Genomic DNA, 60,948 nt, shown 5'->3' on the forward strand with positions numbered 1-60,948 from the left:
ACAGAAATAGATGCATAAAGGCCCTCTGTAACAGAGTCACAGCAAAACACTGGCTGGAGCATTGCACTTTGCAATTCCAATTAAATAATTTTTCATCCAGCCACTGAAGCCACACAGCATATTCTGCTGAAATCCGTGCAACTGATTTGCTAATACAAGTGGATGAACTACCTCAATCTATAATCACTTCTCCTTAGTGTGAATGGGATTACAAAGACAAACATTATCACATGCATCAACATTTTCCAATTATTGTCCTAAATGTTACAAGTGCCTTACCACAAAAAATGAAGTTTCTATTTAAGATTCCCTCAACTACATCAGTTGTCACAGAATGATGAAAAAATACAGCCTGAAGCTTAAATTCCCTAAGTCACATGGGGATGTTTTGGTGGTAATCACTGATTATTTGCCCTGTTCCCACCCTATTTTATTATAAGATGTTACTGGTTACTCAAATTATAGCATACTTTGCTAAAAGAACCTTTTCTGTTCTTTCTGTACCTTCTAAAGTCCATCATCGACATGTTGGCTATGAGGAAACACTAAGAGAATTGGGATTATTCAGCCTGGAAAGAGAAGGCTTTGGAATGACCTAATTGCAGCCTTCTGGTACTTGAGAGGAACCTACAAGAAAGGTTGAGAGAGACTATTTAAAAGAGCATGCACAGGACAAGGGAGAATAGCTTTAAGCTGAAGGAGAGTAGGTTTAGATTAGATGTCTGGAAGAAATTCTTTACTGTGAGGGTGGTGAGACACTGGAACAGGCTGTGCAGAAGTCGTGGATGCCCCATCCGTGGAAGTGTTCAGGTTAGATGGAGCTTTGAGCAACCTGGTGCAGTGAAAGGAATCCCTGCCTGTGGCAGGATGATTTAAACAAGATGATCTTGATGGTGCCTTCCAAGTCAATCCATTCTATGATCCATTCTATTGTCTGGCTTTTTGTTCAAAAAAACCAACAGATTACCCACCCCCCACCAAACCCATTTGGTTTTTAACCCAGCCTTTAATCTCGCCCAATCAAGAAAGCTGCACGTTCCAAAGTATGACATCTTAATCATATGGATCGAGACAGAAAAGGAGGCTGAGATGTTTCAGAAGTCTTTGTATTTTCTGGCTGTCATCAGCTTCAGCCTACTACATTGTTTGTTGCTCTGGGTTGTCTTCAAATTTCTATGTGTCTCTACCTCAAAACTTCAGTAATAACACTACTTAGAAATGTTTCAAGAATATATACCTAGTATATAGTTAAAACACTCGTATGTCGTGCTAATAGATGCCATTAATAAGTATCCAGGTAAGAAATTAGAATTGCATCATCATAAATTTGAATTATACAAGTTAAAAATAATTGCCCTTTTACACAATCGAGAATCATAGGAAAAAATAAGATTCCTAATGTAGCAATATCTTTAAAATGGCAAAAAAACAACTATTTCACTCCAACACTTTGAAAGGCAAATAACACCGCTTCCATATTGAATATAATGAGTGTTTATGTAAAATTATGAAAACAACAAATTCTGTCAGATTCTCTTACATCATTTTCTTCTTTATGGGTTTGTATTGTTTATACACCCTTTGGTTTTTCTCTCCCTGACTCAGACATGCATCATCGTTATTTCTGGGAAAATATTATTGACATTTTGTCCTTGGGTGTCTGTCACTGATGGGGAGGCAGGGCGAGACTATCTAATGCATGGAATGTAGGTCATGAAAAGCTGAGGGCACTCAAGATGTTTTTGAACCAGAAAATAGGCTTTACTGGAATAGGAAAATAAGAAATTAAATGGCTTCATGCGATTTAATTTTAGATGCTTCACTGAAACACCACAGCTGCCCCACTGGTAGTACTTTTTCTGGAGACAATGAGCTGAATATTCTTACAATGGCTTAGTGTTGGTAGGTAAACTGGGAAAAATTCAGCAATTAAATAGAATTTCTTTCTTTCCTCTGCAGAAATACTGGGGGCTCAACTCTTCTCCAATTCAGCTTGCGCATGCGTGAAAGCTGCTAGGTACATGCTAAAGCTTAGACACTACCTCACCACCTCCAACCCCATCCAAGGCAATCTGTAAAGAGCACTTCACATTACTGACAAAGGAATTTGGGACAGTTGGAAAGTGCTTCACAAATTTTTTCCATTCCAGTTCTTCTTTCTGGGCGGTCCTTACCAGAGCCTGCTCTGGGTTTTGTCTCTTCTCTACCCAATGCTGGCCAGACTAATTTCAGTTATATAATATTTGCCAGACACTTTTCTGCTCTTCAGGCTGTTTCTTTTCACCACATTACCCCAGATTTCCAATCTGCCTAATAGCATTTTCTCTGTTTCCTACTTTATCAAATTCTCTCCTTGACTGTCATTATCTCTGTGGGAATCTCTACATAATATTTAAAATTATTTCATATCTCTAACTCCTACTCCAAAGTTAAAGCATAATGCTGAGCTTTCCCTGGCCACACTTGAATGGGTACCCAACAACAGACAAAGGGAGACATTCATATCTCAGCCATTGGCATCTTCCTTAGGAAGCTCTCATTTCCCATAGAGTCAGTGGAGAATGCTGCTTTTTTATGACTTTGGTACAGGTACTAGGCATAAGGAATATCCTTAATTATGTCACACATAATGTCATACGGAGGCTTTAGAAGCATTCATGTAGGAAACACAATTTTCTTCTGTAAAACAGAAGCCTTTCTTTTGTGGTTCTGTACTCTGTCTAAATTTTGGAGGAACTAAAAGGAGTGATGACTTAAAAGGTCTAAGTATACTTCTGTTGATCCTTGTTATTGGTCCTTTTGATGCTCTGCTCCCCTCCCTCTGCCCTTATCAAGTGGTGTGGGAAAAGCATCCCTTTGGCTTCCAGCTCAGGTGTTGGTTATAGCCTGGGCACGAACCTGAACCCACATCTCACTCGTGCCCTGAAGTTAGGCTTGTAATGTCGAATTCCTAATGGTAGCCAGGTGGTTACTGAGGATTTTGAAGACTACTGACATTAGTGATTTCCAAACCAATGTTTATGTAAATGGGAGGCACAGGATGTTTAATGTCTGTCTGCTACACTTCAAGTGCAGTCACCAGAAACCACTCAATCCTCTCTCATTATTTAATAGCTCATTTGAGAATAAGAGGGTGATTCCCTTTTCAACAGCTGTGGCCCAGAAAACACTAGATTACATGACTTCAGTCACCTATTGACAGCTTACAAAAGAGTAAGTTTAAAAAGTCTTTGGGCAGTTGGAAATTTCTGATTGCAGAAGTCCAATCTTAAGTGCAACACCATAAAACACTACTAGAGAATAAAAGACTTTCTTTCAGAGTTACAGACAAATGAACACTGCAGGTAATTTCTTGGTAAAAACGAGTACTAGGAATCCTCAAGTTTGTCTGCAAATGTAATAATGTCCAGGAGAGGAAGCAATGTTGTAGATAAATGATGCAGAAGGATCTCTGCACTGGCAACGAGCAAAAACATACCATTCAGTCTGCTGAAAATAAGTGATGTGACTCCATCTGATTTTTAACAGTAAGGGGAAAGAATTAAGAATAAATTTTAAAGTGCCAATTTAGATATACATTTGTTGTAGTAGATCTAATTAGCCCTTACAAAGACTCAAAGGAAATTGCTGCAAAGGATAGATCAGGTTAAAATGTTATTAAAAAGGAGAAAACAAATTTGCATATAAAAATCCGAAAATAGCATATCCAAGGCCTATATATTTTGGATTTTCCTATAATGTCTAAACCATAAGGCAAGAAAATGTACTAAACTGTGATTCAGACTGAGAGAAAAAAATTTGGAAAGATACACTGGTTGAACGTAATAGAACTCTAGATATGAGTGAGCCTGTCAGGATAAGTTTTCCTGGGTAATTAATTCACAGAGAAGAAAAGTTCAGAGGTAAAGCAACTAGGAATGACTGTACCAAACCGGAGAGACAAGTTAAATCAGATGTTTCAATGACATGGTTGTATTTCATTTGCACTTTATCTCTTGGCTTACTGTCAATAAAGAGTCTAGTAAACGAAACAATTAAGGCCAATACAGAATGCAAAATAAACCTTGATTAAAAAACCAACTTTAAATCCAATTCAGCTAAGGCACAATACGTAAAAGTATCAGACTGTTAACTTCAATCCCAGTTGTTCAGTCAGAGCCTAAACTACAACCCTTGAAAATTAACAGACTCCCATAGGAATGCAGAATTTCAAAATATAGTGGTTTTGCATGTCTTTTTCCACTCAGTCTACCTGATATAAAACTAGTAGAATAAAGTCAGATTACAAAAGAGTTTGAATTTTAAAAATCTGGATATGTTATTAAATGCAGACAATAAGCAGTAGCAAGCACATAGGGAAAATTCTATACTTCAAGCCATGATTTTTCTTTTCAATACCATTTTTGCAGCTCTGCTCTTTATACAGACTGAGACTCCTCAAGTTCAGTCTTTCTGAAGTCTTCTCTAATTTTCTGGTGATACAGTCTGCAAACAGGCTAAGTACCAAAGCCCTCAAATATACATACCAGTCCTTCAAACCCTTTGAAAACCAAGTCTCTTTTAGCTTTTCCCTTGACAGGAGGTAGTGGGACACCAGCTGTTTAGACCTGAATAAGGGCCTTTTGAAGCACAGCCCATGAGTATAGCAAACATTCAAATGAGTCCATAGCACATACAGACCACCTGAAAATTAGGGATAAGTTAAATCTGTGACACCTATAGTGGTATTTGTATTATATAGGCAATATTAGCAATTGCCAGCATCTTGGTTTAAAAAAATCAATCAGTCATCTCTTTGACTTGGCTCACTATCAGGTGACCTAGTTAAAGAAAATGAGGGCCTGCAAGACTGACAAGTTCTCAAATGGATAAGAGGTTTACAATTAAAATCATTTTATGCCAGATTTTGCCACACAGTAGGTAACTAGTACATCTGCTAATGGCATACGCCATTCCTCGACTGTTGCACTTTATAGTAAACTCTCCTCTGACAAAAACAATAACAGATTTTTAAAGCTTTATCTCTAGAAACTTTTCCCTTTCCAAATGCTTAATTTCTGAAGGAAAGAGAAATCTGCTTTCCTTTGGAGAGGAAGGCGACGGGGGTGGCAGTATATGTCAGTCTAGAAAAGGCAGGAAAAGAAAGGTCTCTCCTGGTCAGTATTGCAGTTCCTCTCCATTTTTACGTTTCCTCCATAATAAGGCTTAAAAATATGGAGTAGATTTCTCCCTGGCTGCCTGCTCTATCTGTTATGGAATGAATACAATCACTAGAGCAGAAAGATTGGCCATGGCTCTCATGCTGATACTAATGAGGTTCATGGTATAATTTCCATACCCCCTCTAAGCTGATGCTATAAATAACAACCAATGCAACCTTACATGGCTAAGTTTTGATAAAGGTTCTGATGGTGCCAAAATATCCTATTTCTCTGCCTGCCAGCTGCTTTCAATAAAGTGACTTCCATCTTATAGAACTGTTTGCATTACACTCCTCCCTCTGAGCTGCTTACAGCGATGCTTACAGTTGGGTCAGATTTTTTCCCCTGTCTTGCCCTTTTGCCTCTGTATAAGAAGTAGGATCATTATTCTCTGTAGCCACCCACAAAGAAGAAAGGATGTGTACATACCACCTCTTTCTGAAAGTGTTTCACATTGATTTAAGACTTTGTTCCATTCAGGGCTCACTTTCACTGTTCTTGGAGAAAGATCTCTAAAAATGGCCAATAACTAAGCACAAATTAAAAAAAAAATCATGTGGATGGAAAAAAGTTCTAAAGCTGACAATAACACAGGGACTTTTTGTCCAAGTGACCTGCTCTGCAGTACTTGCTCCCAGAGCTGAGTTCAGAACTCTGTACTAGGTCCCAAGCACCTGAGGAGCATCCCATTTAAAACTATTTTTGGATAAAATTTGCTAAGACCCAAGGACCAAGCCTAGCTCACTCTGTCAACTAAGCTAAGGTTGTGCGTCTTACTACGCCCTTGTTCAGAAACTCTTAAACCCCTTTTTCACATAAGAACGGGTTTTGCCATATTCTCTGACAGTGGTTTAGTTAAGCCAATTTATTAGGAGGTGAGAGATGTTAGCTTGAATTTTCTTAACCAATGAATGCAATCAAAGCCTTATTCCACATTTCTTAGGCAAGTGTCATAGTCACAAGTATGCTGTATTGAAAGGGTATATTGCCTCCTAAACAGGTTTTTGTTGTTTGGGTCTTTTTTTAAAGAAAGAGGAAAATACAAGAACTCAGAAAATACCCTAGCACGGCACTTTTTCAAGAATGGCTACGAGAGCAGGCTTGGAGCAGTGACTGACATCCTACATAGATTTTGATGTATTGTATTCTTAGTCTCATCACAATTGCACTGACATAGGATAGATAGCTGTAGATTGCACATCTTTGGAATTTAGATGTTTCTCAGCATTGATGGCACTTGAGGAGAGACATTTCAATATTGCAATACTGGACCTCAGTACTTAATCTCAGTTAAAACTTATTTGAGATATCCTCTCAGACCCCAGTTCTCGTAACATAATCCAATGAGATTTTTGATTTTCCCCTTGGAGCAGGAATAACACAGCATTCACAGACCACTGAGTAAGAAATACCAGTTTTTCCTATTCTTATTTCCAGTGCAATTAGCTAATGTATTTCTTGTAATTCATGAAAGGGATCTGTTGAGACCTTAAAGGTCAACTAGTCTGAATGGAACTAAATCCTTCTCCTGTGTGGAAAGGAAGAACTAGAAGATATGGAAAAACACAACCAACAAAAAAAACCCTTTCCACAGCATTCATGTTCCAGTAAGTACAGAAGTGAAGCAATTGTTGTCTCTTCTTGCTCTTAACGAGTAAGCACGTCGCTTAGTGCAGCACATCTGCTGTATGGGGTGGACTGGCAGATACTGCTCAGAGCCCACACTGGGATAAGGCCTTCAACAGAAGATCAGGGAAGCTGACGTGGAGATGAGGGTTTCCAGGTAAGGTGTAGGACTGATCCGAGAACTGCTCAGTCCATGACTACCTACGTTCACTGACTTCTACTTCTGTGGCTCCACTGTTACACTCTGGCCTATGTTAGAAAATTTTACAGATGAAGTCTTTTACTATTGATGAGGGAGAAGTAGGCAAAAAAATGTATTCCCACACTTTTGCTTGTGTGTTAAGCCATATGGCAGACATGCAAAAAATCTCAGACTAAATTCTCGAAGCTTTGTGGAAATCTATTAAATCACTATCTCAGGCTAAGTCAGGGTGAGTGTGTGAGTCAATGCACTTATTTAGAGTTCAGTAGTAGCTGGGGTACAGGCTGCACACACACAGAGCAAGGTCAGTTGTTTTCCTGAAGCAGTTCCAGTCTGCAGTAGGAAAGGAGACCCAAGTCACTGTGGTACATGCAGCAGTCAGATGCCTAGTTTTCAAAAAGTGTTTTGAATTCATCTATGCCCCAGAAAGGAAAATCCTAATAATAGTCTTATCAGTACTATGACTACTTTATTTGGAATTGGAAAGTAGGGGTGTAAAGGTTCTTTTCTGAGATCTGACAACTCTTCACTAAAGGATAGAATTTTATTACACACTATTGAGGATCGGATTAAAGCTATTCTGTTGGAGCGTTCTTAAACTTCCATTATTGGCCATACGACCTTCTGTATCACCATAAATGGATTTAGAAAAGTAACTGGAAAAAGATCTGATCTAATTGCAGAAGTAAGTACAGACTTAAGATTCAAGGCTATGATGTTATGGGTTACTTTTTCAGTTTTCAGCCAAAGATTTTAAAAAGCATTCTTATAATGGGCCACCACTAATTTGGAGATTATCCCAGAGGAACAAAAGATCTGCTGTAAAGAAACAGTTGCCACAATTAGTGGAGTTAAAAAGATACATCTATTTCATATTCAATTCCTGTTTGAACAACAAGATATTATTGCAAGACATTTCATGAGAATAATTTTATTGTGTATCAAAAAATGCATCTCCATGCTATGAGGCTAGGAGCAACCACTAAAGTTGAATGTTTCTATCAATACTTCCAACTCTACAACAAACTTTATGAAACTGGCTTTGGTGTTGATTCAAATTTTAACCTGCTGCAGCATTAGTATTGAAAATATAATTTTGTTAGTTCTGTGTTTATACATTGGAGGTAGATTGACATGCTTACACAGTATTAGAGGCTGGGACCAGATTTTTCTCTTGCATCTTATTCTAATTATACGTTGGATCTGATATTTTGAATAGGAGGTTATTATTTTGATTCTTGAGATACCCTTCACAAACCCAAGAAAAAATTCACATGACATCCAGGCTGTTTCTATGGAACCGTGTGCTCTGTTACTCTTTCAAGTAATCACAGGTGCTTGTGGCTTCATATTTCTCACTTCGACAGCAGCATTGGCTACCTATAGTCTAAAAACTTTCATCATTTAGGAAATGCTAGCGCAAAATACTGTTGCTCATCTCTTCAGTGACAACTTGGGTACGACTCTGACTGATCACATACTTTAGCGAAGCTCAAGGTCCCAATCCCTTTACCGCAAAATGGTCAATATCTGACCTATGCATATGGAAATCTGCCCACTGGAAAAGGACCTGGGCATGCTGGTCAACAGCCAGCTGAACATGAGCCACCAGTGTGCCCAGGTGGCCAAGAAGGCCAATGGCATCCTGGCCTGTATCACAAATAGTGTGGCCAGCAGGACCATGGCAACAGAGTCTCCCTGTACTGGGCACTGCTCAGGCCAAACCTCAAGTTCTGTGTTCAGTTTTGGGCCTCTCACAACAAGAAAGACATTGAGGTGCTGGAGTGTGCCCAGAGAAAGGCAACAGAGCTGAAAGAGGGTCTGGAGCATAAGTCCTATGAGGAGTGGCTGAGGGACCTGCAATTGTTTAGCCTGGAGGAAAAGGAAGCTCAGTGAAGACCTTATCACTCTCTACAACTACCTGAAAGGAGGTTGTAGGAAGGTTGGACCTGGCCTCTTTTCCCAGATAACCAGTTACAAGGCAAGAGGAAAAGGCAAGTTATGCCAGAGGAGGTTTAGATTGGATATTAGGAAAAATTCATCACAAAAAGGGTTGTAAAGCATTGGAACAGGCTGCCCAGGGAAGTGATTCAGTTCCCATCCCTGGAGGTAGATGTGACACTTCGTGACATGGTTCAGTGGTGGAGTTGGCAGGGCTGGGTTAATTGTTGGACTCAATAACCTTGGAGGTCTTTTCAACCTAAATGTTTCCATGATTCTGTGACCAAAATTCAGGATACACCTAAGCTGTTCTGAAATTCATCCTCATCAGAGTAAAACTCTTCTGAGGGCAACGCTTTCTTAGATGTTAAACTTACTTTGTTTTATTTAGCTAAAAACCACAGACCATTACATAATCATATTACTTTTACCAACTGTATGCACTCCTTGAGAGAGTAGTACCTTGTGACTGCCTAGTCACATTTTTGTTTATTACCACAATGAGGTCAAGTCAGGTTGGAACTGGACAGAATAAGACATAGGATAGGATAGGATAGGATAGGATAGGATAGGATAGGATAGGATAGGATAGGATAGGATAGGATAGGATAGGATAGGATAGGATAGGATAGGATAGGATAGGACAGGCCGGACCAGGCCAGAACTAGACTGTCGTCCATTTGGTTTGATGTATCTGCAATTTACTTCTTGCAACGTTTCAAAGGGATCTGAACACTTTTAGCTTTGTTTCTTCAGAAGGAGTCAACTTAGTAATTTATACAGATCCTAAAACTGGCTATATATTTTCCAGGTGGCCACTTGGCTCAAATCCAGGTCACTCCTTTACATAAAATTATACCTGTTTCATGATGAATGCAAAAGGGCTTTGTTGCTCTTAGTTCAATTCTCAACAGCTTGCAAGTAATCACAAAGACTAGGACCTTATCTGTACTTGCAACAAGTATGGAAGTGAGACTGGTGTCTGGATTTACTCTTTGCCTTTTTCATATTGCTTCTCAGTGTCACCACTGAAAAAAAAAAATCAGCATTTATCAGATAATGGTGGTTTTTTACTAAAAATGAAAGTTTATTTTTCAGAAAATATTGTTTTCCATCCTATAAAGAAATTTTCTTGTTTACCTTTATTTTGTGATAAGCAAATAAACAAATCTTGCCTCACTAAATCCCTCTCCTCTGGTTTACAATATTTAATGTAGGTAATAACAATGTAGCTACTCTTGTTAAAAAGTTAGAATTTCTCAGATTTTTCTGTTCATAAATCCTGCCTTTCTTTGCCTGACATTTCCCCAAGCTTGTCTGCTGCAACTATTTGGCAAAAAGCAATGGGTAGGAGTGGAAAGATAGGATAACAAAGCTAGAGATTATTTAATTTGACAACTTGATCTAACTGGTGAAGCACAAAACATACATCTTTAGTATGATCCCTAATGGGCCTTCTAAACACTTTACTAGCAGAAAGGCTAGATGCTTTCTTGCATCTTGAGGAATAAAAGAAAACTGCATAAATCTTGTCTTCTGTTTTCCTCCTCAATACTGGCTTGCTCAGAAGTCTTGCCAGTATCAAAACAGCTGCCTGATGAGTTTATACTGTATAATGTGCACAAATTACTTGCCTTATATTAAAATCACCTGCTGCTATATTATTCCATGCATAAAAATAGAGAATGCCAGCCAGTCTACGCATATTCTGCTTTCTAACAGATTTATGAGGAGGCTGACAGGTGACTTGTACTTAGCCACTTCTAGCACACCTTAAAAGCTGGTTTTCATAGCTTGAACACTCCAACAGCCCTCAGAGGTTTCAGACATTCCAGAATCAAAATATTGTTAATGTGAAAAGATGTTTATGCGGATTTTTCCTATTCCTGGCTGTTGTAACGTCGAGTTACTTTGTAGCTGGCTGACAATGGAAGCTGTTTTCCAAAAAGACAACCTTGTCAGACAAATATTTGCTGCGGTTGTGCAGACAAGATCTGCCAACACAGGCACAATTTTTGCACACAAACACATTACTCCACAGCACCGTGTGTCAGGCCCACCAGCTGCTGACCATGGGCTGACTCCTACCTGGTTGAACACAATTTGGTAGATACATCACCTTTCAAGCACTGGATACATCTTATAGATATGGGTAACTCATAGAATCCTAGAATCCTAGAATGGCTTGGATTGGAAGGGACCTTAAAGACCATCTAGTTCCAAGCCCAAGAACGTGCCCTCACTTGTTACTTGTCGACTTGGAAGGCAACAAATCAAATCAACGAGCCTAGATGTCTAAGTACTAATGCAAATATCTTTCACAAGTTACCCCGAGTTTTTTGTATTGTATAATTAAGAGAGCAGCGGGTCACAGTTCACAAAGTGTTTCCCATTGGAATACATACAGGATTTTTTCCTCCAAGCCCTATAAAAATTGGAGATCATCCTTGCCCTTTAACTTCTCTGAGTTTTGACTCAAACCCTGGACATTTCATCTCAAAAGGTATAAGCAAGTGGAAGATCTTCCAGCAAGGCTGAATTTATCTTGTTTAACATGTCAGCTTTAAGTTTTTCCAGTGATAAAAAGCATGGCACTTGCTTATGAAAGTTAGAGAAGAAACATCCTAAGGGATACTTTAATTTTATATTCACTCTTCTGTCTTTAGATTATAAGAATATTAATAACTTATGAGAATTTTCTAGTTTAGACTTGACACACAAAGAAAACATATATATATATATAAAAATAAATACTACCAACATTGATTCTTTCTGGTAAAGGGAAAACACAGTATGAATTTAAGGCAGAAAAACAAAACATGTTAGAGAATGGAAGGTGAGTTATCAGGATTTTTAAAAAATCATTGAAATTTAAACTGCCAGCTGAAAAAATCAGTCCAGATTAAATGTTAAGATGCTTAGAGACAATACCTTGACTAATTGGGTATGTTGTCTTTACCCTGCTGAGACACTAAATTCAGACATCTATAAAAGCTCATACTCACAGCCATGAGCTAAGGTTTCAGTGAAGGGACTGAACATCAGATGTCTAATGTCCATTTAGACATCTGTCTTCTTGCAGACCACACAAGCTCATTCAATCTCATTGTTTTAAATCAAGTAGAGACAGTATTTGCAATTTGATAGCATAATCTTATTTTTCTGAGCTTTCAGGGTGCTTCATGTTAGCATTGTTACCAGTTACACCTAATGGATGCAGGAACTGAAGCAGAGTTGAGCAACTAGTCCAGCACTGATCACAGTCTGGAATAGATCTAAACATCAAACCCCCTACTTTTCAAAAAAGTTGCAGAAAACATTTTATCTGTATAAATGGGCTTCTTTACCATGGCCACCTCCTCCCTCACTCTCTAACTGCCACGTGATTCCCCTTCCTGTGGTTTGCACAAATTGCAATCAAAATCATCCTCTTAATTCCAGAAATTTACAATTTACAATTTCAGTTCATCTTATCAGCTGCAAAGTTATTAGTCTGTCTTAAAAATTGCATCAAAATCCATGCTTCAATGCTTGTTTATATGTTCATCAATTAGAAGCCCTTAAAATTGTCAGGGATCTTCCAGTCTCACTTGGAGCAATTCATGAAGCATCACCACACTTCTAAGTTTTACAGAAAGATGACATTAACTATTAGACAGTTTAGACAGTTTTCAAAACAGCTAAAAGTTATTTGAACCTCATGATAAAATAAGAAAAAAAAAAAAGAAAAAGAAAGAAAATAATAAAAAGGGAAAAGGAAAAAGAAAAGACACAAAAAGCCCTAGTTCTAACTTTATCCTGAACTACTGTTGAACTGTAAAGTATTTCATTATTGTCATATGAAGTGACTGTCACATTTGGTACTATGTCATTTAACAATACGTCTGTACTTATCACAGAAGCAAATATCTGTTAGACACTGTTTTCTGCATTAATGCCAATATTTCCAGCAGTGCTTTTAACTGATCAAGGATAAGGACAACTCTTCTACAGTTCTCAGAACCAGATTTTCTAATGCCCGATAGCCACAAAATTCATATTTGATCTTTGATTTTCCTGGTGAATACTTCTACAATTTTATATCCTAATTTATATAAATTTTTACTTTTTGTATCTTATATTTGTACAGACTGCATATGCACATGCAAAATGAATGCATGGTGTATGTTTTATGGTATCTATAATCTGGAGTGAATTAGGCATGTATGCCATTGTCTTCATCACTCATGAGATCAGGGCTACTATGGACTTGCTACTAATGGCAGATGAAATACATTGGCAGATCATGATCACTCAGTTACAGAGATTTGGAGGGAGTTTTTAGTGTTTGCAACATGAGAATTCCAGCATGGACCAGATCTCAGTGTTCACTAATGTATTAATCATGTGCTTAACTTCAAGAATATTTTTTCCTTCCCAGGTTTTAGGATCAGGCCCTAGGTTTCTATGGTGTACTTGTGCTGGACCCACACTTTATTTGTTAAGCAGATGCAGCTCCAGTGTCTGGAACTGAAAAGCAGATGATTAATTTAATGGATAACTAATCTACCTGTTTTCACTTTCAGGTTTTTAGTTGCATTACGTTGTCAATCATTCTCCTGTCTCGAATGAACCAGCATAGTGTTTTACCAAGGCTCTTGAGACTTAACATGGAAAATGAGCAGAATTATTTTGATTCATTGTTGTAACAGACTATAAACCTCTCCTCTGTTTTTAGAAACATTTACCATAGCAGCTGAAAAATGATTTTTCAAAATACTATTGCTACAGCCATGGGATTAAGTCTTGGGTTTAACCCAAAACACTCTCTATGCCACTAACACCCCCTTTTCTAATCCTCCTAATCTCCGCACACGCGCACACACACACACACACACACACACATACACACAAAAGAAAGTTAAATAGCACACTATTTCTCAGGGAAAATTCTGTTTCTAGGGGAAAATTTCAACCTAAACCAAACCTACAATGTGTACTACATTACAATCAATATGACTTTCTATTTGTTAATGTTGGCACAACTAGAGGTGGAGAATTATCAGTGACAACGAGCAGAGTATTTTTTGGTTCCAACAGCAGAAAGACTTCTGCTACACATTTCTAAGCAGTTAGCCTTAATTTCATGCAGAACTTTCCTATTTTGCATAAATTTAAAAGCTGAGTATGAAGCAGATTCTCAAAATGGTGTGATTTTAGCTTAAGATGCTTACTACAGTGAAAATACATTTTTTAATTATTATTACTGTATAGCTGTCATTAAAAACTTAACTAATTGTGTACAATATCAAAATACGCTTGTGATCATTGTCTTCTGTTTGCCAGGTGTTGGTGGGATTTCTTTACCTACCTAGACTCTAGGATTCAGATATAGAATCAACTTAATAACAAATTTCTGTGCTTTATAATATGTGAAATAAAATCGTCACCTCTTGCCTTACCTTCTCTGTTTGCTCTGAGACATAAAACACTTTATTTTCTTTCTGTCTGAGCTGCTGCTCTGTTTGTAGGGAGATAAATGAGTCTCAAAATGTGTCACTGTAATTGGAAGCATCAAGATGAACTTGAGGGAAATCTTTGCTCCAAGAAAGATGTTTACATTCTGACATCTTCTCCCCTAAATCAGGACACAAACCAGTGCTGTGGTGTCAGATGCTGCCACACGCACATAAATTTTGTCTTATGGTCAGTCTCCAGGAAATATAGTACCCATAAGCCACACACAGCGAATCATGTAATCTATAAGGTATTCATGGCATACCACCTACATCTTCTGGAGAATCTGGACCTCAAATGCCATGGGAATGGGACTGTGTAAAGATACAGACTGTTAAATAAACCTCTGCATCATCTAACCACTCCCAACGCCAGGAAGAGCAAGGTGAGCTTCAGGCCATGATTGCTTTTCTCTTCTCCTTCATTTTCCTCTGTGCTAATAGAGAAAGCAGGATGGTGGGGAGCTCATTTTTCACTCTTTGACTTCTCCTTTCTTTTTTTTTTTCTCTAAAGATAAAAAAGGCCACAGAGGCTTGGTTTCACAGAAGGTACATCTGTGACTATAAACCTGTGCTGCAAATGCAAAATGAAACTGTGCCAAGAGTTGCTTTTGTTCAAAATCTAAGATTTTTCTAGCTGCATAACTTGCTACCTCACTGACTACCTGAAGCCTAAGAATCTCTTTGCATTTATCACCCAAACCTCATTGAACTGAACAGGACTATAACTACAGCAATTTTTTATATGTTAGAAGAGGAATGTGAGTGACTTTAAACAGTAATCAAAGTTTTCTGGAGAAAAGGAAACTATATTTTATGCTGATTTTTCAATTTCACATTCTCAAACCTGGTCAGATGAAGATGGCTAAGGAAGCTCTGCCATCAGCAAGCAGGGGGATATAACTTCTTCCCAGCTACTGTAATTGATAGCAAGTGCTACAAACTCTCACAGCCTTCACAGTTACATAAAGAGGCAAATGTATGCCTGGCCTGCAGCAGCCAGTAGAATCACAAAAATCTACCCCAAACCAGTTTCAAAAGTAAGTTTTTCAAATACTGTTCCAATGAAAAGCAAATCTATAATGCCTACCAATGAAAAATGTGTAAAGATTACTGTTTTTCTTTTCGACACGAATATTAAATTACTTTATTACTTTAAATAAGCTGTAGAAAAGCTTGTTTTATTCTAAAGGGTAGTGGTAATATACAGAAGTTTGCCAGGCTGCTTTCAGAGGCTGCTCAATTTCAATTTGTCAGAATTTAATGCTGTGTCTATCTTTTCCTGCAGCTGCTGCTACAACAAAAACCAACAAAACCAAAACACACAGCCCCGAAACAAACAAACAAACAAAACACAAACAAAAAACACAAATCCCCAAAGCCCCATTGAGCTCCCTCATATTACATTTGATTTCTCTTTGTGGTTGTGGAGCCTCATGCCAATAATACTAAAGATGCTGAACAGCAATGTCAGACAACTATTCCTTAAAAAATATCAGGAGCACTGAGAAAATTTACTGCAACAAACCCAGAAAAAACTTAGACCATATGTACAGATCTTTTGGGGATAACATGTCAAACAATGGCATATATTCATCATTGCACCTCTCATCACTTTCTCAGATTCTGCCCACTGATTTCTCCTCTTCATATAACATCTGACATCCCAAACCACTGAGAAGCTGTAAAGGGCTTTTCAAAGCATCAGAACTCCCTTAAACCACCACAAAAATTTCTCTGCTTTTCCCTAAAAGGGGGATTTCAATGTAAGATTTATGGGCCAAAATGGCAATATTTTAGTATACCAGAATGGCAATATTTAATCCCAGAGGAGTAACATATTTCAGATGTTGAAGTCTTTCTGTAGAGGCACAACTGGCACCTTTATGCCTCAAATGTAAGTAACAGCTAGTTTTCCAGAGGGATATAGAGCTTTCAGTAGGTGACATGCATAACTTTCAGAGGGAAACAGAGTGCTGGTGTTCAACCACAGACTACCAACATGCCAGACTTCCAAGCTCAGGTATTTTTATTTACATAAAAAAGGTATTTGGGAGCATTTCTGCTGGTTTAGGTGTATTTTCCTATGTTCCTTGCATCTGAATTTATAGACAGGAAAGAAACAGCTTTAGAGATGAAACAGCTTTAGAAGTAAAACAGCTAGAAAGGCAAGTGTAATTAATGTGTTTCAAATTCTGATAGGATAACTTTTTCTAAGTGGTTTTGGTGGGCACATCATGGTGTAGTGAGCTGAACACCTGACCAAGGCAGGATCCAACATTTTGCTACCTTTAATTGAAAACCTATCCTGTGCCCTTGTAGATAAACCTACATGATACCATGAAATATCACATATTACTAAACTCAGAAAGTACATTTCTCCCATTGTCATAGAATTTTCTGGTTTACTTCTCCTGGACAAGGAACAAAGTTGAGATTTTTCTTTTCACTCCTTCAGAATTAGGATTGAACTTTAACTAGTAACCAAAGGTGAAAGCTTTATTATTCTGAATCTGGCTTAAGATTGTAGAGTTGCAAGTCATCTCACCTAACTTGGGATTTGTACAGTGCAGACATGTACATCAGTTCAGGTTATCAGAGGCCTCTACACAGGAAGGAGGCTTCACAGTAAATATTTTTAGGGTACAACTTTTTGGACTTGTTTTGAACCTCTACTTTCTGAGAAGAGAAAAGCTACTGTTTCTTTCCCCTGATGGTAAGGAACATCTGGCCACATAGCTTAGATTAAATGATCAGCAATCTACATGACACCAACCCTGAGGGGAACTTCTTCCCACAGAAGAACAGAGCAGATGGCGCTACTGTTGTAGTGCTGCACATCCTCTTGACCAAGAGATGTTAGAAAATCATCTTCAAAAGCATTAGCACCATACTCTCTAGCTTCAGTCTCTCTTTGACATTTATCATCTTACTGAGAAGAAACTTGAAGGCTTTTTGTTTTCTTGTTGTGTGTTGGGTTAGTTGTTAAGGTTTGGTTTTGTTTTTTCCCAAGCTGCTCCTGAGATTTCAAGCAGCAAATCATCATGCCCAGCTATTTATAGTAACAGAGGTAGAAGATCATTTCATAATGGAGCACAACTTCAGATGGAGGCAATTGAGAAGTCATTGAACTTCGCAGCTGTGCAGCTGCGTCACCAAAGCCCTCATGCTGCCCAATTATTTTCCTTGGCGACTGCTTCCTTTAAGAACTTGTTTTTTCCTGACTATGCCTCAGTTGGCTGTTTGTGAAGGCCTGGCCAGTGTTTGTTGAAGAAAGAAAGAGCAAGCAGTTGCTTCTGTTATTCTCCAGAGATCTTTATAGGGAAAATGCTGCTGAATATTGACATATTCTCACAGTTTCTGGGGGAGCCTTCTGACAGAGAGGGAAGGCAAAAAGAAGGGAGGATGAGTGGCAGACCTGCACTGTCTGACCTTTCTTCCCAGAGGATAAAAATCAAAAGAGAAAAAAAAAATATATTTTTCCTCCTTTTTTTTTTTTTGTTTGTGACTGGTGCAGCCTGAAGTTCCTCTCCTGTACCCATGCTCTGTTCTCCCCAAGCATTAGTTCACTGCTAGTGAATATAATGTTGTCCATTTTTGAGTAGAAAAATTAAATATAACATTGTCTGTAATGTTTGGTAGAAGACAGAGAATTGGACCAGCCAGCAAGGTCTTCTAAGCAGTTCTGCCTTAACTGGCAGTGGTTTTTCTTTCTGCCTTGTTTTACAGCCCATGGTATCTACCTGGAAAGTTCTACAGCAAAGCTCCATCAAGCTGTTGTGCTGACACTAGCTGGGAAAGCCTGGATAAAAGACCAAATCTATTATTTGCAGAACACCAAAGTCACAAAAATAATCTGCTACTGTGGGAATAAGGATCAGAATAAACACAGACCTGGAGGCTTTCCCTGGGCATGTCCACTTAAATGAAGATTACAGAAAGCCAAGTAAATAAGAGGAATAAAATAAAAAAAAACATGCTAAACTCCCTTTCCCTTCCCTTGTTAAGTCTTCTTCCTACTTCAAAGCAATCCTCAGACTTCAGTCCTGTATGTGGGTGCAGAAAGCATACCAATACTGTCCATACACACCCACTTTGGGGTAAGCCCTCAGCCTTATATGTCTTTGAACACCAGTTCCTGGCTGGTGGTGTCTAAACAGGCAGCATCACCTTCTATAAACTGCAGTGTCTTGTGGTTAAATAAACTTTTCGTCAACCCACTGCCCTAGTATTTTGCTATGGACTTGAAATGCTCAGCAGAGCACTCCAGACTTCAGAGCTTGGGAAACAAAAAAAAATAAATTCCTCCTTCTTCCTGATTTCTGCTAAACCAACAAAGCCTCAAGCAAGAAACAAGTAGTCAAAACAAACTTAAAAGAGTGTAAGACCGCTGTCTGGGATATATGGTGGTATGAAATAGCTGGTGCAAAGCCATAGGAGAAGAGCAAAAAGAGCAGCTGCTGCTGAGGGCAAAATGCAGAGGTGCATTAATAATAACCCCTACAGCAGATGCTGTGGGGAAGAGCTTTTCATGGAATAGCTGGTGCAGAGGCAGTTCCAGAAGATGTGCAGAAAGGATGGGACTGCTGGCTGCTGTGTGGTTGTGCAGAACATACAGAACAGCAAGCAGAGAGCAGGTTGCGCAGAAGAGCTGCCATGCATTCATTTTCTGTGTGACCACTGAGGTTCCCCAGCAACTTCTATTTCTGCTGCCTTTTCAAAACTTTTAAGAGCTCGACTGGAGCTGCAGCAGCTAAAACTGCTAGACCATAAGAACGCTCTGGACAACCCAGCAGCCATAGCCTGCAAATCACCAGCTTGCACACGAGCAAGTGTAAAAGTATGAGCCTTGGCAAGCTCTGAGATTCACACACCTCATTTCATGTCCACTTCCTTGAGAGGTACAGGATACCCTATAAAGGAATTCCCTTGTTTTTCCTTGCTTGCAAGTAGAAAGTGCCTCTCTCTTTCAAGTGATATTTTTTAACTGATATCAGAGGTAAAAATGTGTTAGAGCACTCAAATACTGGGGAACAGAGAGTCACAATCAATCAGCCACAGGAGCTGCTATGTGGGGCCCAGGGGAGATGACAAGGTATGTGCCACACTGACTACAGTCTAAAGGCTCTCTCTCCATTACTGGTTCTTCTTGGGGAGAATCACTGCTGTTTTGGGACGTTACCCATCTTATACTGCTCTGAGGGTAGAGTTATAAGATGCCATCTCTTGCAGAAAGGGGTCTGCAAGTACCTGACAGCTGCACAGCAGTCTGGCCCAGTGTCATGCCCATTCAGTTATAGGAAAGAAAGCAACTGACCTAACCCCTTTTTTTTTTTTTCCTAAGGATATTATTTTCTTATTCTGTGCTGTTTTCTTGCTTTCTGTCTCACCTGTACCTTGTCTCCCTAACAGGTACAATCTCTGTTTATGAATGGTACTTTATTGTGCATGGTGTGTTCTCACTCCTTTTTCGTACTGAACATTGAGCCTGAGAAGTTGTCCTTAACTTTCTCAGCCCCACTGCAGGCACAGATGAGCAGGACAGGTGAGAGGGAGCTCACCCACAGGGGTTAGAGTTGGCTGGTAGGGCTGTGCAGCTCCCACTGCAGATCTTGCTGGGTTGCAGTATAGAAGCATCCTGAAATACTCATATCTGTTGTATTGCCACTGGTGTGTCTCTCTCTCTCTCTCATTCCTTATTTTGCTGATTAGGCCTAGCAGAAGTAACGAGGTCAATGACCCAACTTTGACTTGGAAAAGTTGTAGCTGCCAGTCCAGTTCCTTTGAGGGATGAAAATAATACTTTTTTTCCTTTTTTTTTTTTTCCTCCTGAGAGACACAGCCAGTAACTGCTTACAACAGAAAGGCTGCCAGAACATTTTGTTTTAAAGGGACACTGACTGCCATCTTACCTTCTTTTAGCCAAGAAACAGAAATATCAAAGTTGGGTCATAAACTTACCGCTAACTGCTGGCATCGGTAGGTGCTGACTCTATCTTTGAGTAATTACCCTTTGCAGTTCTGGCTGATGTCAGGGGCACAAGTGGCAATTAATAAAGTCTACTCATGTCTCAGCAGACGAGGGTCACACCACAGATCAAATGATACAGATGCTCTTGCAGCCAAAGGGAATGACAATGCTTTCTTTTTAAAAGAACCTCATCTGACCTTCGTTACCTCAGAGAGAAATCTTGCTACAATGCAATGGCACTTGCAGAGCATTAGATGTGATGTGTGAGCTCCACAAGGTTTTTGGAGACAGCTTAGAAAAAGCAGGAACTGCTGGTAGAATGCAACATTTTTTGTTGAGTAAGGAAACAGCCTTTCTCCCCACACACTGACCTGATTAAAAGGCCAAGGCACTTAGCCAGCACCAACAACAGTGTATTCAATTTTTATACTATGTCACTTCTAGTCTCTATCTAGTCTTGCTGTAATAAAAGTTGTTATGCAATTTATTTCAAAATCAGCAATGTGTTATCTGGAAGACAAAAAGTTTCTCTTACAATAAAAGAAGCTGATCACCCTGTGGGTCTTCCTACCAAACAATTTCTTGGCCAGAATCTGAAAAATTAGCAATAAACTCAGAAATACTATAATTTCTTTACTATTACTCAATGGTCACAAACAAACACCTCTCACAAGCTGTAAAATGTCGGTACTAGCATGGCACACATGGATGGTTAGGCTTGACTTTAGCCATGACAGGATCCATCTGCATGCTACAGCTATCCTAAGTTCAGAACATGTGTATGGTTTTTGCAAGCCTGGATGCTGAGGTTGTATACTAACAGAAAGGAGTTGGAATATTCAACAGGTAAAACTAAGCACCTAAGGGGTGAAAACAGCTCTTTGTTTAGTGACAGCAAGGGGTGATGCCATTAGTACAGGCACAGGCAATAATGTGATGGATAGAAACACTATTCATTTTTAAAAGGATGATACCCCATCAACCTTTGAACTGCATCATTGCAGTCAAGAGTCAGCCAGCAAAGGAATGAACAGATTGCTCTTTTCTGTATGTCATAGAAACCCAAAGAGGCAAGGCTGGTTACACACAAGTCAGTTGGTAGAACCAGAAAGTCTAGACATGATGGCAACCAAAAGGGAAGGTTCTTGATGTAAAAAGGAATTAATATTTGGGGCAGCAGAGCATAACAAAGACACTAGACCCAAATGTAGAAAGCACAAAAGCACAACTTGCTGTAGAAAACGCTCCAGAAAGAAATGCTCTTCTGCCTCTAGGGGAACTGTAGCAATATTCAGTAAGGAAGAATAGAATTGTTTGGTTTAGAGTACCTAGGAGATTTGGATGTATCTCTTAGCAATTTCTCCCCTGGGTTTATTACACAAAAGTCTCACATGCTCTATAGTTCTTCCTCTCTGCTTCTTGTCACGTACAGGCAGAACTGAGGACAACAGCATCCCAGCTAGATACTCTCTAAGTGACATCAAAGCACAATTCATAAATATGGAAAAACGTGTAAATAAATGACTTGTGTGCAAAGCATTTCTAAACATAGTCTAAATAAGGGCAGCATAATTATATCACAGGATGCAAAGGGTTGTCACAACATCAGGACCCAATTTTCTGCGAGAAAATGTTCTCTTGGGAGAATCTATTCCAGTCAGACAGAAGAGACAGGAAAGACTGACTTGTTTAAAAAGAGGTTTGCACCAATACAATATTTGTGTAAACTTTAATCTCCTTACAGTAGAAACATACACAGTCCAAGCCAAAAGTAGTGTAACAACTTTACAGCAAAGCTTACCAGTAAAATGCAAAAGTAGTTTGTATCAAATTCTTAAAAAACTGTGCACTTTCTCAAACTTAACTTTGTTCAGCACATCGTTTTGATTTATATATAATAAGGCATTAATTCTATAAGAATCATTTACTATATCCCAAAATCGCATGACCTAGGTGTAACACTCTATAGCCTGATACCATTTTTGTTCCTTTCGATATTTACAGATTTAATCTACCTGCATTGACATGGAGCACAGAAGCACTAAGAACAAATACAAGCTTTGCCAGTAATAGGTTCACATTGAAAAAGTTACATAGAAAAAAAATTAGCTCAATTATGCATTGCAATAGCTTGGGTCTGCTGCAGCCATGACTGTAGTTTTAGAATAATTTTCCCTTTCTTGTGCTTCCTCACTTCCAGTAGTATTTTGGTCTTTCAAAATGCAGAACTGAACCTGCTCTGAACCTGAAGGAACTGGAAGTGGGCCCCATTTCTACCAGCTATCCAAAATTTGGTTTTCTCCTCCTCCCCAGAAGACAGTTCTTAAGATTCTTTGAAATTTAAATCTTCTATAAAAGGCATCGCTTAAGTCATTCTAGCTACTATGTACAGAAATGGCTCAGGCAATTAAGTAAGTCCACCTTGTCATTAGTCAACAGAAGTATAATTACTGTAGCTGTAAAGGAGGTATCTAGTGTTCCAGAATACGTGAGTTTAATTATGGTGAGAGCTTCCTCAATTCTATTTACATGACAACTTCAGGCTCAATGTTAAACAGCAAGTCATCATTTCCTCGTCGAACTTCAAGTAGTAGAGGTGATTCATTCATCACAGCCTCTTGCAGGTCACTGGAGGTCATCAAAGGACGCCCATTGACTTTCACAATAATATCTCCATCCTGGATCCCTCCTCTGCGAAGACAAGAAGAAAGAGACAGTAAGTATGCATTCTACGTAGAGAAAAAGTATAAAAGCTATTCACCACCTCTTCTGCTGATGTGATAAATTGTCACTTGTTTTTGTTTCCATTGAAGGGAAATCCTACCCTTTTGACTGCAAAAGAGTAACGAGTAGTACTTGCTAAATGCAAAATCAGGTTTGGGTTTTTTCATTGAGGATTTCCTTTTAAAACAGCAAAAACTATGAGTCTAACTTTCTCTTTGACTTCCACAAAACTACAGCAAAGGAGAAACAGAAAATACTTTCATCCATGATTGACTCACTTCATCCATTTACAAGATCATGCTTTTATGTCTCCAGTATTTATTTCAACCATTGGAAATTAAACTCCTCTCAAAATTTCAAGACAAGTAGAGTGCATCAGCTGAAGTACTGGCAAATTATTTCTCTCTTGCTGTTCAAATGTAATCCAGAATAGTTTCTTTCGTTACTTTTTCATCTTTTTAATACTTCCTAAAATAATTTTTAGATACATTTTATTTATTTTGCAACTGTTCTGTCAAATAGTCTCTTCCTCTAAGATGAAGCATTATCTCAGATAACAGCTCTGTCAGTCTTATGTGAATGTTATCCTGTCTCCTGTTTAAACTTAATCCAAATTTCTATTTATTAATATTCAGTATACCTTACAAAAATAAAATTTGTCCATGGTATTTGGGGTGCCTCAAGTTGCACCAGGGGAGGTTTGGATTGGATATTAGGAAATATTTCTTCACGGAAAGGGTTTTCAAGCACTGGAAGAGATTGAGCAGGGAAGTGCTTGAGTCACCACCCCTGGAGGTATTTAAAGAGGTGTAGATGTGGCATTAGGGACATGAGTGGTGGCCTTGACAGTGTTGCATTAACAGTTGGACTTAATGATCTTAAGGGTCATTTCCAATCTAAACAATTCCATGATTTAAACAGCTCTGATATTGAAATATTTCACTTTTGTAGATGTGAGTAGAATCTTAGCACAAATATTTTAAACCTAAAGGCACAATTTTTAATTGTTTAAATACAGATCAAGACTGGTATGAGAAATTGCTTAAATATAAATAGAAATACTACCTTATTCGTATCTATTTGTAGATATAAACATGGTGAAGAAAATAATGTGCTCTACATACCTATGAGAAGGTGAGTTTGGAACAACTTCGTGTACATAAATTCCACTTCTGACATCAGGAAAATCAGCATTGTTGTGCTTCAGTTCTTCCACCAAGCTAAAAGAAGAAAACGTCACTGATTACGCCACACAAGAAGAAGCATTCAAACACTTTTATTTATTTATTCTTAAATTTTTTGTGATAAAAGAGGAAAGACTTAACAATTAACTGTTTGCCCCTTGTTCTGTGATGAAAATGTAGGGCATTTGAATTTGGATTTAAACAAGTTACATAGATTTTGAGAGAATCAAAACTACTTAATGGTCTCATACATCTTCTGTAACAATCTGACTTTTGCTCTCTGTAGCAGTAGCACAGAGGGCCCTGTACATGAGCAGAAGGACAGGAGCACTCCCTGTTCTAGGTGTGTACAGGCAGAAAAGACATTTCTGCCCAAAGAGTTAAGGCTGGTGATGGGGCAGAAATTTGCTAACTATTTTGCTTCTTTTATTTTGCAAGTTGTTCCTAATTTGTCTTTATCTAGAACAACAGAACTTTTGATAATTTCAGCCATCAGATAGATCAGAACTAGGAAAGTTTTCCAAGGAAACTTCAGTTTCCTCAAGTTTTCTTCAGGAATTGTTTGTGCATCCCTTTCTAATGAAAGAAGACAGGAACCGGCTGCAAAATAAAGGCTCTACAAACATCCCCTCATTTCAGAGTTGATGACATCATTTCAGGTCTGTGTACAGCGTGGGTTAAAACCCATTTCTAAAAACAAAAGGGTTTAGATCAAGGATGGATTACTCTGCTGTCTGCCATGAAAAACTGGGGTCCTCAAGATGGAAAGCAAACTAAAATGGCTGCAAAGATTCCTCTTCACTTGACTGTACTCAGGAAGCTAACAATTAAACGACTAAAGCAAACACACAAAGGGAAGTAGTCTTTTTCTGAGAAAAAGGCCTGCAGACACCTTACACGGCTTCATTACACGCCAAAAAAGCCGTAAAATCTCACAGTGTTCACTTCACAATTACTCAAAGGAACATTCTGAGTTTCCTTCCATGATGTTCATGCCATTACACTGATTCATTCCAGCTGAGGATCTGACCCTTCAGGGAAGACTGCAAGAGTGTAACCCGATAAACAAAAATGGCTTCACTGCAAACCCAGCTGGAAATTGTCTTGTTTAATTTCATAGTCAACTGCCACACTGGAAATGTGCCTACTGCTGGGAAAGAACACCAGCATAAGAGCCCTTGTTTGTTATCCCAGAATATATCTGGGTAATGGCAAGGCTCAAAGCACCGTGAGAGACAACAGACAGTAAAGAAGTGGAGGAGGGTGTCCATATTCTGGCTTTGTTAACATGGAGGCGTGGAGCTTTAGTTCAGCATTTTAACTGGAGAAAGTAGTTGCTAATGGTTAGGCACCAAATCTTACATCACATGGCCTTCACTGATAAAACTAAACCCAAACTATCCCCCTGTCAGCTGATCTGTCATTGGTACTCACAGTCACCTGAAAGCAGCAGCTTGTTTAAATGTCACCTAAAACCTGGTATAACTCCAGACCTCCTCATCATGAGCCAAAATCTGTGTTCAGGCTCTTCCTAATTTCCCTCAGCTATGAACATGGCATCCACCACTATCAGCATTTACACAATTTTCAAGTCTCAGAACACAGATTTCACCAACATCATTAAAACATTTGCAGACTTCCTAGAAACTAATGACCACTTCTGGATTCTCTGGAGATTTGTAATGAAAGCTGAATGAAGTTCTGAGCCACTACTGACCACATCTTGTATGCATGATCATACATTTTAAGATACTTACGCAGGTGTTATTGTCAGCATTCTGATGCCAATGAAACGTTTCTTCCCATCTGAAAGTAACACAGAGGATATTTAAGAAATTTAGCCAAACACTGGCAAAAATAACTACTCTGATGACCTAAAATATCTGAAAATTAAAACAGGATGTATCAGCTTAACAAAGCTAAACAAAATCATAAGCATCTACACCGAGGTTACTTTTTAAACTCTGGTTAGCCTTGGTGTACAGAATGACAATCCCTCTCCCTGGAAGTGAAGGTAAGAGAAATGTCTTTACACTCTGTGAGAATTTTTCGTTCAAGAAATTCAGGAAATTTCTGTGATCTAGTATCACATGCTTTCAGCAAACGGAAAATTTCATAACCTACCACCATTTAATCTGAAACTTGTCAAGACAATTTAATCATATGCTGTTCTCATTAAAATGCAGAAATGAGATTTAAAGAAATTTAAATTCCCACCTTTCTGAGACAGGACAACCTAAAGACTCACACTGATTGTAACGCAAATGGCTTGCTATTCTCACCCCAAAGAACGAAAAGCAAGATTAAAAAAACCCAACACGTAGATCTTAGCCAAAATGATCACAAAAATGCTTGGAGGGCTGGAGCACCTCGGCTTTGAGGAATGGATGAAAGAGTTGGCACTGATCAGCCTGGAGAAGAGAAGGTTCCAGAGATACCTTATTGAGGCCTTCCAGTACTTAGAGGGGACTTATATGAGATGGGGACAAACATTTTACAGGGCCCCTTGTGACAGGATGAGGAATAATGATTTTAAATTAAAAGCGGGGAGACAGAGGCTAGATATAAGGAAGAAATTTTTTATGATGAGCGTGGTAAAACAATGGAACGTTGCCCAGAGAAGTGGTAGATGTCCCACTCTGCAAACATTCAGGGTCAGGCTGGATGGGGCTCTAAGCAACCTGATCTAGCTAAAGGCATCGCTGACCATTACAGGGGGGTTGGACTGGATGACCTTTAAAAGTCCCTTCCAATACAAACTATTCTATAATTAGCCAGGACTCTAATTTTAAATGGTGAAAACTCACTCCTTTAGGCAGAACACCACATTTCTGTAGTTGGCTTTTAGTAGTCATAATATTGCACAGCTGTCCTATAAAAAAAAATGCATTTTTTTACTTATGACTTCCTGAAATGAGTGCTCCAGTACTTAGTTACATCCGGTATGAAACAATATTTCCCCTTACTTGTTCCAGCACAAGTACTTCACAAGATCTTTGAGTTTCTCCAGGTTTTCATGTGAGGAAAAAGATGATGTACATGGACTCCTCCAACTCTTATTCTTTCCAAGAAAAATACTCCTAAGTAAAGGAACTAGTTCTGAATCTTATGCATGTCCAATATTCCCATCAGGATCACTGAAAATGTTGACTACTAAACACTGGATTTACTACACTCTACACAATCTTACATCTGTAACTGTCATCCCTGCTTTCCTCTGAAATGTTCTGTCTCCTTTCTATTTTGAACTGAAACTATTAAGATCCAAATCAGCTATTGTGAGAGTGTCATGAAGTCCAGTTACTCAAAATCAAAGTCTCAAGAGGGCCATGAACTAGCTCATACTGCTTCTCTAGTCTGCATGGCATACATATAAGTTTTCACTTTTTAAAAATATCCAAACGTGATAATTATCCCATCTGAAGATAATCCCCTGGCCCCTGCTATGTGGATAGTTAAATGATGATAATTAAATGTGCCCTTCAAAAGGCACATCAGTGACAGACTCTCTAATGACAGTTCTCTGCATTAAACAAATTGCTGTTGGTCATTGCCTCTGTTATACAGAAACACGCAGAAGCACAAAGGATACTCTGGGGGCTGAGATAGGAATGTTCCCGTGAAAGAAAAATGAAAAATGAAAGAAGGGACAAAGGAAATTAATTTGGAACAAACAAACCAGCAAGAATGAAAAACTACAGCAGAAATGCTGCTGAGTCAAAGGGAATTATTTCTCCAGTGCCTAATGATACATGTAAACATAAGGTTTTAGGGAAAAAAAATAAATCTAGTAACTAAAGATTTCAAAACTAAAAGTCTCATTCTATCTTCATCTTTTGGGTATTATTTCACCCCTGTTCATGCGTTAAAATTCAAAAAGGCCTTCTGTCCTCTCTCTGCACTAAGTTTACCACACTGCAAGTAGCAGTTGCACAAAGTAAAACTAACATCTGTGAGCTATGAGTTACTTTAGCAGCAATCATGAGGCAGAATGAAAAATAATTAGGAGAACGGGAATAAAGTGAGGTTTTACAACTGATGTACTAAGAAGTACATCACAAGTGTGTAGTCCCAGCAGTAGTTAAAAGAAGGTTTGTATGTTAGAAAAATCAGGTTGAGCAAATGCGAAACCATTGTGGCTTAAAGTTGGAGCAGAGCACAGCAGAGAGAGATACTCAAATCTCATTTAATTTTGTAAACACCAGGCCAGATTAAATACCAGTTCCAAAGGTAAAAAGTCAAGCAAACCAACCTCAACCACTAGTTTAAATGTAAATCTGTTTTGTGTTAATAGAAAGTCACAAGCAGCTAACCCCAAGTATCTAGAGCTGGTTCACTGTTTACAGAGATTTGTTCCACAGTATGGAAAGCATTTGTTTTACTGTTAAACTTTATTTATTGATCTTGTAACAGTAGAGATACAAACCTGACAGATAAACACCAGCTGAAGGCAAGAGCGTTTATGGCTTATAAACCATGGCAAAAAGAACTGATAAATCCAAACTAAGGGGTCATCTACTCAAACTCTTATGGGCAAGAGTAACTCTGGCACAGGAGTATCCTCCTTGCAGTTGATTTCAGCGGCACCAAGATTTCACCAAGATTTATAAGTGAAGAAACGGATCCTGTGCTTTTTATTCAAGTGGCATGTAAAACTCCTGTTTCTCTGCTCTTTACTTTTGCACTTGAAGCTCATCTTGCAGATTGCATGAGCAGTCCTGAAAGCATGTAAGATACTCCACTGCCAAACAGAAACCGAGGACAGCTCAAGTCTATAACGTGAACTGTGTGCAGTATGCCTTTTATAAGAACTGTACGGTTGAATTTAATCAGTAGTCTGAATCTATATTCAGCAAGCCTCCTAAGCAGCCCCTGTGATTATTGGTAATAGTTATCAGTAATAATCATCCAAATACACAGATAAGCATATAGTTCAATCACAACTAACAGTGTCCTGAGGATGTAAATGAGGATTCACAGAAACGATTTGTTGGAGGTGGCCAATGCAGAACTCCCCCATTTCTCCTTGCCCATCTGAAACAAGGTTTATTCTTTTTCTGCAAACATAATATAAGAGGCCAGGTTGACCTCTTGGGCTGAATTTTCTTTTTAATATTTTGTCAAGTTCCTAACTTATTCTCTTCCATTCTAAATGATACAAGTTTAAACACTTTCTAGTTTTACTGTTTTGCTCAAGTCTAAACTAGGAATAGATGATAGAGCCAAAACTGAAAGTAAGAAATTTTTACAGGATACTAACAAAAGACACTGGAGTAAAAGAATCAGTCAATGCTTAAGGATAAATGACTTCCAGAGGTAAAGACAGAGTACACAGCTGGTTACAACTGAGATATAGATGGACACACTTCATGCACTAGTTTAGAAATTCCTAACTATGAAAGGAGGATAAACTCAAAATTAGTACAGGCTTTCAGAACATTCAACAGACAAAATCTCTATGCAGTGTGGTAAATCTTTGGTAGAAAATACATTAGGTATTATTATGTATTACAGATGCATTAGGTAATATCAAATGTTTAGATAACAATAGTCAGGGCAAATATTTCATTCAAATGCCATCCTCTCCTTTCCCCCCTCTCTGCTTCTGTACTTTAGTAGATCAGATATTTACAGAAATGTACAATGGATAGGACTTTAAAGAATTTAGTTATATTTTATATAAAACTGATAATTATCTGATCTCCAGAGTAAATCTGGAAAGAGGGGTATCCTAAGGGAATTTTATCATCTTCAGGCAATATGGTATTAAGAGTAATATGGTAATATCCTTAAGCTTCTTCCTATGACTTAACTGTACCATAAGGGAAGATTCCAGTGAAACTACTGTAATATAATTGGAGCAAAACAAGACATAAAGAAAATCCCAAAAATTCTTCTTCACAAATTCATTATGCCAAGAAATAACAAATATACAATAAACCTGAAAATTATTAGTAAAGGCCTAAAAATTACAAACTAGGGCTCAAATATATGGTGAAAATATCTCTATGCATCAAGAGATGCATTGATTTTAAATTACTTTTAAACAGCTGTTCTGCCTGTAGCCTAAAGGTACAAGAGGTAATTCAGAGAAGCAAAATAAATAAATAACAAAACCCACTATGTTAAAATTGCAGTGACAGTCTCACTGACACTAAGAGAAAGTGTGAATCCTTTTGATTAGGTGATAATGTGAATGATTAAAAAAAAACAAACCTAAAAATCTGTATGTTACAATCACAATATAAACTTGAATATTCCACAATGTTTTTTCTTGGGGTTCCATAGGCAAAGTTATCTCTGGGCCCTTAGCTGGGTTCAGCAGGCACATCATTTTGCAGAGGCAAAGGTGCCTGAAGGAGCAAGATAGTTGATTTCAGTGGTATCTCTAACCTTCACTGACTTTCCAGCCCATTACGAGGAACCCACTGGTAGATGGTGGGCTTTCTGCTCAAGGCTTGTGTTTGTGCCTCTAAGGCCATTCCTGCAGGATGAGCCACTGCTCCTCCCTGGTTTAGGATGAGAAGTTTGGTTCTGAAGGGTAACCACTAATGGTACAGACCTGTTTGTTTCAGAAGCCAACAATCAGTTAGTAAACTGGGTGAATAAACAGGCCTTTTGACTTGTTGGCCAACAAATTATGTCAGCTAATTTGAAATGTACTTTTTAGCACATAATTAACAACTTCTTTCATCACACCTCCAATAACAACAGTGAAAACAACATAATTTGTGGAATTAAGCAAAACACAGATGAGGGGACTCATCAGAATTGTGATGGTCTCATATATACAAGGAGATGCATAACTTTAAAACCTCTAACTAAGGGAAGTTTCTGAAATAACAGAATCTGAAAGAACACAGAGGAGAATGGTGTGGGGAAACAACCCTGGCATCAGGAACTGGATGAACTCAGGAGAAGACAAAATTAATAGCAAAAAGATTCAAGAGAAGAAGCAGCAGCCAACACTCATGATAAAAGATGAGTAGTAGGGTGTGGACAGATAAATTGGCAAGTAAAAGATTAAGCAAGATTTGGCCTGCATGCAGCATTACTAGATCAGCTTCAGCTGTGCAGCATTTACTGTGACACCTAGAACAGGGTGACAGATACAATGCAGGCACATAAAAAAAGTCCTGAGTACTGCAGTTGTCAGTTGCCAGCATATTTAGATTTATATGCTCTTTGGTGCAGAGGCCATTCTTTTTTTTCTGTTTCTCTCCCATCTTCCCATGTATTTCCTCACAAATTAGTACACAGCCCTTCTTGCACCAGGGTCTGAGAGTCTATCATAATATAGTACTGTCATAGATGACCATGTTAAAATAAAGATCGGGTTTTACTGACAAGGCACACACTACACTCCATCTGTGGACAGGTGTTTATAAAGGTTTTCACCTTATTCTCCACAGTACACCTTAATCTCCTTTTTCCTTGGACAAAAAATAAAAGAAGACTCCTTCATCAAGGCATCATCTGTTCTCAAGATCATTTGAGACAGTAATGACTCATCTGTGTCCCCACTATCCTCAGAGGCCCTATTTCCCAGATTTATACAGATACTGTCTGCTCCTTGGGTGTTTGAGTAATAAAATGTCTCTCCCACCTCTGTGAAATTGTTTTCTAATTCCAAGTCTGTGGTGCTCTATACTGTAAAATGATGCTGGTCCTTTCAGGAATAGGATCCCAGAACCCTGTCTTCTGGCACTTCACCAGGATCAGGATGATAATTGGAAGATGTCATTGTTTCTTGCAGACTTTACCTTTACTTTGCTTGTCTTGTGACTCTGTGAGAAACTGAGTGATACGGTCTGAAGGAATAGCAAAAGAAATTCCAGCTGTGACCTTCAAAGTGTTAATCCCAATAACTTCACCATCCTGTTGAGAGACAACACCCAATTAATTTGCTCTTAAGTGACAGGGTTCAGCTCACTGCCTAGCATTTCACGTTAAAAGCTTGCATAAGAAATTGTGGAGTGTTGTAATCACTCCAGAAATAAACATTACTTGTAAGGGAGGATCTGGGCTCTGATTCATTACCCATTTTGCATTTAACTGGGATGGCCAGAGAGATTACAGTACAGTTTGTTCATCCAAGGACCACTCAGCAAGAGTGCTCTCTACTACAGCCACAGTTCACTGACCTGCAAAACCAGTGCTGGTTTAAAGGCATCTATTTTAAAATAGTTGTGCAGGTTAGGTCTCATCTTTGTTGTGCATCCCAGGTTTCACAGTGTGAAAGAGCACAACTGCTCATACCACATCCCATATTCCTCATTGCTGTGTAAAATTTCCTCTGGTCTATGGGGAAATGTTTTCCTATGGTGTATGAACTGAGACCTAATTTGTGTAGTTTGCACTGGTTTCATTAGCTTGAGCAAATGGAAGCTGGTATGACCTATGAATCTCTCCAAAAGAACATTCTCCCACTTATTTCAAACTAGCTTGAAACTAAACAAACCAAGCAACAAACAAAACCAATTCACATGGACTTACCAGGTTAACTAGAGGTCCTCCAGAGTTTCCATACTGTAAAAATGACATAAGGGAACAATAAATTAGTGCTTCACTATAGGAAATGCAATTCTAATTTCCAACAGTATTTTGTTTGTAGGTAAATTAAAGAGAGGAGGTCATTTCTTATGCAGCACTGATGGACACAATATTGATCACAGAAGATTACAGGTAGGTTTTACCCCACCCATTCCTCAGCTCTTATCATAAGAATTATTTTCATTTCATAAACAGGCCTTGAGTTAGGATCTACAACTTACCACTCCAAGTAGTTAGACCATAAGTTTAAGAAGAGTTATTAAATAGCTAAAAACTAGTATTTTGATTCTTCTGGAAACTGTCAGAACAAGGTTTTGAAATAATTAATTGTTATTTAAAGTTATATTTCAGTGAGATGCTCATACAGTTTTATTCATCACTTTGGTTTGTAACCCTGACAGTCTCTCACTCTCCACTGGAGAAGAATGCAGTTTTTTCATACTTAATCACAGCATATTGCTATGAGGTAGCTAGTACATAAGGATTGATTTAGTAACCACAGATATGCAACCCTCTCTGGGGACGGCATGTAGCGGCTCTGAGCAGCCCAAAATTGCCTAATACCTAATGCCTTTCAAAGGAAACATGCAACAGGACCACAGGAAATGAGCTGGGGAAGTTGCTTGTCCATCTTCATTGGCTCAACAAGTTTGTTTTTGAGTGAGGCCAGAGTTTTCAAGCAGGTTTGCTGAACAGCCAAGAGCAGCAACTTACCAGTCAAAAGAAACAAAAGCTAAGTGATGTATGACAGCAATGTGAGACACAAACTGTTTATGCTTAGATAGCCCTGTGCAAATCTTATAGATTCTCAGGAAAATAAACCAGACAAAGTTTATAAAATAGCTTCAAATTTCAAATTTAAACAAACAGATTGGTTCCTTATATAGTACCTCTCCACTGATCAGAGGCTGTACACTTGATTTTTACGTCTGAATGACACAAAGGAACCAAGATAATGAATTTCAGCCTTCCTCAGCACATCATCTTTCATTCACTTGTCTTCTGCTTGAAGGATGTGATAATGAAAGAACAGCACATACAATATAGCTCCATCTAGGAACATATGGCCCTATTTTCTCCTGCCCCATGTTCCTGCTGTCCCAGCATTTCGCAGAAGGCAGCTGCATGCACATTCCTGCAGGAAAGTCTTGGCTGAGCCACAGGAATGCTCTGAATAGACCAGCTCTCAAACTCCTCCCATTCTCAAGAGAAAACCAGTGTATTAGCTAAGCACAAAGCATCCTTATGCCAGGGACCATCTTCATATTTTGTGGTCTCAGATGGCAAAGCAATTCAAGCATATTGCCATTATCCTCACCTCCTCTGCTATCACACTCTTCCTTTGGTCTAGCGCTGACACACTTTGCTATCCTTGACTAAACCTGCCCATTAGCTTTGGAGAGCAGTGAATGCCTAAGTATACATACTAGGAAGGAGTCTGAGCTTGAAAAATGTGTATAATCAAGAAGTCAAGAATTCCATGTTCTAATTCTGTCTCTGCCACCAATTCAGTGTGTGCTCCCAGGTTACCCATCTTGCCTAAGTTTTCCTAGTCTCCTTAAATAATTGAAGAGAGTAATTCTAATTAAATGTCTGAAGAGGTTCAGTTCCTGGATCATACAACGTTTTTTGAAAAAGTTCACTTTTATGTCATATCTTAGCACAAAAAAATAATTGCACTCTTTTATCCCCCTATACAATTTCTCTCAAGTCTGTGACAATAACCATTTGCGAAGCACTTTGTAATGTCAAATGCTGTGTTATGATATGTCAAATTTGAGATTGAGTCCAACAAATATATCTTGAAAATATTTTCCTTTCAATGTATAACAGATTTAAACTATAACATTTCAGGCTATTTTCTACCCCAGATGTGCATGCAGTGCTCTCCTTAGAATTAGCACAAGTCAAATACACACCCAAGGACTTCACTTCAGCTCTCTGGATTCCTCCAGGTTGCTCTGAAGGGTCATTATTTTAATGAATTTCTACATGACATGCAGTGCTAGGACCCTTAATTCCAAACTGTATCTCAGTCTTTACGTTATTTCACATCTGGATTCTTACTTGGAGTATGTGATGTGCAGAGGGAAAAGAGGAATAGCAATAAGAAAACCCCAGCCCTTTAATTAAGTTCTTACCTGGTTGTCCTGTCACTAAATTGAAGCAGATAGTATCAATTTGATTACTCCATCTGGTTCTAATGTATGGAGATGAAAGAAACTTTGGCTCTGTTCTACAACTTGCTTGGCCAGAGCAACTCAGCAAGCAGAGAGAGAAACGTATTAATTTACTGTTGGTTGATACAACCATGTGTTACTGCACAAGATCTACAGAATGAGAAGGGTCTGTCCTATGCAATATCTCAACAGACAACCTCAAAGAGGGTAGTTTTATTTGTCATACCTTTCACAGCACATCTTATAGACACTGCATAGTCTCTTATAAAAAGAAGAGTCTATCACTGATTTTAAACGAAGCTGCTTTTATTTAGTGGATTCATCTTTCAAAGTAGGCATTTCCATACTGAATTGGTGGGGAAGGATGTAAAGGGAAACTCATCACATGCCTAGTACTTACATTAATAATAGCATCTGTCTGAATGTAATCCATGTCTGAGTCCCGCAGGCCGAGTTCTTTGCCATCTCGCTGAGCAGTGCTGACAATACCTGTTGTCACAGTGTTCTGTAAGGCAAATGGACTTCCAATTGCCACCACAAATTCTCCTGGTCTCAGGTCAGCAGACTGTCCCAGTAACAATACTGGTAGTTTTTTCTTAAATGAATGCAGAAAGAAAGAAATATGCATTAGTTTATACTTGAAAATAACCTAATTGGGAAGACTAAAAACTAGCAACAAGTTAGCAACATACACTTTCCACTACATTAATGAAAGAGCCACTCCCTATTATATACCCAAAGCATATGCCAGGAGTGTTGCTGCTTTAAATTGTCTTCAGAAACAAACAGTTAGCAGTAGTTCCTTGCAATTTCACTCAGGAAAAAAAAGCCATCAAGATTCTGAAAGAGATTTCCCCATTTTCAGCAGATTGTTCCCTCCTCCTTCTAAAAACAGCATACAAAACAGCTGTTGATCAGCCTGCCTCTCTCTCTACACTATGCACCACCCTGCAGTCCTTGCATATTGGCACAAAGGTAGAAGGATTAGCCAAAATAGCCTGGGTCTTCAGGTAAAGATAGCAGAATTTTGCCACATATGAAATGAGCTGCATTTTTTTTTATTTTTTTTTTTTTTTTTTTTTTTTTAGTTTTTAGCAGTTTCTAGCATAGAAGACAAAGTAATTTAATTTTAAGATATGAAAAATTTCCAGGCCTGGAAATTGTTTCCCACAGATATGTTTCCAGGCAATCCCTAAACATATATTCCAGCCAATTGCTCTGTACTAAACAAACCTGAAATAGAGTTGCCAAATGAAGTCATTCATCTCTTTATGCCACTCACCTTAGGATGAATCTTTATTGTTGCAATGTCAGATTTCTTGTCAATGTCTTTGATGGTTGCTTCATAGGTATCTCCATCCTGTAGCTGCACTTTCAATTGTTGTCTCCCTGATATTGCATTGGTGCTTGACACCACGTGGGCATTGGTCACAATTAAACCAGAATCAGACATAATAAACCCAGATCCACTGGAAAGTGGGACATTTCGACCAAAGAGAGGGTGCCTGTACAAAAAGCAAGTAATTGTATGTCATAAGGGAAACACGAGAGAAGATTGCATTAGACCTCATTTAACACCTGTCACCCTGAGAAACAACAAAGCATTTGATGGTGAATTTTACAACCCTTACAAAAATTAAATTAAAAAAAAAATTACAAAAAAAGTATCCTCTACTGAAAATTGTGACTTCTTTTAGTTAGTCAGGGATATGGGAACTGAGGTTTACAGAAAACCAGCAGGGTTCTTTTCCTTTGGTTTCCAATTCTGTCTATAGGCTTCCTTACACAGAGGCTAGGTGACCAAAAGAAAGAAGCAGGAGCCCATCTGATCCCAGTAGTTGCTGTTTTTATACGAAAAAGAAAACAATGACAGGAAATAATCGGTCTGACAAATGGACTGATCCTCTACTGGGAAAAGGAAAGAGGAAGAAGAAGGAACCTTGCAGCTAGACAAAGGCATAAAAGGAAGAAGTGAGGTATAAGAGGATCATGATGCCCAAGCGTAGACTGGCAGGAAAAAGCAAACCAAAGGGAAAATTATTTTGGAGGACAAGAGGACTAGAAATGTGAAAGAAAGAAATGAAAAAGACTAGCAATGGGTAGAACCTGGTGGGAAACAACATGTTCTGCAACACAGACACTTAAAAAAACTTTATAAACTGTCTAAAGTACTATGACTTTTCTCTCTGAACAACTGCAGTAATGGCCTCAGATTTGATGGCGGAACAGAAAGTGCCTGGGTAGAAAATAAAAAAAAGGCCCACAAATTCTTCTTTCTTCCAAGATGTGGTCCATATTAGGATATTGTTGGAAAGTTCTGGCCTATTCAGCAGTAAAGAATCGGAGCCAATCCCAGGAAGACATATCACAATTAGTGCCCAGGATTAGTGCTGGACAAACATCTACTTACAGGAAAAGCACAAACAATCTTAACTACATAGGAAAAGGTCTTAAACACCTACAGGTGTAACATTGTTTCAAAAGACCAGTCACCATGTGCATAAAGCTATGTCTCCAAAAACATGATTTTCTTGATTTTGCATATTAAAAAAGTCTATAAAAATTCTCCAAGCAATTCTTAGGCCTATGCAAAGTCAGAGTACTCCAGGCAGAAAGTCATTCAGGTAATGGAGTACATGTAATATTTGCAGTAATTTGTTCTGACAGCAGGTTGTTTTTAGCACTCTCATTTAAACCTGCATCCCAGGTTGTTTTGAGCACTCAGTGTTGAACTTGCCACCTCAGCTCCAGCTTCAGTACACTGAATATTGGTATGTTCTAGTCAGCAAATTTAGCACTTTTTTTCCCCTATCAGAAGTAATTTCTGTGTTTAGATAGGTTACATCTGGTCAACATTCTACCTCCTACTGCTCTCCCTGCCAAAATAAAATCACCTCTCATTAAAAGTAGTATAAGCAACAAAGAGCTATGTTTTCCCAGCTTACCTTCTGGATTATTTTTTTTTATTTAAACTGAGATGACAATACAACAAGCAACACATGGTAGTGAAGGCTGAAGAGATGATGAAATTTCAACAATGAAACACAATTATTTCAGGGTAGACTGTATGAAAAGTACTGTAAAGACTGTAAACCCAATAAAATAGATCTACTGCATAGGAACAAAACACACAAATGTGTGGTTCTCTGGATAAATGAGCCTGCTGTAATGTTTCAGAGTATTTTGTAAACATCACAAATTCAAAAGGAAAATTACTACATTGAAAAAACTTTGTAGACCTTTGTTAAACAATGGAACTAAAACAAAAAGAATGGAAAGTGTTACCTGAGGAAAAGTTCAATGTGAACAACTGCAGGTGCGATCTTTTCCACCACATCTGCTATGAAGTTGAATTTGTATCTTGGGCTGTTGGACTGTAGGTGACCTATACTAGCAGAAAGAATTGGATATGTTAATAAGACAATACCTTTTTTTAGCAAGGAGGGGAGATAAACCTGCCTTGAATTGGTCAGTTTCTCCTACTAGAACAGTTTCCAAACAGGTACCATAAAAGGAATCAAAGTCATTAAGATTGTTCAAAACTTATCCAGCGTTTTGTTTGATCCTGAGAAAATTAAACATCAGCATAACTTAGCTATAAATTCTTAACTTAGCTGTAAGTTCTTTGACTTTTCTTAAAGTCTACAAGCCCTTTCTCAAGCATTTTTCTCAGCACAACTACTAACTACTATCCAAAACACACAGGATCATAGGATAGGTAAGGTTGGAAAGGACCTCAGGAGGTCTCTAGTTCTACCTCCTGCCCAAAGCTGTGTCAGCTACAAAGGCAAACCAGGCTGCTCAAGGGCTCTGTCCAGCCAGGATTTGCAAAATCTTGCCAAGGACGGAAGCTCCAGAAACTCTAGGAAACTTGTCCCACTGCTTCACTGTCCCCTGTGACGTAAAAGTTTTTCTTATGGCTACTCTGAATCTCTCTTGTTGAGACTCATGTTTCAACTTGTGCCCATTATTTCTCATTCTCTTACTATGCATCACTGTAAAGGGCCTGGCTTCATCTTCCTAGTAACCTCATGAGTACAGGGAGGCTGCTGTTAGGTCATCCTGGAGCTTTCTCTTCCCCAGGCTGAACAAGCACAGTACACTCAGCTTTTTCTCACGGGAGATATGTCCAGTCCCCCCAGCCATCCTCATGCCCTTCTCCTGAACTCCATTTTCTCAATGCCTTTCTTATATTGAGGGATCAAAACTGGATGCAGTATTGTATATGTGGTCTAACAAGTGCTGAGTAATACAGCCGCAGCATTTGGGAGCCACATTTAAAACCCAAGTTCTAATTTTTTTGAAGTAGACACATTAGAAACCTACTGCAAATCATAACCTTTGCCCCTAAAAAGTTTTGCAAATTCACATTTAAGCTACCCCATGCAGCTGGGCCTAGCAATAGATTACTAAAAGTTTTTACAAAAGCCAGTGTGGTACTACATTAAGCAGCACTACACAAAGCATTTATGAATAGTGAATATAATTGTGTGGAATGAAGATTTTACAGAGGAGAAAAAAGCTCACAGTATCCTGACTTCTAATATCTAAACATCCTGGATTCTAACATCACAACATCCTAAAGTAATAATACTGCTTGTGCTAGAATGTCCTACTTTCTGCAATCCCAAATACACAGGGACATATCACCACATATGTTAAACATATGACAGAGGACATATTACCACACTCAAATAGCAGTCTTTCATGTTTACAGTCTGATGCTTTAAAATAAATACAGGGTCTAGGGAAGGGTGTAAACAAGTTGTAACCAGGTACAGCAATAACATTTTTGACTTTTTCAAATCTCGTACAACAGCACATGTTTATCCCAGGAGACACACTTCTTTTTCTGCCATTTAGTCAGGAAAAAGAGGCTCCAAATTCTCATTTCTAAATATTATCAACTCTTCGGAAGCGATGCTTTGCACTATCATGATTTACTCTAAGTTCAACTCACGCTGAAGGATGAATTTACTCCACAGTAGCTCTTGCATACAAAGTCAAGACCTGGTCTTAGAGATTTGAGATTTGCCTACTTCTAGGTCACATAACATAGCAATGAGTCCAGATACAGATTCTGTCTTAAGAAAGTATATACTTTTCTTTCATCAGCTGCCCCTTTAGCCAAGTCTTTAAAAAGAAAGCAGGTAGGAGGCATCAAGCAGAAAGTAAAGATACACAGAAAAGAGAGAAATGTTTGAGTTCTCACGCATTTTCACAGTCTGTGTAATTTTAATTCTCTGATCGTTCTGAGCAATCCTTATCTACAGGTGCTTTATGACCATTAAACCTTGTAACTTGTAAATTATTTGGGACAAATATAAAGATTACAGCACAATGGAGTCTAACCTATTGACAAAAAAGATGTGCCACTGGTCTATTCTATTATTTGAATTAATTTATTAGATAGGGGGTGACAGAGAACTGTTATAATTCCTCCAATCTCTCAGGAAGCTTTCACTGGAAAGTGTCAGAGGACCTTTGAAGTCAGTTAAGTGCAAGACCTTACATTACCACAGCAAGCAAAAGACCTAAAGCAAAGACAGGAACTTAATGGAATGGACCCAGTACTGGTACAAAAGAAGAAAGTATTGAAGAAACCAGATCAAGACAATTAGGTATTTCTTCAAAGAAGTCTGAGTTCTTTTTCCTGTTACTGGATATGGGATTTACTTCTGAAGGGAAAGAAACCATGCTTACATTTAGCAAGCTAAATTTATATGATACAGAATAAACAAAAGGAACAGCTTGGCAAGACTAGATTCAATCCATTATTTTTATGTACATTCTCACACATTCTGAAAAATCCCTCTAACCAACTGAATATGCTTGTTTTAGTACTTAGTTTAAAAGAGACATTGCAAACAGGAATCACAGAGGACAGTCAAATGTAAGCACAATATACTGTTATTTATTTTGCTTACTAGGCCACTGAAGATTTATCTTACCTTCAGTTCACAAGCAGCTTGCCTGATTATGCAGTATATCCTTTGAAGTCTACTAACATGACTTTGAACACTTGCATATACAACAAGTGGTCCCTGACAGGATATAACATTACCATCACATTTTTCTTAATAGACATGACCATGCATCAATGAAAGACAGTTGGATAGACCCTCAGCTGATAAACTAGCATGGAACTGGGGGAAAAACAACGATGAATGCAGGCTTTCAGCTGGTGTAAATCAGCATAGCTCTATGTGAGTCAGGGCAACTAAACCCCTTTGCATCTGCTGAGTGCTGAACTGTTCTTCCCATGCCAAATTGTTACAGCACTGCACATGGCCAAAAGCAGAGGAAGATGCCTGCCAAAGAACTCAGTTTTGCATCACTCCTGACTAGCCACCAGGTAAACATCGTGGGTGGCAGTGGCTTTCCAGGTAGGATTTGGGGAGGCAGAGAGAAAGTGTCTGAAAGATGCAGTCGATAAATGTAAGCATGGAAAGAGATGAAGGACATAAAATGCAGCATACAGAGAAGAGACTGTAAAACTGAAACAAAGCTTGTCTTCTTTTCATACCACAGTGAAAACATTTCTCAGTCTGAGCAGAAGTCCAGAACCTCCCTGCTCTGGTCAGAAGACAAGAATACTCAAACTTGAAAGTAAATCCAAATCTGCACTATATATTAAAGAGAAACCTGAAACAAAGGAGGATCAAGAATTAACAGAGACTCAAACTTTGTATGAAAGATGTGGCTGAAGATCTACTGGTCTGATTAGAAATGAACTGTTCTCATTATGTTCTGGTGGAGAACAAATACTGGTGAAAACTGACTTACAAAGTTGAGATGCCTTCATGGAAACTGATCTTTCTTGGATCAATTTGTGCAAGCTGGAAGGGATCAGAACCTTTAAACACATTATATGATGTGCCAGGACCTCAAACTATGGACTTGGAAGATGTAACTGCAGACTCACATTTACTCTCACATATGCAGCCCTATTTAAGGGAACTGAAGTGTTGATTATTATTACTAGGATTTTAATGCATAATTATTACACTGACGGTTTTAATCAGCAGTTCTCAATACACTTCAAAACGGAGGAATTGCAGCCTGAGAAACGGAAGAATGAAGCAACATACAACACTGTATACACTGTATAAGGTCACCCTGAATACAAATGTTACAACTGTAGTACTAGAATTAGTAGTAGCAGAATCTCTCCTTTAATTTGCATTAGTTGGTAGACACTAGCTGCTGCTACTGTTCTTACTAAAATATAAAATTAAATATGTATCTCCCTACATACACACTCCTGCTGCCTTGTGGAGCCCCACACAGCTCTTGGATCTCTGCTGGGTTGATCATGTAACAGCTCTGAGTTCACAGCACCTTTGCAGATTTTGACCAATTTACCCCCTGAAATTTGCCACATAGTTTTTCAAAGGTCCCTCAACAACATGTATTGTTTTCAATGGTATTACTGAATGTTCAAAATCATCTCAAACTAACCACAGTTAATTTGTCTTGGCAAGAAGACATAATTTAATCCAATTAACCATCTGTTGTATAACCAAGATATCAAAGGTGCTGCAACCAGGTTGTACTTGAAACAAACCCAAACTTATACTGTATGAGTCTTTAGCTGTCTAAAGACTTCTTAGTCAAAAGAACTAGATTTCCCCAATCTGCTCCATAGCCAAAAATCAACCAGATTTTCAGCCCACTTGAACTTTGATCCTATTATTTCAATTAAGCTATTAGATCTTCAGGTCTCCAGTTCCTTTCACAAAACACTCAAAATCCAGATTTTGATATAAGTGCATAAAGAGGAGATAGTGATTTTCAGCCTATTTTGTAAAGAGTGATCTTACATTTCCAGTTCTGTGGGTTCCAACCACACTGGATTTGCATGGCTAAACTCAAGTGTCTGTCACGTAGGAGTATCCTTATTATCAGCTTAAGATTTTTCCTGGATAGTGACGTTATCTATAGGCTATGAGTTCATTCAATAGTGTTTTATTTACTTTACTTATTGGGACAATAGACCCACTCCAATCTCATTAACACTGCTGTAAAACCAGGAACAACTCCAACAAATCTGTAGTTAACCTAGTATGAAAAGAGCTGGAAAAAAAATTTCAGCAGAAATAATCATCATAATCCCACTGAAGACAATAAACCTGGACCAATTTACATTTGCAAAAGACTGAACATTTCTGAATATCTGCCAACTTAGTCTCTGTAGAATTAAATCAAATCACATTCACTGCTTTCTTAAAGACAATACATTGTATTACAATCCACAATTTTATATTCATTAAGAATTTGTGAGCCTGGGAAACTCATTCTTTTAAGGCTATTTCCCCATCCCCCTTTTAAATCCAGCTTCAGAAAAGATCTGTGCGTTCAGCAAAATTATTATGTCTAAGGGTGGAGTGCAACCTGGCAGATCTGATCACCAGGGATAAACACTGTCCCTACTGTGCTTTCATGGAAAGAAATGAAAGACAAATAAAAGATTATGATGTCTCTGCTTAAAAAGCAGAAACATCTGCTGGAAACATAGGTTCATGGGCAGCTTTTCTGATGAATTCAGCATTAAGATCAAGTTGCATAGCTGTGCACTGACCATAAAGCCTTGGTGAGTTTAATGCCACATTATGGTTCAGGCAACTTGTTTATACAATGGATGTCTACCGTGCACAGATGAAAACAATCTGGTGAACCAACCAACCAAAGTGGCTTTCTCGTGCAATGCAGCAATCACAAGGGCCAGACAGAGACAGACTGGCACAAGCCTTCCAGCATAGACACCTCACTGACTTTACATGCTTGTTATTCCTCCTTCCCAAGTGAATCTCAAAGAGATGCAACGAGAACATCTCTCTCCCGTTAGCTATCCTATACAAAGCAGTGAAGTTCTATACTCTGAATTATATACCAAACACTGTACAATATTCATCCTCACCTGCAGGAACTCAAACTAAACTCAGACATAATGAAAACAAGCAGTACAGGAATGTGACTAAAGTTTGGTTTTCCAGCTAATACCTTGCAGAGCATTTCCCTAAATACAGCTGCAGGCAGCTGCAAGGCTTTGATGACAATAACACCAGTAGAAGACTTCAATATCTCTTACTGGGCCTACTTCTTAAAAATGCAAGTAATTGTATACTAGGTTGTTCCTCTCTATCTTCAAGGTTATGTATGGGCACACTCCAAACACCCCATGCACAACCGTGTGCAATGACTCTGCTTATGCATTAACTGTATTTCAAACATTTCTCTTAGAAAAATGAACTTTTAGGATCGTATCTTGCAAAGATTTGACTGACATGGGTGAGGCTTCACATCATGACCACTTTGTAAATGACTTCAGTTTAACAGTGCAGAGGACAGAAACCAAAAAATGATCAGTGTCAAATCCAGCCTCAAAGGCTTTCTAATCAATCTCTCAGTTTCCTTGTTCCACTGAGAAAATAGCACTCAAAAAAAAAAAAAATTTTGCTTCCTCATCTTAGGTAAGAAAATACAATTTTTTTGACATTTAAACTCTCTTCACAGAAACTATTAGCAAAATAACATTGCAGGGAATTCTTAACTGTACTAAGAAAGTTGTACTGAAAGATCAAAAGTAGCCCTTTGTGCAAAAAACTGAGTCTGACATAAATTGATTGTAGATTGCAGGTGACCAAGTGAATTCTTCGAGTGAGGAGTTTGACACTTTAATAGATCAATACGTGTCATTGTTAAACTTGCTCCCCTAAGAAACAGGGCTCTGTATGAACGAGTCTTTGATTAGAGGTTGTCCTCCATAAATATTTAGTGTTGAAGCAGGGGAAAAAAACCCAGTATTTGTAGCATGGAGTTTAACTTCACTCTGGAGTTCTGCATACTGTTCCTATCAGTATCTCTGAGAAGACCTTGGGTCTGTTCATAAGATGAACTGTGTGAGTTTTCAGGGCACAGGCATGTTGAAGAACACCAACTATGGAGCTCCTGTACCTTCATGCAGTATGTACCTCCTTTAGTTCATTGTATGCAGAACTTGGAATTTGGCATGGTGTTCTTCAAGCTAATCCGGGACTTCAACAACGAAAAAACCATTTTAAATGTCAATTTTGGAATTATCACTCCATCACCCTGGGCACCTCTTTCCTCCCTTCCTTCCTGCATCCTTTACTAGTCCTTTTTAATGCATCCTTGTTCACCAGACTCCTGTCACTAGGAAACCACAGCGAAGTTTCTCAGCCACTCTTGGTTCATCACAGCCAGATTCCAACTTAGCATCAACACAGGCAACTGGAAAAAGGACAGGAGGAGATACTTCAGAAGCCACTCCTCAGGGCCAGTGCATGTTCTAAAAAGGGCCCGAGTCATACTGATGGAGGCTTCCATTATCCAAAATTGTTTTAGTATATGGATGGTTAAGTAAAACTGGCTTTACTTCATAACTAGCTTATCCCTTCAAACTGAGTCATCTGAGGCCAGATTTCTCTCAAGAACAGGGAAAAGACAGAAACTTGACAGCAATTTTAAACTGTCAACTTTCTTCCAAGCCTCTCATTACAGCCATTGCATGTTATTGTTGGTTTTTTTTTAAATACCATAATTGAGTTCTATTCCTGGCTCAACCACCAACTTAGTCTGACCTTGGGCAAGACACTCAGTTTCTTTGAGCTTCAGTTTGTGCAGCTGTAGAACTGAATAAAAAAAATTAAAATTTAACAGAGAACCAGATGCTTCATCTAAGCTGAGGTTTTCTGGAACAAAAAATAAAGCCAAAATAAAGTGAAAACTAAAATAGTTGCTTGAAAAAAAAAACATGCTACCTCTGCCTCACGGCTCCAAATTCCTAAGCCTATTAACAGTAGATACAGGAGGATTTCTTAAAGAAAGTGTCATATATACCAAATGCCAAGGACTCAGTAAGCCCTCAGATGCAGACTAGCTCACTCATTTTGGTTAAACATTCTGATTATTTCACATGGATCAGTTCCAGCCAAGTTTTAGGAGTACTAAAGCTAATGGATTCCTATGCGAAAAGGAACAGGCAAAACCCAATTTATAACTACAAAATACTAGAGGGACTGATCATTGCAGCTGCAGGCTGGCATTTGGGGCAATTCTTGGCTCTGGTAAGATACTCCTAAAGCAACTCTAGGAATACCCCTTTTTGAACTGGTTTACCTTCTCTCAATAGCAGGATGTATGAAAGGTCCCCTGTTCACAGAAAGGCTACAACAGTAGCCCTATTCCCTCTGATCCCTCCCAATAATTTTGGCCAGTTTGCCTTGAATAAACAGGATGGTTAGTAGTTCACCAGACAAAAGTGAAACACCAATGCATGTTTTAGAACTCCATTATACACAAGACTTCTCTTTCCAAGAACTCTATGAGAAAGGTAGCAATAGCAAAACCTCAAAATAACATATAAATAAGTACATGGAAAGACTCTGGGAGCATTAACACTTCCATAAAGAGACACATTTTAATGCTAGAAAGAAATTAATAACTTAAATGATTACTAAACTTTCCAAAGTTAAATCATCAAGCCTGAAGTTGCCATAGTATCTCACAGTATTTGAGCAAAGGCCTCAGTACTTTACTACAAACAGACCATGTGATATCCTGACTATCAATATTTTTATACTGTAAAAGAGGTTCTGAGGCATTTTTTCCCCACTTAAGACTCTACAAGACTATAAAACCTTTCTGTGAAGAACACAAACCAGGTGAGACACTATTGTTTAGGTGGTTTATATACTACTCGGTGCTTTTTCTGTCCTGATTGGTTTTTAGAGGCATTTCCTGCCTAGCAATGTCTGTCAGGTGAATCCGATTAACACCCCCACCACCAGGGTGATTGAGTGATAATTCCAAAATTGACATTTAAGGATGGCCCAGGAGCACAAGTGTTCCTGGGTCCCCGCTCCTGCCACCAAAGGGTAATTGAGGGTGTGTTTGCTGTGGGTCTGCTGTACAACCTTCATGGGCCATGCCACCCAACACCTCAGCTGTCACCACCAACACGATGAACAAAGCTTACACTGGCAGGATTAGAACAAGCTTGTACTGCTGCCCTGCCAGCGTGTTCTGGCCTCAGAAGGGGAGATGGCTGAGGATGTGGGCGCTGTGCTGCCCAGGCAGCTGAACACCCCCCATCCCTCTGGCTCCCGTGCTGTCAAGTGTGTTCACCTCTTCTCACAGGTGCACTGCAGCAGCAACCTGCACGTCACCAAGACATCCACAGCCATGCTACCGAGGAGAAACCTTCCCAAACCCAGCCCAAGCCCACACTGAGGACTGAGGAGAAGGACTTTGTTCAGAAAGGACCTGAGCACCCATTCTGCACACCGCAGCTCACTGGTGTCATGGGCAGCTGGGTGTGGTGCCACGTCCTTGGAGCTTCTTACGGTCCCTACAGCCACCCAGTCTTCCCAGGCCACTGAAAATCACGATTTTTCTTACCCTGGAAGCCAGCTCTCCCCCGCGCCGCCCAGCCACCCACCCGCCCACCACAGGCCCCACCATGCTCCTACCCGATTCACAGGCTCCCTTCTGGACCTGGGCGACGGCGGGCAGCCCGTGCTGCAGCGCCTTGCGGCTCACCGCCTTCAGGTGGCAGATGTTGTCGTAGGTCCGGCCGTCGCTGCCGCACACCTGGGCGCTGAGCTTGCACTGGCACACGCCCTTGGCGAAGCGCTTGCCCATGGGGTAGCGGCAGTCGAGGCTGTCCCCGCACGGCGGGTCCTCCTTGCGGCCGCAGGAGTCCCCCTCGCCCGCGGCGCAGATGAGGCAGCAGCCGCAGCGGTCGGGGACGTAACCGCTGGGGCAGCTGGGGCTGGGCACTTGGACACATCGCGCGGCCGGGCATTGGCGCGGCGGCCGGAAGCTCCGCGGCGTGGCGGGCCGGCGCTGTAGGCGACAGGCAGGAGCAGCGCGGCTCAGCAGACCGACACCCGCATCCTCGGCTGGGGACAGCGGCGGCGAAGCACGGGGCGTGCGAGCCCGCCCGGGCCCCGGGAGGAGGCGGGCAAGGTGCTGATGGCGGCGCGGCGAGGGGAAGGGGCGGCCGCTGGCTTTGCGACACACACGCGGCGGGACCAGCGTCTTCTGGCCCCGTGGCAGCGCTTCTGCGGCGGAGCGGGAAAGAGCAGCGGGCGTGAAGCGCAGGAGGCGGGAGCACAGAGCCGGTCCGTGCGAAGCCCCCGGACTAGCTTGGCAGGGCTGAGGCGCCGGGCCATGACCAGCTGCCGGTGAGCGCCGTCCCAGGCGGGCCGCGGGCTCAGTTGATGGCTGGCAGGCGGCAGTGGCGCGGGCTTTTTATGTGGGACGCGGCCCGCGCGGACGCGCCCGCCTCCAGCAGCTCCAGGCCGGAGCGGGAGTCCGCGGCGGGAGGCGCGACAGGCTCCACCACCGGGCGAGACGAAGGACAGACGGACGAGGAGGCTCGGTCCCCTGGGCTGGGTGCTGCGGGGCAGAGTCGCCCTTCTGCACGTAAATCACCGCCGCGAGCGGGGAGAGCCCCAGGATGAGGTGGGCTGTGGACATCCACTGGAACGCCAGCAGCTATGGGTGCCCGACGTGGGCTAAACAAATGCAAATATATACATGTGAGAGAATATACGTGAAGAGAGCCGTTGAGACCTCGGGGAGCACAGGGGCAGAAAGCCGGCAGCCGCTTTGCCTTCCTCCATGCTTTGCCTTCAACGTCAGCGGTAATAAAGACGTTTGTGGCCACTGCCACCAAAGGGTGATCGAGGTTCAGCCTCTATTGTAACACTAAACACACCGGCACTTGGACACGAATCCCTCTTTGCAGGTAACAAGCAGGTCTCTGAACCAAAGACACAAGGAGCTGAACACAGTCCTTGTTGCCACTTGTTCCTACGTGGCATCATGGCACATTGTACGAGACACTTTCTGACAGCCAAAGGGGATCTACTGGACACCCCACCGTCATTTAATTCAACAAAAGATTTGGCAGCTTCTCTACAATAGTGGTTGAAATTATTGCCAAAGCCTTAATGTTCGAGGTTTGGGGGAGTTTTTTTAATCTACTATTAAGTAAGACTGTCAGGTGGAACAGCATCTATTGAGCTCTGTTAATTAGTTAAATACACTGCCTCCATAACGTGCAGAGTAATCCTTGCCCATGTGTGCCGTCTTTATCAACAGAACACTCACTTTTGCTCTAACTTAGCAACTCGTCATAACTTTCAAATTAATTAATGCAGGTATGGGTTGAGCTGGCTTTCAGAAAAGTTCAGCTGACTTCAGGAAAAAGACCTCTTACAGCTCACCCAGAGACTATACCTAACTTGGCAAGTCTTACTTGCTGTATATGACACATTCAGCCTTGACTTCTGCCTGCAATTCCCCTCTTCCCTCTTTTTCATGCAAGGGATAAAATTCATGCAGTCCTTCAAGGTACTGCCTCAGGCCTTCTCCTGATGGGATCCTGTGAACTAGATTTGAGTGGGCACAACCTACTGAGCAACTGTATCAGGCTATAGGGTTGTAAGAATGGAGAAATTAAAGTGCTGTCTTCTAATTAAGAACCTCTTGAATACAGGAGGCAGCAGCCAGAATCCCCTGCTACAGTCAGTGTTTCATTGTTCCCTTTGTTATAGGGGCAAAGTTGGTCCAAGGCTTGATTTTCCAAACAGCTGCAGTCTCACTTATGGCAAAAAAAAGGTTTATGTGATAGATAAAGATGCAAAATGTCTTGTGATGAGAAAACTGTAAAATTTTGCTGTAGCACACATTTTGCCACTTCTTGAAAATTTAAGATTTAGTGAATAACTTTATAGAGTAATAACTAAAACATGAAAAATGTTAGTGTTTTGATGTAAAATTACCCTTTAAGGAAACAGGAGATTAATAAAAATGAAAAGTGTTTGGTTTGAAACACGGATCAGAAAGAAGCAACAGTGCTGTATGTAAGGTGATTATTTTCATTATTTACCATGACAGCTACAAGGAAGAGGTTGGGGAAAATGTTTCAAATTACAAAAAGTCTGTGAGTTACTGCTGTTACCACTGTTGGACTACAGAATATTTCACATGGAGATTTCAAACACAATATAGGAAAACAGGATGAATATGGACAGATAAATACAGCCACCTTGACTGGAGAGAGATTGCAATCTAGGATGAGGGTAAAGGGTTTCACAAAATCGTTCTTAATTGACTTATCAGTCTGCATCTCATTCATTTAGGATTTAAAGAAAATCTAAAAGGTCTTTTCTGCTGACTGTTGCTTTTAGCCAAAATAAACCAGATGAAATAATTTCTCTCAGATAAGCATTAGTATAGAATACCTCAGTATCTGATAGCAATTTTTTTCCCCAAAATTCATTATTCCAAAACAAGAAAGTGATGCAGGGAGTAAGGCTAGGAATAAAAATGAAAGTCACAAGTACTGGGTGTGTTCTTCTTGAGAACAGTGAGTAAAGTTTCTTGGCTCAATGATACTTGTTGAACACCTTTCACTAAAATTTGAATTCGTTCAGAATTCAAATGTGGCAGTAAAAGCTATTTACATGATAGCTCATTCAGTAATAGTTCTTCATTACTCGGAAAAATGACTGTTTCATGGGTTCTGAATCACCTCCGTCTGGTGGAAATGATGCTTACTGCAGAGCTGGAAGGGAGGTGCCTTCAAGACAAATCCAAAGCAATGCAGAAGATGTTACTGGTGACTCAGTGGATCTCTGTCTTCTCTCTTGAGGGCCAAATTGTGTTTTTATGCAAGTCCCAAAGGGCAGCGATGCATGCAGTTACCATGTCCTTAAGACAATATCAAGACTTAGCTTCAAAACTCATCTACTGCGTTCTAAACTCTCCTCTTTCCTTTCTTACAATAGGAACGAAGTTGGCTTTTTATGAAGTTAATTGCACTTTTGTGCTTTCTTGTTTGCATCTCCTGGTGTACATGCAGGGCAGGTTTATGGTCCCTGGCTGTTCCTACTTGTGCCTGGCTGCATGTGTGTTATCGGAGCCACGGGTGCTGGTCCCTTCTGTGCTGAGTAGTTCACATAGCCATGACAGGGAAATAGGGTGACACATGACACTACTCAGAATTAAAAGTTAAATGATGCCTTACTGCCCCACTGGGGATCTAGATGCTGCTGGTAAAGGAAGTGCCATTTGAATGATATCTAAATCTAAATTTATGGCCCTATAACCATTAAAATGCATACTTAATTGCTTGAGTAGAAGAATATTTTCCACTCTTGTCCTAATCCAAATTGGGTAATTATGTGTCAGCTGTTTAAATCTCTGTGTCTCTCTCTCAGCTTAAGTCACAAAGCATTATAATTCACACCCTGTCCTAAATTCTATTATTCTAATTCATCTCAGTGTATTCATAAGTCTTACAAGTTTCTTTGGAGTTAAATTCTATGTAATTCAAATTTATTGTTGTTTCTTTAGTATGGTTAAAGATCAGAATCATTCACTTCTGTTATAACCTCACTATACAAATTGTGTAAGTTGAAGACCCTCTGACCTTGCCATTGAGGTCCCTAAATTAGGAGCACATGTTTAATATTCATCCTCAGTTCCTCGTAGGAGTATTTTGAAAAGAAATCCAAAGCGTACTTTAAACTGGAGTAATAAACACTGTTTATTTATCAGATTTTCTGCATCTCATTTCCTGAACTAAACAGCTAAAGTCTGTTTGCACTCCTGACGTTGCAAGTCTTACGAGCTGATCCAAGAGAACATATGTCAGTTTGTTTTCGAGATTGGACACTGCAGAAGAAAAGAAGAGGTGGGAGGAGAAATAAGACTTTCACAAACAGGTCAGTTCAAACAAAGTGAGAACTTTCTCAGCTGCCTTCATAATCCAGGCAAGCTCTGCCTTAGAAATATAACTTTAGGGACATTTTCTTTCTCTTTCCTCCATCTCCTAATAGTAATTAAAAAGCAGAGGTCATTTTTCTTTCCTCTATTCTGCTGAAACTGATACTAATAAATAATTTTTGGAAATGTTAATGAATCCAAAAGTGTATTCAAGAAATGCTCTCAGAGTATGCTGAAAGCAAATTAAAAAATCGGGAGCTTATTCTCCTCTAGCATGATACTCAGCTAGTCTGAACTCATTGCATTTGGTGCAAGAGAGAAAAAGGTAGGCTTTTGGCACAGAGACAGGATGATCTGAAGGAAATGCCACAGCCTGCTCTGTTCTTCACTCTCTTTCTAGCCAAAAGAACAGTTTGTGTTAGTATGTTTAAGAGGAGGAAATTGAGACCGCTAGTAATGGAACAGGCCTAGAAATCATATGCTATAAATTCTGTCACAGTTTTAACAGGCTTTTTGCTAGCTGTGGAAAGGGGAATTGTATCTCAAACTTTATCATTAAATATAAGTTAGTCTGCAGTGAAAATGTAAGTGTATATATGAGCAGGTGTTTGGGAACAAAATAAGAATCTATTTTTTTTAATTAGAAAATATCGATTCATAAAAATGAAAGGTGTCCAGAGGAACAAAGCATGACAACTTGCATTTTGAAGAGCTGTTTGATGTGTGAGGGTGTTTATAGGGAGACAAGGGTAGGTTAAAATATGTGTTTGAAGAGGGAAGAATGGAGAAAGAAAGAAAGCAAGAAAAGACCCATTTGTTTTTTCCCTCCATGAAATCCAAAGAACAAAATTTCAAGCTTTTTTCCTGAGCTGTAGGAGACTTAAATTCATCTCTCTGATCTTTCTGGTCAAGAACAGGGATTTGGCTTTGATGTTTTGGTGTTGCAGGTAAATATTCTATCTACTGGAAAATTCAGTGTACTTATATAGAGTGTTAGAAGCTTTTGTTTTTTTACAGAAGTAAAAAGGCAGGAAAGCTCAAACCCACCTATATGTGCAGATTTCCTGCTTTGCAGCCCCCCCTACTTGCTGCACCGTGCAAGCTGCTGAGTGGGGTTAGGTGGGCTTGGCAGACCTAAGGCCAAGTCACTGCTCAGCAGGATACGTAAGTTTGTAGCTCTCCAAAAATACTGCTGTACTGTTCCTCACCTCCTGTTACTTCTCCAAAGAGAGATACAGAGACACCAGCTACTATCAGTTCAGTACCTGTGGGGCTCTCTGAAAGAGAAATTTCCTTCTATTCAAACCACGCTTTTGTGGGTTCTCCAGACAAGACATCTTGCTAGGCCCACACTGTCTGCTCTGGCTGAGATTCGTGTGTGTGATTCGAATTTATGGAACCAACAGTCACATGGAAATGATTGTGAAAGTCACATGAAATGATTTGTCATAGAAGCTCCTTATTCTTGTCATAAATGGCTATAGTGAGTTAGAGGAAAACACACAAACACAAATGGGATTTTGCTTCTTTCTGCTCCATGCTCTGCTTTGCTGTTGAACAACTGCCTAGTATTTCAAATAGCTTAATCCCAGATGCCGCATCCCTGTGAATATACATATCCTGCAAGGGACTTCCACATCAAAAATTATACAATGCATTAAAGAAGAATTCATTTCTGTGGAATGAGTTAAAGAGAAGGAGTCACTTTTAGATTTCTTTTACTTGGCTGAGCCAAGTAAATGTATTTGGTTATGTTTCACCTTAGGATGTTCTTAATGAACTGCCAGAATCAACCTAGAAGTGCAGTTCACAGTAGAGTGAAAATGCAGTTCACAGTAGAGTGAAAAAAATCAGCTTATAAGCCTTCAGAAGACCATAAAGTAATACTTAACAGACATTATGATTAAGAATGTACCATGTCTCACAAACCTTATTTCACCTACAATAGAATAATTGGTATTGTAGATTGAGTAAAAGCTGTGGGTGTCATATAATTACATACTGATATTACTAATATTTTTTATAATGTCTTTGATAATATTTTTGTAAGCAAACAGTGAAATTAAAATGTGAGCAAAAATTCATGATCTACAACTTCTTGGATTTCTGCTGTCCAAATAGTCATCAATCTTTCATAGTCCATCAGAAATTATGTTGGATGTTTCCATAGGAACATATCTTGAGCCCAGCATTGCAGCTGATTAGAATAGAAAAGAATAGAAAAACTGAAATTTAAAATTAGTTTTTAAAATGGAGAAATGTTTCTGGTAAACAAGATGCAATTCAATAAGGATAAGTGCAAAGTACTGCATTTCTGCACAAGTAATGAACACTGCAGTAAAGAAACAGGGACTAAGTGGCTCAGTACAGTTCCCCATGCTGGTTATCAAGCTTTATGAGGAACACCACCACCTCACCCCTCGTATTTCCTCTTTCCTCACTCCTGGTAGGGTCTCAGTTGGAATTCTGTGCCTAGGTGTGCATTTGCTGCATAAAAAACAGTACAGAAATCAGTCAGAGGGAATCCACAAGTGTGTAAAATCATTAGAGGTTTAGAAATATGCCTTAAAGCCAAGCTTGAAAGATCTGAAATTGTTTAGTCTAAAACAAAAGAAGACAGAAAAGAGACCTGATAAGAGTATATAAATATGTAAAAGGTTGCTGAAAGAGAGTAACAAGCTGTTCTACATGTTCACTAGGGTAGCTTAAAAAGGAAAAGGCTCAAAGTGTTGCTAGGGAGCTTTAGGACTGATACTATGAAAATCTTCTGAAGTGTAAAGGGACTGATATTTTTAAATATTATAAAGATAGCAAAGGACTGGAACTGAGTTTTGTGGACAGGATGTCAAGTCTCTGTTTTTTTAAGGCTGCTTTTATAAGAAAGCTTGCATAGTTATTGTTCAGAAATTACTCTAGAAATAACTGATCCTACCTTGGATAGGTAGGATCTTGAACTCCATTCTTTATTTCTGATTTTATTACCCTAATGCAGGCAATCTGTCTGATTAAAGAGTATAAAATCAGATATCAGAAGTCCTTAAATGAGTTCCGGAAGCTAACTCAGAATTTCAGGATAAAAGAAAGAGAGAGATGGATTGAAATTAGAGACGAAGAAGTTTTCAGTTAAGACTATTGCAGACTAGTAGTTTTCAGTAGTGTGATAAAACCACAAGGCAAAACCCAAAGAGAAATACGGTGAGTTTGAAAGTGAAAATGGTTGTACAGCCAGAGTTTGAGGTCTAGGGATGATCAGAGGATAAAGTGCTGAGGGTGGGGGGATCAAAGAGAAATATATAACAGATGGGAGGGTGGGGGAAAGAGAAGCATTTCCTCCAGATGGCATATATTATCTCCTGGAAGGATTGGCAAGATAAGAGAATCTTGCCAAGAGGATATACTGTGAATAGAGCTGTACTAATTATATTATATTAAATTCTGTTCAGCAAGTAAGAAAAGACTTCTTGTAAATTAGTTACTTGTTTAAAAGTGCAGATTCCATGTAGTAATTCAACTTGCTCCATTTGTAGTATCATTATTGGTATCACTATGTATTCTCTATATAACTATGCATATTTTCTCAAACATCAAAAAACCAACCTTCTTCTGTTTTCCATCTCTTCCCTAACATTCCTTCTTGATACAATCCCATTTTATGTGACCATTTTTTTCCTTTTTGGCAGAGTAAGAAGGTTCAGGGGCCTGCAGATTTTATGAAACTTTTTATGGTGGCTTGGCTTCATAGAAGGGTAGTGTGGATGTCACTGGATATCAGCCAATCTTTCTGTGACAGGGTCTGCACAGTGGGTGCCAAGAGGGATAGGGATCGGAAGGCTGAATTGTAGAATTAATTACAGAAACAAATATAGAATTAATTCTAGAAATCTCAGTTAAAAGTTTAAATTTAGGAAGAAACTTTTAGCCCATTCAATCCATTAAAGGACAAATTGTTCCATTTAACTTGGAAAGGATTAGGGCATTTACCATAAAAATGATGCCTGCCTAGAGTATATGATGCTTTTCTCATAAAATTTTTCTAGTTAAACAATCAGTCTAAAGCAATGTTGCTGAAGAAAGGTGGGTTTAGGATTCTTGCCAACCTCAAATTTTCAAATTTCTGAGCTTTTTTCTATTTATGAATTTAAAAATTAATAACCTACATTTGGGGGGAGGTGTTTATGGTCTTTTTTTTATAAAACTGGGAGTTGTGTTTTTGAGCCTCTCTCTGTGAAATGAGAAACGGAAAATTGTTTTATTATGGAACAGAAACTCTCAAATTACTGCAGTAGTTAATGTTAGAAGAAAACCACTATATTTTCAAGATTTGCCGTAAAATTATAAGAGCTGGAAATTTTGGTTTAAGTTAGAGGCCTAAAACTTAAAGGTAAGTAGAACTACTTCTGAGGAATTAAAGAAAAGACATAAGCACGATGAGGAAAATTATAAAACAGCTTCAGTTTTCCCTGTGAAGGCTGAATGATGGGAGAAGAGAAGAATTAGCAGAACTCGAAGAACAGGGTAGGGAGGTTGGTAGGATGAGGGAAACCATAAAGAAGAGAACGTGGGATCGAGTGTGGAGAAGATAAGAAGGTTAAGTGTGGCTTTCACAGGTCAGTCCAAAGGACCATGGTCCTCTCAATTATGGTGACTGGAAACAGATGCTTGGAAAAAAGTAAAGGAAGTCTGAAGTGACACTTCTCACAGTAGATAGTACTGCTGATTTGGAAGCAGCAGTTTTCTCACATTCTGCCACCACTACTATGTTTTAAACTGGAACTCTCAGCCTAACTCTGTGACTCAGACTAGCCTTGAGCAAAAGGGTGGACTGCAGAGATGGTTGTTAGACCCTCTCGCCCAAGCTATGGACATTTTTATCAGCTCAGGCCTGTGAAATCATTGGCCAAAGCAAGCTAAGAAGACAGGTGTTCCTGTTAGACCAAGCTGTTTGCCATTAGGTTGCATTTGCTTACCCTGGCACGTTTCATATGATGTCAGCACACAAAGAATGTTTCTGCAGATAAAGCGAACGGCAAATGATTTCATGAGCCTGTTTGTGACAGATGTGTGCAGTGTGAAGAAACATTGTAGCACAAACTTGCCGAGATCGTGTTATTCCAGCTCGTTAATCACATTTCTCTGGTTTGTCTCCACGGATGACTATCTGTGAAAACTCACTAGTGGTCACGACCAGGCTTTCTGCTTGCCACCCCCTCCACATAGATGCCTGGTGACATTCTTTGTGTCGTTATCCAAGCCACACTGAAAGACAGATGGGTGTTGTACCTCTTTCACGTCTGCTTCACACTCCTCTTCCATTCAGGGCCAAGAGCTGCCTTGTATAGGAAATCTCCCACAGCTTAGCAGGATAAAAAAAAAAAAAATAAAAATTGGTTTAATCAGTGTTCTCACCAAATTATCAATGTGCCTTATCAAAATAGGTTAAAACCATCATTGCTTTTTTTTTGGTGGTGACTGCATAAAAGAAGAATAAATAATAGATGCTCTAAATCAGAGGAATTTGCATAATGAAATTACTGAATAATGTTGCTACAGTGAAATCGGAGCATAAAATGTATTTGGAAATGTGCAGATTTTAGGGGTATTTTTTTTATGGGAGAGAGGAAAAAGAGGAGATGCTTGTTTTCTCTCCACTCCAAAGAACCCAAGGGAATGTATATTTACTGCTATCCCCAGGATTTCTGTGTGCTCTTGGCCCAGTCTTTGGAAAATTTTGCTAGTCAAGTAGTCATGCATGCCTGTTTTCTCATCCTTTACTTGTCGTGGAGCAGCTGCATTTCAGAGTTGTTAGGAAAGAGTAGTGACTACATATGGAAAAGAACAAGATGAATATATCTGTATTTGCAGTTGAAATCAAATCTGAAAATAAACAAATAATGTGATGTTCATCCTTGCAAGAGAAAACAAGGATTCAAAAACTCCATCTGTAGTGGTGCACAAACTCCACAGGCAAACTTTTTACTGTTGGACATTTTTGGCAGGATGATTTGGAAGTATAGGTTCTCTTATGGTTCTTCCAGTTTCTTGGTATTCAGCAACAGCAAGGGCTGAGAAGGAGGTGATAAGTGTCTTTTAGACTCTTCTCACGTGGTATTTCCAAGGTATTTGCTGTTGGTGCAGAACTCTGCAGTTTTTGGCCATGTAAGTCACTCATTTCCCTCATTTAAATATTTCAGGGCAGGCCCACTGCTTGATTCCTCTCTACATTATATTCTCTTTTCTTGAAACTCAAACTTCTCATTCCCATTACAGTCTCTGGAAATAATTTTAATTTCTTTTCACCTCATCCACACCAACTCCTATTGGCTCCTCATCTAATCTGTCATTAGTGACTTCCCCAGGTTCTTGAGAGGTTGTCTCATCAGAACTTTGTTTAATCTCACCTTTGTCTTTTCATCTGGCTTCTTGAAGAATCTCTCTCCTCCTCTCCTCCATTCACACTCTGCATCCTTCATCCCCCACATTTAAAGAGGTGACTCTTATCCTGAATGTCAGATCTGGATGCAATGAACTTCATTCATATAAATGATATAGTTTGTTGAAGTTAAATTAGTCCCTTTTCAACATATAGCTAACTTTGCCAAGGATTCTCTATAAGGATCTCATTTTATACAGTTTCATGTCAGGCTGAAAAGCTTTTTGAATGGCAAAATATTCCATGGAATATTGAAAAAACTGCTGCTAAAGGTGTATGTCAGGTAGCTTAGGGACAAGTTTTGCATTTCAGTGCAAATTCACACTGCTATCTCAGACACTTCGTGCAAATATCCCAAAATTTTAGCTTGCCAAACTAATCAGTAATCACAGAACCATGGAATGGTTTGGGTTGGAAAGGACCTTAAAGATCATCTAGTGCCACCCCCCTAACATGACCAGGGACAACTTCCACTAGACCAGGTTACTCAGACCCCCACACAACCTGGCCCTAAACACTTCCAGGGAGGAGGCATCTTCTCTGGATGCCCATCTTCTCTGGGCAACCTGCTCCGGTGCCTCCCCACCTTCACAGTAAAGAATTTCTTCCTAATATCTAACCAAGACCTGCCCTCTGTCAGTTTGAAGCCATTCTTCCTTGTCCTATCACTACACATCTTTGTAGAAAGTCCCTCTCCAGCTCCCTTGTGCCCCCTTTACATACTGGAAGGTGATAGAAGGTCTCTCCAGAGCCTTCTCTTCTCCGAGCTGAACAACCCCAGCTCTCTCAGCCTGTCTTCATATGAGAGGTACTCCAGCCCTCTGACAATTTCATGGCCCTCCTCTGGACTTGCTCCAATAGGTTGCCGTCCTTCCTTTGTTGGGCATCCCAGAGCTGGATGCTGCACTCCAGGTGGGGCCTCACAAGGGCGGAGCAGAGGTGGGGACTCACCTGCCTCCCCATGCTGCCCACACTGTTTTTGATGCAGCCCAGGATACAATTGGCTTTCTGGGCTCTCTGTACACAGTGGTGGGTCATGTCGAGCTTTTGATACACCAACACTCACAAATCTTTTCCCCCAGGTCTGCTCTCAATCCATTCTCTGCCCAGCCTGTATTTGTGATTGGGACTGCAGACAGTCAAGTCTCTCTGTTGTACCCAGTCCACAGGGTATAACCAACCCTGTGAATTGTGATAGTATTTCTCCCTGCATATCATACTCAAGATGTTTTCAAAAATTTCACTTTTTCATATGTAAATCAACCTGTCCTTCCTATTTTTTCTCCTGTTAAGTATTCCCCATCTTATAATATGTTTCAAAAAAACTTTTAGATTAAAGCATTTATTATGTTGAAATGTTTTTATCAACAAATAGCAACTCATCTGGTATCAATATTTAGTAGGTAAATATGATTTAGTAATACTAAAAGGTTTTTTCCCCATTTTTGTAATGCGCTTTTCTAAGTGCCAAAAATATGTTTTTCTATTGCAGTTAATGTTTTCTTATAAAGACTTTTTAATAGTAGTGGTCTAAAAACATCTGCTTGTGGACAGAATCACTTGGGATTTGGGTTGCTTTTTGCTTTCCACTTCTGTCTTCAGAGTTCAAATAACTCCCACTCACCTGACAGCATCAAAACCAAACCAGAACAAAAGTCCATCTGCTGCAGGTTTCCCAATGCACAGCTGACAGCAAATCTAGAAGGCAGTTGAACCTAGGGCCAAGTGTAATGCAGCTTTTCATTGGTAGAGCTCATGTGAATTCAAAGGACACCAGAAGAGATCCTGGCACCAAACTCCACAAAACTAGACCCAAAATGTTCTAAACTTGTTTTTAATAATAGTGTATAATCTGGCCAGGACACTGAGGTTAATGTCTTTTCCCCTGTGAAATGTTCCATGAGATCTTTAATTGACCACAAGCCACCAAGAGTCAGGTTTGTCTTTCTCAGCAGTACGGTGCCTCTTTGAAGCACATCAGACACTGTTTTGATGCTAACTTGGAGGGAAGACTGTCATCTTCTGAAGCACTACCACCCTTTCACTGCAGCATCTGTCAGTTCTTTGAGATCACATCTCCCATTAAGATTTTAGGAACTCAGAGCCTGCATTGCTTTACAACATCTGGAGAGATCATAATAAATGTTTGTATAGTGTTTGACTTGAAGATACAATTTAAGAAACCTTGAAATGAACAGCTGATAACTAGGTTCTTTACTATACAGGCAGGCTAAAATTTCCAGAATACGTACAACTTCCAAAATACAAATACAGCTTTCAAGACACAATTAGAGATATCAAACTGAGTTAGCTAGTGAAAAGGCAAAATGTATTGGGAACTTAGATGCCTTATTGCAAAGTCTGTCTCTTCAATCTGACAGCTTCCTCTTATGTATCTAACTCTATGGTTAAAATGAAACAGCTTTACTCAATTTGCAAGAGATACAGGAAATCATATGAGCTGAAGAGCCACTACAGTTCCCTGAGGAGAGAAAACCCTAATGTATCAGTCTGACGGCACTGGCAGAGGAATGAAAACTTCAGCACAGTGTTGGTTATCAGCCACAAGACAAAGGCTCTTCAAGACGAGCAAAGCATTTAGTTCATTTCATAACTCCTCGGTGGAATTTAAGGTGCAATTCATTTCATCAAATGTGGGTGTCTACTTTCAGATTAG

General features: G+C 39.4%; 1 protein-coding gene across 1 annotated transcript; it reads right to left on the reverse strand.

The window, feature by feature from the left end:
• Nucleotides 1-22,146: 22,146 nt before the first annotated feature.
• HTRA3 (HtrA serine peptidase 3) lies at nucleotides 22,147-58,304 on the reverse strand. The gene is made up of 11 exons (XM_029961817.1): nucleotides 58,240-58,304; nucleotides 48,390-48,621; nucleotides 47,572-48,328; nucleotides 38,363-38,462; nucleotides 36,360-36,582; nucleotides 35,478-35,672; nucleotides 32,841-32,873; nucleotides 32,108-32,222; nucleotides 26,102-26,150; nucleotides 24,285-24,380; nucleotides 22,147-23,127 (listed from the first exon to the last, which is right to left on the reverse strand). Exons 1-11 carry the CDS (start codon nucleotides 58,302-58,304, stop codon nucleotides 22,962-22,964), a joined length of 2,031 nt encoding a protein of 676 aa, XP_029817677.1. The 3' UTR covers nucleotides 22,147-22,961.
• Nucleotides 58,305-60,948: the final 2,644 nt, after the last annotated feature.

The sequence above is a fragment of the Manacus vitellinus genome, unplaced genomic scaffold (genome assembly GCF_001715985.3).
Source record: "Manacus vitellinus isolate BGI_N305 unplaced genomic scaffold, ASM171598v3 scaffold_0_pilon, whole genome shotgun sequence".
In the NCBI taxonomy this organism is placed as follows: Eukaryota; Metazoa; Chordata; class Aves; order Passeriformes; family Pipridae; genus Manacus; species Manacus vitellinus.

Coding starts and splice junctions, on each gene's coding strand:
- HTRA3 (XM_029961817.1), bottom strand. CDS start 58,304: ATGCAGAGTGTGAATGGAGGAGAGGAGGAGAGAGATTCTTCAAGAAGC. Junction 48,622..58,239: donor AGCCAGATGAAAAGACAAAG/GTGAGATTAAAC, acceptor GCATTTGTTTAG/CCCACGTCGGGCACCCATAG. Junction 32,874..35,477: donor AGACAGATGCTATTATTAAT/GTAAGTACTAGG, acceptor TCATTTTTACAG/TATGGAAACTCTGGAGGACC.